Genomic DNA, 72,089 nt, shown 5'->3' on the forward strand with positions numbered 1-72,089 from the left:
GAAACATTACTAAACAAGATCAAAATTGAAATTTGTGAAAATTGGAACACTAAGTTATCTAATAGAAAGAGAAAATACTTCATTACATGGGATGATCAAATAAAAAAGTATGGAAGCATGTACCCTATTTAGACAAAAGATAACTTTGTCAAAACCAAAATAACTGAAATTAAATTTGATGACACTTTATGTATGTATGTATGTATGTATGTATGTATGTATATATGTATCTTTATATACATATATATATACATATATATATGTATCTATATATACATATATATATATGTATCTATATATACATATATATATGTATCTATATATATATATATACATATATATGTATCTATATATACATATAGATAGATAGATAGATAGATAGATAGATATACATATATATATATATATATATGTACATATCTATATATATATATACATATATATATATATATATATATATATGTACATATATATATATATATGTATATATGTATGTATATCTATGTATATATATACATATATAATATGTGTGTGTGTGTGTGTGTGTATGTATATGTATATGTATATGTTGTTGCAAATATAAGAGGAGTAACTAAGAGGGGAGGAGAAAATCAATTACCACTAAAATAAATTCTAGATCCCTTAGATGTCAGCACAGAAACAAATTCTAAAAACTGAATACTATTGATGCTCGGTAAACAAAGAAAATGTTGTAACTCGGTAAACACTATGTTTGCTCGATAAATATTAACATGCAATTTTTTAGATATTATCTTTGATTACCATTCCTTTAACTTAGTTGAAGATACATAAAAGTAAATAGCATGAACACGTTTGACACTTAGATTTAACGTGGAAACCCAATTTGAAAAAAATGACTAATTGCAACTAGTTACTATTTCTCACTCTTCTGAAGTGAGCCCTATTAGGAGCCAACCCTGTTCAAGGTTACAAAACACACTGTTAGGTGTGACCCTATTAGATGATTTAATCAGCCTATTAGGAGTGGCCTTGTTAGAGGTCTTTAAACAATTCAATAGAATTGTCACCTTGTTAGAAGATTTAAAAATAGTTGTTAAGCCAACTATATTAAAAGATTTAGATCATTTCTATAATGGTTAGAGAGTAACAATAAAATGACCTAAATAAATGCAATTAAATTACTAATTACAGATCTTTGTTATAGCTTGTAATTGATCCTTCTTGATTGAATATAGCTTTGATGCTCCATAAGGATATTCTACTTATCCGTAACTTCTTCTGATTATTATTATATCTTCAATTTGCTCATACACTCTTTTTCATTCTTATGCACACACTTTTCATTCACAATTTGACCTTATACTTATATCATCCACATTGTCAATTCAACTCAAATATAACTTGGAATAACTAAAATTCATCACCTTAGTCAGCTAGAACACAAGTTTACACAAAATTACAAAGTCAGCCAAAATGTAGAAACTTGGGTTCAGAAGACTAGCTCAGTGAGGTTCTGATACTCGGCATCCACTGTCAATACTTGGCATTGTCATGCACTTAGTAGATGTAGACACTTGTCCCATACTGATCACTTTCAAGTAGTCTCAAACTCGATCTGTATTGGTGACTCAACAAATACTATGAAACTTGATTCATATTACATAGCTCGGTCAATACTAACTCAGAAAAAATTCTTTTGTTAACCAATAGAAGCTCAATTAACACTACAAACTTGTAAAAATCCTTTGGCAACTGAGTAAGCTCAATCAGCATTGGTTCCATCCAACTTTCCTTCATTAACCGAGTGAACTTGGTTAACACTCATCTTCAACACACTTTCCTTTTTCTCCTGAGTCAACTTGGTAGACACTAACATTGCTTGGTAGACACTACCTTCTGAACTTGGCAAACATAGGAATGCTTAGTAGACACAAGAAACTATCTTCACTACCTCAGTGAGCTTGGCAAGCACTGATTGAAATTGATATGACATTTGTGTAACATCAAAGACAACACACAATTAATCAATTGTATCCAAAAATCTCCCTCTTTGGCATTGATGGCAACACAACATGTCATAGCACAATAAAATTTCAAAGCAAGCATAAATTAAGGAACATATCCTTAGTTTCATTCTAATTCTTATCCATTAGAATTCCCTCTGTCAGTGTGAGCTCTTCCTATCTGATAAATTCTCCCTCTTTGACAACACATGCCAAAGACAACAACTTCTATTATAATATCAATATACCTCAAGTACTGATTCATTTGCAATAAGTTCTTGCCAATTCTACATCAACTGATTGATCTTTAACATGCTCTAATTGATACATCACTAAACTTCATTTATTGAACTTCTAATAGGGGAATGATCCCTAGCTTACCTCTTAGATACAAGAATGCATCCTTAGGTAATGGCTTAATGAATATTTCTGCAATTTGTTCCTTTGTATTTACATATTCTAGTCTAACTTCTTTATTCTGCACCAATTCTCTTAAGAAGTGATATTTTATAGCAGTGTGCTTTGTTTTAGAATGCATCACTGATTTTTTTGATATATGACAACTAGATCCTTGATCTCTATCTTCATACCTACCAATAGTTTCTTGAACCAAACAATGTTTGAACAATTAACTATTGTTGCCCCATATTCTACCTTTATTGTGGATTGAGATGTACAATTTTGCTTCTTGCTTGTCCAAGAAACTAGTCTTTTACCAAGAAAGAATGCTCCGCCACTATTTCTTTTTCTATCATCAATACTTCTTACCCAATCAGCATCGGTAAATACCTTTAAGTCTAGATTGCCTCCAAGTTTGTACCATAAGCTATAGTCTTGAGTACCTTTGAGATATCTCATGATTCTCTTGATTACCATCATGTGATTTTCTCTTAGATTTTCTGAGAATCTTGCCACCATACCAACTGCTAATGAAATATCAAGCCTTGTATGTACTACATACTATAGTTTTCCAATCATTGATCTGTATATGGTCTGATCTACTTCTTTGGAATCATCATTTTTGAAAAGTTTATGTCCAATAGTCATAGGAGTTCCAACAAGCTTTGAATCTTCCATTCCAAATTTATTCAGTATTTCCTTGATATACTTGGATTAAGTAATATAAATACCATTTTGGCTTTATTGCATTTGCAACCCCACAAAGAATTTTATCTCACCAAACATAGACATCTCAAACTCTTTGCTCATTTCTTTTGAAAATCCCTTGCATAAGTCATCATTCCCTGTGAATAAAGTATCATCAACAAATATTTTAGCCAATACAATTTTCTTGTCTGGTCTTTCTTTGATATACAAACTACTATTATCATTTGTTCTTTGAAAGCTAATTTGTACCAAATAGTTATGTAGCCTTTCATACCAAGCTCTGGGAGCTTGCTTGAGATGATATAATGCTTTGTTTAATTTTCAAATCATGTCTCTCTTATTAGGATCCACAAAACCTTCTGGTTGCTTAATGTGGACTTCCTCATCAAAAATTATATTCAAGAATGCAAATTTCACATCCATTTGATATACTTTAAATCATTTATGTGTTGTATATGCTAGTAAAGTTCTAACACCTTCTAATCTTGCAATGGGAGCAAAGGTTTCACTATAATCAATACCTTCTACTTGAGAATAGCTTTTACATACTAATCTTGCTTTGTTTCTTGAAACTTCTCCATCTTCATTCAACTTATTTCTAAATACTCATTTTGTGCCAATTACATTTTTATCCTTGGGTCTAGGAACAAGAGTCCAAGTTTTGTTCTTCTCAATCTATTCTATTTCTTCATTCATTGCCTCAACCCAACTTTCATTTTCCAATGCATCTTTAACATTTCTAGGTTCAAATTCAGAAAGTAAGCATGTACCTTTCAATTTACTTCTTGTCATTGTTCCATCATATTTGTCTCCAATTATCTTGTTAGTTGCATGATGCCTTCTGACATATCTTGCTAACACAGACATTTTGGATAATGAATGAGTTTCACTAATTTCATCATGAACTTCATTTCAGGCTCAGGTCCCACTATCTATGACTCATTCCATCAGACTTGGTTTGAACTAGCTCAATAGCCTTTGACTATGACTTGGGTCCTTTAGACTATGACTCAGTTTGCATTCTATGCAACTCAGTAGCTGATTGTGATTTTGGAGACTCGAGAGGTGAAGCTTTATTCCCTTCAGATGTGACTAGTAATGTATCAGGTTCATAGTAAATGAATCTTCTATAGTCCTCTGGCTCTTTGCAGCTTTCTTCTTTACTCCTTTCTGCAAACTCATCAATTCTAACATGTGCACTTTCTATGGTTTTATGAGTAGATAGATTCAAACATTTGTATACTTTAATTTTGTAGAAATATTCTAAGAATATGCCTTCATCATCTTTTACATCAAATTTTTCTTTTCTAGATTCTTTCAAGATATAACATTTGTTGCCAAATACTTTCAAGTAACTTACATTAGAATTGTAGCCATACCATAGCTCATAAGGAGTTTGATTTGAGTCTTTCTTCAACTGTACTCTGTTCAAGGTATAAACTATAGTGTTGATAGCTTCCTTCTAGTATTTGAGAGCAACATTCTTTTCGATCATCAATGTTCTTACACAATCCATGATGGATCTATTCCTTCTTTTAGCTATACCATTCTATTGAGGTGTACCAAGGGCTAATACATGTCTTTTAATTCCATTTTCAATGCAAAAATTATTAAATTCATTGGAGTTGAATTCACCACCTCTATCTGATCACAAATATTTTAATTTTTTTCTAGTTTCCTTTTTTACTCTTGCCAAATACCACTTGAACTTTTCAAAACCTTCAAATGTTTCTTTCAAGTACATTACAATCATCATTCTAGAATAATCATCAACAAAAAGAATGAAGAATTTTTCTCCACTATAACTCTCTATTCCAATAGGACCACATAAGTCAATATAAACAATCTCTAAGACTTCTTCGGACTGATAGTTTTTGCTTTTAAAACTAGTTTTTTCCATCTTTCCAATTTGGCAATTCTTGCACAGACCCATGTCAGGTTTCTTCAAACTAGGAAGACCTCTTACTTTCTTATGTTTTCTAATCTTAAATAGATTATCAAAGTTTACATGACATAGCCTTTTGTTCCATAACCAGCTTTCATCTACTTGAACAATAAAACATGAATTTTCACCAAGATCAAGATAAAATAGATTACCTTTAGTTTACTTGCTAGATCCAACCAGATTTCTTTTCCCATCCAATAGTTTGGCCTTGCCTATGATGAATTCTATCTTGAATCCAATGTTGTTCAACTATGCCACACTCAGTAGATTATGCTTTAATCCTTCAACCCAATAAGCATTGTCACATACAAATTCATTGGTGAATGAGATATGCCCTTTACCTTTTATGCAACAAGGTTCATTATTTCCAAATCTTACACTACCTCCATCATAAGGTTTCATATTCTCAAATTTTATTTTATCTCCAGTCATATGATGTGAGTAGCCACTATCAATAATCCATGTATCAGTTTTACTAACATGAGAGATAAGTGCCATCTTATCTCCTTCATCATCAAATTCATCCTTTATAGCAATGTATACCATTTCATCTTCATTTTTATCAGAATCTTTAGCTATAAAACTGTTGGAAATATAGATGAAGTAACTGAGAGGGGAGGGGTGAATTAGTTACCACAAAAATAGTTCCAAAAATCCCTTAGATGTCTATAATATTTACTTACTGCTGATACTCGATAAATAGTGCAGGAATACTATAACTCGGTAGGTTAACTAATTACTGATTATCTAGAATTCATAATGATTATTATGCTTGCAAAGGTTAAAATAAATGAACACAAAAGACACCAGATTTAATGAGAAAACCCAATATGAAAAAAACCACCAAGTAACTAGTTACCAATTTTCACTCTTCTGAAGTGAGCCCTATGAGGAGCCAACCCTGTTAAAGGTTACAATGCACACTATTAGGTGTGACCTTTTTAGAGAAATTAATCACCCTATTAGGAGTGGCCTAGTTAGAGGTCTTTAAAATAATTCAATTGAACTGTCACCTTGTTAGAGGATTTACAAAATGGTTGTTAAACCAACTCTGTTAAGAGATTCTAGATTCACTGTTACAATGATTAGAAAGCAACAATGAGGTGACCTGAATGATATGCAACTTATCTTTTGCTAATTACAGATCTCTGTTTGGCTTCATTGGATCCTTACTGATCGAATACAACTTTGCAGCTCCTCTAGGATATCTAATCCTTCATTAGAATTCGCTCAATATTCGCTTATTCTATCCTCATCCATATATTTCACACTCCCTTTAATTCACAACTTGAACATCTAAATATTTACCTTTCAGATTATCAAGTCGGCTCAAATATAAGTTACAACAACTGAAAAAAATCATTACATCAGTCGGCTACATGAAACAATTGAACTTAATATTAAAACAATAAAATCCTTTGCTAGCCGACCCAGCTCAATGACCACTGCTCCAGAATGGTTTTCTAGTGTTAACCAAGTGAGGCTTGGTAAACACTGCAAACCGTGCAAAAATCCTTTGGAAATCGAGTGAACTCGGTTAGCACTGACCTTCCTTTGCTAACCTTGTGATCTCGGTAGAAGCTAACTCTCTGCCACATTTCTTTTGATAACCAAGTGAGCTCGGTAGACATTAACTTTTCTTTGTTAACCTTGGGAGCTCGGTTAACACTAGTTTTTCTTTGTTAACTTTGGGAGCTCAGTTAACACTAACTTTTTGTTACAAAATCCTTTGATGCTCGAGTGAGCTCGGTAAACATTAACTTTTCTTTGTTAACCTTGGGAGCTCGGTTAATACCAACTTTTTGTTACAAAATCCTTTGATGCCCGAGTGAGCTCGGTAAAAATTAACTTTTCTTTGTTAACCTTGGGAGCTCAATTAATACTAACTTTTTGTTACAAAATCCTTTGATGCTCGAGTGAGCTCGGTGAATATTAACTTTTCTTTGTTAACCTTGGGAGCTCGGTTAATACTAACTTTCTGTTACAAAATTTTTTGATGCTCAAGTGGGCTTGGTAAGAACTGACTTTACTGAGTAATGTTCAAGAACGTTCGATAGACACTGTAAATTGCTTTGTTGGTCATCTGAGCTCGGTAGACTCTATCTGATGATTGATATGACATTTGTGTAACATCAAAGACAATACACAATTAACAATTGTATCCAACAATCTCCCTCTTTGGCATTGATGGCAACACAACATGTCATAGCAGAATAAAATTTGAAAATAAGTTTAACAAGTCTTTTTCTATCAGAACAACCTTTTATATTAGATAGAAAACTCTCCCTCTTTTAGTAATCTCCCTCTGTAAAGGAATTTCATAGAAAAAAAAATTTCTCAAACAAATTTCAGAAAGATATGATAGTAAAACTCTCCCTCTTTGACAACACAATTTGAATGAATTTTAATGTACTTTTAGTACTGATTCATATGCAATATTTTCTGATTGTGCTGCATCAACTAATGGATCTTCAACTTGGTATGCATTGATGCATCACTAAAACTTCATTTTAGTGAACTTCAGATAGGGGAGTGACCCCTAACTTACCTCTTAGATAAAAGAATGCATCCTTAGGTAATGGCTTTGTGAATATGTTAGCAATTTGTTTCTTTGTATGAACATATTCCAATCTGATCTCCTTATCTTGCACCAATTCTCTGAAAAAATGATATTTTATTGCAATGTGCTTGGTTTTGGAATGCATCACTGGATTCTTGGATATGTTTATTGCACTTGTATTATCACAAAACATAATAACTAGTTCTTTGATTTCCACCTTCATGACTTCCAACAACTACTTAGACCAAACAATATTAGTACAGTTTACTACTGCAGCAACATACACTGCCTATGTTGTAGATTGGGATGTACAATTCTGCTTTTTGCTTATCCAAGAAACCAACCTCTTTCCAAGAAAGAATGCACCTCCACTTGTACTTTTTTTGTCATCGAAGTTTTCTACCTGTTGGGTGATGTGACGCGCTCCCCTACCCACAGGTGGTTAATTATGTGGTGTTCCATGTTCACTAACAGTCATGACTTTTGGTACAATGGTAAATGGGCCCTACAAGTGGTATCAGAGCTATGGTTGTGTTGTTGTAACCCTAGATTGAATCCATGGGAATGCATGAGAGGATAAAAGAAAGGGCAAGATATATGAATGATTTATTGCATATCTAAGGGTTTTGGATTTGTTGTTATGATGGGATGTTAAAATATTTGGGCATGTGAAATTGTTGGACAAAAGGATTTTTTTGGATGTTTCAGTTAAATGAGGGTTTTGGGGGGTAGCTTGCAAAAATGACCTCCTGGGTAAAAACAGACCTCACCATTGGATCCGGGTCGACTTTTCCATAAATTTTGATATATAATATGCCCTAGTTTGGCCATGTTCAGAGGAAATGAAAGAGTTTTTTGGTTTCAGCCCATGATGGCTGTCAAATTTAATCCCCTCGAAATTTTCATCACTGAAAAAATTTAAAAAAATGAAAAATCGTACTGAAAATGGTAAAAAGACTGTCTTAGTAAAATGGCCATAACTTTCTCTCAGAATATCGAATTTCAGAGTTCTTACAGGCGTTGGAAAGTTAATTCAGAGCACTACAACATGGTGTAGGTTTGGTTCTATGATTTTAAAAAAAATTTAGGTTTTAAAAGCCCTAAAGTCAGATGTTGTTTATTTTGAGCACAGATTAGGGCATATGGAGTCGGATTTTGGACTTCAAGTAGTCAACGGAAAGCTCTTGGAGAGCTCTACAAATTGGTTCAGATTTGGTGTAGGTTTGGCATGATTTATTTGTTGATATATTGATCTGAACAGTTTATAGGTATATTTTGACTATGGTAACATTGTGAGTTTATGGCATTGAAAATTTAAGATTTGATGTCATTGTATACTCAGTTCATATTTCAGTTTGGTCTCATGATGATATGGTTATCAATGTTTGGATTTGGATATGCATGATGACTTGTTGGGTCTACAAGTTGTGCAATGTTGTAAGTGGTCTATACTTACAAGTTGCATTTATAGCTTGGTTATGGGTTGTCTTTGCCCATTGATCTTTCATTATTGATGCATATTCAGATTGGTGGCTTGGATTTGGGTTTTCTATGCCCTAAGTCACATGATTTGCTGATTTTATCTTCATGTAGAAGGGATGAGATGTTGTTACCAGGTACAGTCGTGGTGGAGGATTGTGGTTGACTATACTGACAGGTTGGACATATTGAAAGCCAGATGCTCGGTTCATGGATGTGATCATGGTGTCATGGATTGTTGCATGACATGATTGGTTATACAGGTACATCCTTGATGTTCATTAGCTTGGATTTTCTGATTTGGTTATGGTGGTATATCTTCTTGGTTGAGGATCATGGTTATTTGGTTTCTTTTGAGGAGCTCATGATGTGCACTTTGAGTTCTTTGATGGTTTGATGCCTTGGTTGATTCTCAAGGTTAGAAGATGGTTTTCATCATGATGTCATGGATAGCTTAGATACATAGTTTAGTGGGAGCTTGTGACAGTGATGGGGTGACAGTGCAGAATTAGTTCCTGGCTTGGTTTATATCTTCTTGGTTTGGAGAGGATGGATTTTATGATGCCATAAGTAACTTGGTACCATGGTTGAGTGGGAGTTTTTTTGGCATTGATATATTTATTGAGTGTTTGCAGATGTTGGAGGTTTGTCTTAGATCATGTTGCTATAGAAGCGTATTTGACATTTGCATGGTGCACTTGTTATCTTCATGGTGTGTGAAGATGGTTAGATCTTGAGGACTCATGGAGTTCTTGGTTTTTTCTTCATGGTGTGTGGAGATGGTTGCATCTTGAGGACTCACAGGGTTCTTGGCAAAGGTGTGGTTTATGCTTTTATTTGACATGTTATCCTTGGTGTGAGGACAGTTTCATTATTATGTCATGGTATACTCTTGATACGCGTTTAGAGTTGTGACATGTTATGGTGTGTTCATATGGAGCATGTTATCTCTTTAGTTGAGATGGTAAGATCATGTTGTCATGTTTATGTTCCTGAGGCCATGGTTGGAACTTTGACATTGATCTTGGTTTAGTTTCTTGGTATTGAGTACACTACTCATAAGCTGGATACTTCATGATATTTCTATGTTGCATTTGGAGTTGGCATGGATTGATTGGTTACAGGTGCTCATGGATACTTAGAGATGGTGGTGATGCTGATTTTCTCTTGGATTAGAGAAGTATTTGTTGAGACGGTTGATGGTTTCAGCAGGAAGTCTGAGGGGTAGTCACCTGATATGGACTTGAGAGGAGATTTTTCTTAGATGAGTCTTGGTTGGAGATTTGGGTATCTTGATGAGCATTCTCATTCTCCACTCTTGGTCTACTCGTTGATTTTCTACTTAAGAGGTATAGCCCATTGTTTCTCTCAGTTGCATTATATTTATGCTTATCTTTCATGGATATGGATCTTGAGCTATGGTACATGAGTTAGTTCTGGAGGGTTCATTTGAGAGATGATTTTAGCATTGGTTATCTCCATGTGCATATGTTTTTATGATGGTTGAGTTTGGGAGATGGTTTTATATTGGGCATATTCCTTGGTTTAGGAATGGGTTTATTGAGTTTGATCTTCTTTTGAGAGGCTTACATCCATGATTAGTTATATGGTTTGGTTTGGGTGTTGTTGAGGCTTCTTGTTGGGGTTTTATGGAGGAGATCATACTTGCACAGTTTACATCTAGAGGTGTGTGTAGAAGGACATGATACAGGTTATGATTTGCATGGTTTCTCTAGTCTTGGTTATCTTCCTGGATGTTCATTTTTGCCTACATTGGATTTGAGATTGGTTAGAGATTGTGATCACTGGTTTGTGCTCATGTATGTCATGTGAGAGATGACATGGTTATTCCTTTATCTCTTTCCTCTGTTGGTTGTGGTGAACTTGGGAGAGCATTGGAGACTTGTTATGAGAGTTGTTCTTGCAGGATATCAGTTTATGTATTGTGGATGTCCTTGATGCTACATGGATTCACTTCTTTGAGATGTGTTGAGTGGATTGGTTATAGATTTGACATTATCTTTTGCAGTGGGAGCTTCTTGGTATATATGTGGCAGGTATTGCTCTTGAGGCTTGTGATTGCAGGTTACAGATTGGATATGTCAGTGATATGAGATTCACTTGTTATACCTTTGAGGTATGGATAGTTGGATGGGTTTGGCACTTGCTGTGGGTGTTATTTCAGCTATGGATATTTTGACAACTATGGATACATGTGATTACCTTTGGATCAGATTTTTTGTGCTTGGAATTTTTTAGTTGGTATAGGATTTTATGATCTTCTAATGCGACAGGTTGGGTGGTTTTCTCTTTGGATGGCTTCTATGTATGTCCAGTGGGAGTGGCATAATAGGAGGTGAGATCATTCATGTTTGAGATGCTGGATACTTTGATTTTTGTTGTGGGTACTAGGATGGAGCACTTGGTGTATTTTGATCCATGATGGTGGATGTGTTGGGAGGGATTGTTCCCTTGTTCATTTATGTGGCTACGGATTGACCCTATGCAATGTATACAACAAGTGGGAGATTGTTGAGATGGGTGTTGCACACATTGCATAATATTGTTATTATTTTATTTTGTTATGTAATGTTGTGCCTAGATGGACGTGCAACATGTAAAGATTCCCATGGAATATTTTCGATGAGTTGTATTGTAACATTGTGATAATATTTCATGTAATTATTTAATATTGGGGAAAAGAATTAAATGCCCAATATTAAATGTGGGGTCAGTGGGTTAGGTAGCACATGGTTTTAACACATGGTTTATGTAATACCACTTAGTGGTTTTGTGGGACTTGCTACTATATAAGCAGCCACAAGGGTAGTTGTTGTAGAGAGAGAGAGTGACAAGGAGAAGACAAAAGGCAAGAGTCAAGAAGGACAAGGCTTGACAGGTTAGCCAAGGGAGCATTTGTGAAGGTTGAAAGCATGGCATGGGATGTGTGGATTCATGCTTGTTCACATAGTTTGCTCGGTTGTGGCTATGGCCATGAAGGCTTCCATGGTTGTATGGCAATGGTATTTTTTGCTGAATAATACATGATGATGGATGCTTTTGGAGGTTGGGTTTTTCCCTCAATGAGGGTTTCCCAGGGTATATCTTGTGTCACAATTTTGTGGGTATGTTGTCTATTCTCTTGCATGTGATTTTAATTCCGTGTTTATTTTAGATCTATTATGGGTTATGTGGAAACAGTTAAATTCTTTGTTGCCAAGTTTCCTTACACTACCCAATCAGCATCAGTAAAGACTTTCAAATCTAGATTAGCTCCAAATTTGTACCATAAACCATAATCTTCAGTTCCTTTCAAATATCTCATTATTCTTTTGATTGCCATCATGTGATTTTCTCTTGGTTTTGCTGAAAATCTTGCTACAATACCAACTGCAAGGGCAATATCTAGCCTAGTATGAACTACATACTCCAACTTTCCAATCATAGATCTATACAATGTTTGATCTACTTCTTTTGATTCATCTTCCTTGGTAAGTTTTAATCCAGTGCACATAGGAGTCCCAACTGGTTTACAATCTTTCATATCAAAAATTTTCAATATCTCATTGATGTATTTTGATTGAGTGATGTAGATACCATTTTTATTCTGCTGAATTTGAAAACCAACAAAGAATTTGATCTCTCCAAACATAGACATTTCAAATTCCTTGTTCATTTTCTCTGAAAATTCTTTGCAAAGATCATCATTCCCTGTGAAAACAGTATCATCTACAAATTTTTTTTCCAAGAAAATCTTATTATCTGGTCCTTCCTTTATATACAAGCTATTGTTATCATTAGTTCTTTGAAAACCAATCTGAATAAGATAGTTGTGCAATCTTTCATACCATGCTCTAGGGGCTTGTTTTAGACCATACAATGCCTTGTGTAATTTGCAGACCATGTTCTTCTTATTTGGATCAACAAAACCTTCAGGTTGTTCAATGTAAACCTCTTCATCCAGTATACCATTGAGAAATGTTGACTTGACATCCATCTGATAAGCTTTGAATCCTTTGTGAGCAGCATATGCTAGTAAGGTTCTGACTCCTTCCAATCTTGTAACAGGAGAAAAAATTTCTCCATAGTCTATTCCTTCTTCTTGAGCATATCCTTTGCATACTAGTCTAGCTTTTTTTCTTGATACCTTACCATCTTCATCTAACTTGTTTCTGAATACCCACTTAATTCCAATCACATTTTTATCTTTAGGCCTGGGTACAAGAGTCCATGTCTTGTTTTTCTCTATCTACTCTATTTCTTCAATCATAGCCTCAATCCAACTATCATTTCCTAATGCATCTTTGATATTTCTAGATTCAAAATCAGCAAGTAAACAAGTACCTTTCAACTTACTTCTTGTCATGGTTCCTTTAGATTTGTCTCCAATGATCTGATCTATTGAATGATGTCTCTTGACATATTTTGCTAATACATGTTCCTTGCCTCTTAAAATAATTTCATTGTTATCTTTTTGTGCTTCAACTTCAAGTTCTAGCTATTTTGGCTCAGTAGATATTGGCTCGGGTCTTTCAGACTCAGTAGACACTTTCTCGGTAGCATCTAAATGTAACTCGAGTTGTTGTAGCTCGGTTTAAACTTCCTATAACTTGGTTACTGATGACTCAGGAGTAGAAGATTCCTGATTTACTGGTACTGTATCAGGTTCAGTGAAAACGAACCTTCTATAATCTTCTGGTTCCCTTTTTCTTTCTTCTTCAGTCCTTTTTGCAAACTCGTCAACTTTCACATGTGCACTTTCTATGACTTTGTAAGTAGACAAGTTCAAACATCTATATGCTCTACTTTTGCATGAGTATCCAAAAAATATTCCTTCATCACCTTTTACATCAAATTTGTCTTTTCTAGATTCTCTCAAAATGTAACATTTACTTTCAAATACTTTTAGATAACTTACATTAGGTTTATAGCCATACCATAGCTCATAGGGAGTTTTGAATGAGTCCTTTTTAAGTTGTACTCGGTTCAAGGTATGAACTGCAGTGCTAATAGCTTCCTTCCAATATTTGATAGCAATGTTCTTTTCAATCATTAAGGTTCTTGCACAATCCATGATAGATCTATTCCTCCTTTTAGCTATTCCATTTTGTTCAGGAGTTCCAAGGGCTGATACCTGTCTTTTTATTCCTCTTTCAATGCAAAAATTATTGAACTCATGTGAAATGAATTCTCCACCTCTATCTAACCTCAAGAATTTCAATCTTTTTCCTGTTTCCTTTTCTACTCTTGCCAAATACCATTTAAATTTCTCAAATGCTTCTGATTTGTTCCTTAGATACATGACAGTCATCACTCTTGAGTAATCATCAACAAAAAGAATGAAGAACTTTTCTCCAATATAGCTTTCAATTCCAATGGGTCCACATAAATCAATATGCACAATTTTTAATATATCTTCCAACTGATAGTTTTTATTTTTAAAACTAGTCTTTCCTATTTTACCAATTTGACAATTCTTGCATAGACCAACCTCAGGTTTCTTTATATTAGGAATGCCTCTTACTTTCTTGAATTTTCTTATCTTCACCAATTATCAAAATTGACATGACACAATATTTTATGCCATAACCAACTTTCTTCAACTTGAGCAATAAAACATGAACATTCACCAAGTTCAAGATAAAATAAGTTACCTTTTGTTTGAGTGCCTGATCCAATCAGTTTTCCTTTGCCATCTAGCAATCTTTCTTTTCCATGCATGAATTCTACTTTGAATCCATTATTGAGTAGCTATGCCACACTTAAAAAATTATGCTTTGGTCCTTCTACCCAATAGGCATTATCACATATAAGTTCTTTGGTTAGAGAGATTCTTCCTCTTCCTTTTATACAGCAAGGTTCATTGTTACCAAATCTTACACTGCCACCATCATAGTCTTCAAAGTATTCAAACCTAGTCTTATCACCAGTCATGTGATGAGAACAACCACTATCTATGATCCATGTATCATTTTTGCTCATATGAGAAATGAGTGCCATTTTCTCATCATTATCAGACTCATCTTTCACAGCAATGTAGACAATTTCATCTTCTTCTTCATCATTAGAATCATTACAATTTTTAGCCATAAAACATGTTTTCTTACCTTTATCCTTGAATGATTTGAAGTCTTTCTTGCCATTGTACTTGTAACCTTTCTTCTCATCTTTGTTCTGCTTGTTTGGGCACCTAGCAGCAATATGACCAATTTCTTCACATGAAAAATAGATTAGAGGAACTTTGCCTTCATATTTTCCTCTGCCTCTAGAATATTTTCTTGCTAGTAGAGCTTCAATCATCTCAAGATCACTGTTTGAAATTTGGTCTGAGTCATCTTCACTTCCTAACTGAGATTCCTTTTTCTTTTTACTTTTCTCCTTGAGTGAAAGCTTGGCTTCAAATGCTGATTCAATAGTTTTGGAAGCTGAAACATAGTTGTCAAAGTTGTCTAGTTCAAATGTAGTTATTCTTCCAACTATGGCCTCTAGATTTATCTTATGATTTGCTTCACATCTTCTTTCTTGAATTGCAGAATCTCTGATTGCATAAATGGGAAGTAGAGTTCTAAGAACTTTACTTATAACTGTCTCCTTGATATCTCCTCCAAATGCTTTGATTGCGCTGACACATGCTTTGACTCTTTCAACATATTTTGCAATGTTTTCATCCTCTCTCATCCTCATCTAATCAAATTGTCCTCTCAGAATTTTTGCTTTGGCTCTTCTTACATTATCATCTCCTCCATAGATTTCTTTCAGCTTTTCCCACATTTCAAAAGCATAATTGCAGTCCTTGATGTCATCAAATTATTCATAACTCAGAGCAGATGCTATATCTATCATCATAATGTTGTGGGTCTTCTTTTCAGCAATATCATTGACAGATAGTGTACTAGCCGGTTCTGCATATTTTTCGTCAAGGTATTTCAGTCTTGTATCTCCAATAGAAGCTAGATGAAGTCTCATCAACCCTTGCCATGCTGAGAAGTTATCCCTGTTAAGTCTTGGAATTTCTCTCTTATAAGACATCCTAATCTTTGACTTAGATCCTTGAAATCTTGTCTTGCAAGCACCAAAAGCTATGATACCAATTGTTGAAAATATAGATGAAGTAACTGAGAGGGGAGGGGTGAATGAGTTACCACAAAAATAGTTGCAAAAATTCCTTAGATGTCTATAATATTTACTTACTGTTGATACTCGGTAAATAGTGCAGGAACACTGTAACTCGGTAGGTTAACTAATTACTGATTATCTAGCATTCATAGTTATTATTATGCTTGCAAAGGTTATAATAAATGAACACAAAAGACACCAGATTTAACGTGAAAACCCAATATGGGAAAAACCACCAAGTAACTAGTCACCAATTTTCACTCTTCTGAAGTGAGGCCTGTTAGGAGCCAACCCTGTTAAAGGTTACAATGCACACTATTAGGTGTGACCTTGTTAGAGGATTTAATCACCCTATTAGGAGTGGCCTGGTTAGAGTTCTTTAGAACAATTCAATTGAACTGTCACCTTGTTAGAGGATTTACAAAATGGTTGTTAAACCAACTCTGTTAAGAGATTCTAGATTCACTGTTACAATGATTAAAAAGTAACAATGAGGTGACCTGAATGATATGCAACTTATCTTTTGTTGATTACAGATCTTTGTTCGGCTTCACTAGATCCTTACTGATCGAAAACAACTTTGCAGCTCCTCTAGGATATCTAATCCTTCATTAGAATTTGCTCAATATTCGCTTATTCCATCCTCATCCATATATTTCACACTCCCTTTAATTCACAACTTGAACATCTAAATATATACCTTTCAGATTATCAAATCAACTCAAATATAAGTTACAACAACTGAAAAAAATCATTATATTAGTCTACTGCATGAAACAATTGAACTTAATATTAAAACAATAAAATCCTTCGCTGGTCGACCCAACTCGGTGACCACTGCTCCAGAATGGTTTTCTAGTGTTAACCAAGTGAGGCTCGGTAAACACTGCAAACCCTAAAAAAATCCTTTGGAGACCGAGTGAACTCGGTTAGGACTGACCTTCCTTTGCTGACCTTGTGAGCTCGGTAGAAGCTAACTCTCTGCCATATTTCCTTTGATAACCGAGTGAGCTTGGTAGATGTTAACTTTTCTTTGTTAACCTTGGGAGCTCGGTTAACACTAACTTTTCTTTGTTAACCTTGGGAGCTCGGTTAACACTAACTTTTTGTTACAAAATCTTTTGATGTCCGAGTGAGCTCGGTAAACATTAACTTTTCTTTGTTAAGCTTGGGAGCTCAGTTAATACTAACTTTCTGTTACAAAATTCTTTGATGCTTGAGTGAGCTCGGTAAACATTAACTTTTCTTTGTTAACCTTGGGAGCTCGGTTAATACTAACTTTCTATTACAAAATCCTTTGATGCCCGAGTGAGCTCAGTGAATATTAACTTTTCTTTGTTAACCTTGGGAGTTCAGTTAATACTAACTTTCTGTTACAAAATCCTTTGATGCCCGAGTGGGCTCGGTAAGAACTTACTTTATTGAGTAATGTTTAAGAACGTTCGGTAGACACTGTAAATTGCTTTGTTGATCATCTGAGCTCGGTAGACTCTGTCTAATGGCTGATATGACATTTTTGTAACATCAAAGACAATACACAATTAACAATTATATCCAACAAAAATAAGATTTTTTACCTTTGTCCTTCTTGTAGTTCTCAAAATCCTTCTTGCCTTTTTATTTATTATTTTTCTTTTCATCTTTGCTTTCTCTGTTTGGACACCTAGCAGCAACGTGACCAACTTCTTCACAAGAAAAGCATATCAAAAGAACTTTACCTTTGTACTTTTCTCTACCCTTTGAATATTTCCTTGCAATTAGGGCTTCAACAACTTCAAGATCACTATTTGAACTTTCTTTTGATGTTCCATCTTCACCACTTCCTGATTGACTAGATTTGACTTTTTTTCCCTTTTTCTTGAGTGAAAGTTTAGCTTCAAATGCAGACTCAATATTCTTTGAAGTAGAAACATAGTTATCAAAATTATCTAACTCAAAAGCTATCAATCTTTCAACTAGAGCATCCGATGACATTTCACAATTTGGATCACATCTCATCTCTTGAATAGCAGATACTCTAATTGCATAAATAGGAAGAAGAGTTTTGATCACTTTACTTACAATAGTTTCCTCCTTGATGTCTCCTCCAGATGCCTTGATTGCACTTACATAGGCCTTGATTCTTTCAACATATTTAGCAATGTTTTCATCTTCTCTCATTTTTAGTTGATCAAACTATCCTCTAAGACTTTCTGCTTCAGCTCTTTTTACATTGTCATCACTTCCATAGATTTTTTTTAGTTTGTTCCACATTTCAAATGCAGTTTTGCAGTCCTTTACCTCATCAAATTCAGCATAACTGAGAGCAGATGCAATATCAATCATCGTGATGTTATGGTTCTTCTTTTCAGCAATATCTTCAACTAATAATGTTCCAGTGGGAGTCGTGTATTTTGCATTAAGATACTTGCAACCTAAATCACTGATACTACCCAGATGTAGTCTCATTAGTCCTTTCTATGCTACAAAGTTGTCTCAGTTTAGCTTGGGAATATCTCTTTTGTAAGACATCCTGATCTTTAGCTTAGGTCCTTGAAACCTTCTCTGCAAACACCAAAAGCTCGGATACCAATTGTTGGACATATAAGAGGAGTAACTGAGAGGGGAGGGGTGAATCAGTTACCACTAAAATAAATCCCAAATTCCTTAGATGTCAGTACAAAAACAAATTCTAAAAATTGAATATTGTTGATGCTCAGTAAACAAAGAAAATGTTGTAACTCGGTAACACTATGTTTGCTCAGTAAATATTAACATGCAAGTCTTTAGATATTATCTTTGATTACCATTACTTTAACTTAGTTTCAAACACATAAAAGTAATTAACATGAACACATTTGACACCCAAATTTAACGTGGAAACTCAATTTGGGAAAAATCACCAATTGCATCTAGTTACTATTTTTCAACCTTCTGAAGTGAGCTCTATTAGGAGCCCACCTTATTAGAGGTTACAAAACACACCGTTAGTTGTGACCCTATTAGAGGATTTAATCACCTTGTTAGGAGTGGCCTTGTTAGAGGTCTTTAAACAATTCAATAGAACTATCACCTTGTTAGAGGATTTAAAAATAGTTATTAAGCCAACTATGTTAAGATATTTAAATCATTGCTACTATGGTTAGAGAGTAAAAATAAAATGACCTAAATGAATGCAACTGAATTTTTGATTATAGATATGTGTTTTGGCTTGTACTTGATCCTTCCTGATTGAATATAGCTTTACTGCTCTGCAAGGATATTTTGCTTATCCTTAGCTTCTTCTACTCATTATCAGATCTTCAATTCTCTCATACACTCTTTTTCATTCTTACACACACACACTTTTCATTCACAACTTGACCTTATATCATCCACATTGTCAAGTCGGCTCAAATATAACTTAGAATAACTAGTATTCATCACCTTAGTCAGCTAGAACACAAGTTTACACAAAATTACAAAGTTGGCCAAAATGTAGAAACTTGGGTTCAGAAGAATGGCTTGGTGAGTTTTTTGGTTTCCACAACTTTTTCTTTACATTCTTAGCATTTTTTATTAGGGTTTCTTTGGTTGCTAGTATTAGAAAATGTTGGATTTGGTTAATTCATAACTAAGTTTTTTTAGGGGGAAAATGGAAATGAAAAATTGATTTAATTTCAATTGCACCTCTTGAGGTGGAATTAACAAATTCGTGTTTCGGATCAAAATGAAAATTCAAAACTCATATTCCAATTCCAAACACATCCAAAGTGATGATAAATAATTTTTGAACTTATTCCTACCAATTCTAGTTAATTTCATCCAACAAATGGACCCTTATTAAATTATTGAACCATATTAATTACATTATATAGTTAAACATAGTGTTTCTAGTTACTTTTGTTTCATATTCACAACATCTTTGTCAGTTGATCTAAGAATACATGTATATACATTGACACAATGATGACCATACCAAGTTATCCTTCAATATCTTGCATCTTCAAATCTATAAAAAGTCTAGAGGGACCAAAAGTAGACCCATAAAAGTAAGAAGTTGAGTTTTACAATTCACTATATCTAGTTTTTAGATTCAATGCATTTCTATTATTGTAGACTTCAATCACAAAAACCAAAAATTAATAGAAAAATTAAGAAAAAATACAATTATTTACAAAGGAATTAGACAATAGCCACTCCTAGTTAACAATTCAATTTTGATTAATTTAACTTATTATAAATATAAATATAATTCTATATTTATTTATTTATTTATTTATTTATAAATAATATAATATATTTAGTATTGTAAGGCTTAAGTGTGTTAAAGTCTACAGATATTTCGAGAGTTTGAGTCTTAATAAATAATTTCTATATTAGATATGATTAGCCTTACATACTAAATAAATTAATTTGCAACTGGTTCATTAAATAATTTATTTTTAAAAATGTAAATTAACTTTACATTGATGACCATCTCACAATGCTTGGAATATAATAAATGAAGGAATATATTAAAGTAGGAAGATATCCACGAAGTTTTGCCACAAAAAACTACCACGTTGGCTAGCTGAGGCTCGGCATCATTTGGGGTTATGATTGTTGGGTGAAAGAGCATATGTAGTTGCCTTTGTGCTTTGCAGTGGGACATGTTGGGTGAAAGAGCATATGTCCAACAACACAATTTTGGGTTTGATGGGGTCACTCGATGGTTAATTTAATTTGGTAGAATCCATATATAGAAATAATTTTTAATATGGTCAGAAGTCAAATCAAACTTTGTCTCTCCATTGCAATCATAGCATTGAATACATGTTTTGAAAGCTTTCATACTCATATTTTGAATTCTGGAACCGCTATCAGTAGTTGTGACTATAATAATGAAGCTACAAAGTAATGGCCACCTTTAAATATCACACACTAAAGAGGAATGTATGCTTAGAAAAATAAGTCAACTTTGACTATTGAACACTTTTAGTTAAGTTGACAGCGAAATGATTAATCCATTTACAAGCGTAATAATTCTTAACATCCTCAAATCTACCCTACCAAATTTTAAGCTCAATAACAACAAAAACTGAACAAATTTATCCATTCACTAACCAATTCAACCTTCTCAAAATTTGAGCTTATTAGGTAGGGGTCCGATGGGGGGCTTGGGTTCTATATTTAAAGAGCTAGAGGTCCCATGATTTTTGGGGGGGCAGCTAAAGCTTTATTTAGAATCTTTTCCTATTAGCTAGGACCCCCACTTTTTTAGTTAACCGAATGAAAATGGAGTGGGGTTGGAAATAATTCCACTAGCTTAGGGAAGAATTTTGCCAAGTGTATAGAGGAAAATGACCACAAAGTAGAAGAAAAGTACCATTGTTTTTAATAAAAAAGCAGCCAAAAACTAAGGGGCTGGCCCTTTACAACTATGGTGGAACAACTAGCACAAAACCTATTGATGACCAGCCAAAGACCAACTGGCAACCAACAAACAACCAAACAGTCCCCCTAACGGTTCATATCAAAAACATAATAAATAGTAGCACAGTAATTAAATTTACTAGTATTCCTACCTCTAAAACTAGCAAAGTTTAACAAGTTAACAACCTCCATGTAGGTGGTTATCACGTTGTACCACCTACAGCCCATAAACAAGTTGAGCTTAAAAATGAAACCATCAACAAAAGATGAAAAGAGACTAGTAGAGTACCAAAAAAACAACAAACACTAGTGAGTCACTAACTAGCATCCTTTATCTTTCCCTTCCTAGCCATCAGAACCTTGGCCCAGTCATCAGCAAGGAAGCTATAAAGGAGCTTTGTGTCCTCCTTTCCAAGGTTCTCCTCCTCCGAGTTATTGGCCAATAGCTGAAGAGTGGTAGCAACTGCATGCATCACTTTAAGAGTGAACTTGGAGAATAGGTTGATTCCCTCCTCCACCACCATGCACTTGTCGTTCAGTTCATGGTGTTCCTTGCAAGTATCAGGTTCATTCTCCTTGTTTTAGGGTCCTACTACAATTCGCCAGGGAGTTCCTCTTATCTTGCACATCAAGATTGTTAGCTTGGCCTTTCAGGTTCTCCTAGCCCTCTTTACTAACCAGAGAGGAAATAATGTCAAGGGAGGCATCGATCGTAGTGGGGTTCTCCTGGTTAACAGCAGAAGGTAGGGTGATACTAGCAGGGACACGTGTGGGGTTACGGGAGGGGTCATTGGTAATGTTATCTAACTCGAAGTCCCAAGTTCCATCAATGGTGTCATCCCATTTCTCCACATCTTTATATGTCTCTTATTTCCCCTTATCCATACCTTCCCCTAAATTCTTGTCACTCTTCTCAAAGTTGGTATCATTCTCCTCCTCTTCCTGAGAGTGACTAGCCATTTGTTTGTATCGGCCCCAAGTCTTAGAAATTCTTCTCGACCTTCTTCTCCCACAAATTTCCTCATCTGAGTCCCCAATTTCAACCTCCACCCTCTTGTCCAGAAAAGTACCATAATTGTTTCTAGTTAATATTTTTTATTTTCTTTCATTGATCTACTATTTTTGATGTATTAAAAAGAAGCCATAGGGGGGTTGACCCTAAAATACAATAGGCTGGAGATCAGCCAGAGATCATGCCACTATAGTTCAACATATTCATTTTCTAGACATTAAAAAAAATTAACCCAAAAAATATCAAAGTCCTTGCTAACAGTATTAACTAAAACAAACATACTACAATAATATCTAAATCAAAAAATAGTGTAGAAGCACAATCTACGAGTGTTATTATGGAACCAACAGTGTATCATCTTATACAAATTTGCCTCGCAAGGCACATAGCTCATAAAATACCACTTTATAAAAATAAAAATAAAAGAGAAAGATTAGCACAAGGGTCAAATCCCCTCTTTATCTCCTAGGTTCTCCTTAATAAGCCTCTCATTCTCCTCCTTCACAGGCTTATCCAGCAGGGTCTTGAACCAATCAACCACCATGAAGCTATAGAGGGAGCAAGGGGTTTCTCTTTCTTTTCCTACATCCTTCTGTTCATTGTTAACTTGTATAAAATATAGAGTAGTGACCGTTGAATGCATAACCTTTGTAGTGAACTCAACAAGGGTCTCAAATTTATAGTACATAACCTCCTAGTTATCTGTTAGATCATTCATAGATTTCTCCACCCTATCCATCATAGTTTTACTTTTCTCTTTTTCCTGGCAGAGACACCCATCTCTCCCCCATCGCTCCCTACCTCCTTCATGAGGGAGGTGATATCCTTACCCAAGCTCTTGTCTGAGGATAGGTTACCTTCCATTGTATTAGAAACATGGGATGGGCTAGGGTTATCCTTATTCTCAAAGCTAGGGTGAATTAATTTTATTTTCCTCTTTCTCATAGGCTTACCTTTTGTCTCTATGGATTTTGAACTCACATCCTTTTTTTGGGGGGAGGCAGTGGGGAGGGGTCCTAAATTTCTCCATTTTTAGCCTCATGCTAGATATCCTGGTGACTTTGTTGCTATGCCCAATATCAGTCTCGAAGTCAATAATGCTAATGTCATTTCTGGTTCCAGGAGATTTTTTGACAACTTTATTCAAGGCCATCGTAGGGCTCGGGTCAGTGGAGACCCAGGGAGTAACAATGGCTAGGGGATTAACCAAAGTAGGGGGGTTGAGAGCTTGTTAGAATTTGTAAAGCTCGAACATGAAGGTCTGATACAAGATATAAAAGGGTTTCCCAAAAACTTTGGGTTGCTTATGCTAGCTCTTGCCCTCTAGAGACATGCCATCGATCTTCGATATGAGCTCCTCTATAATTTCAAAGGTAATCCCATTGATGGTCACCTATCTGTTAGCCCAAGAGTCCACAAATTTCAAGGATGCATGCTTGTCAAACCCTTGAATACACTACTCCATAAACAACAAAATGCCACATTCCTGCAAATAGACCCTTGTCGCCTCACTATCTTTGATGCAATCTTCAATTCTATCATGCTCAATACGATTTGGGCAGGATCAATATGATTTGAGCATGCACCCATCTTGCAAGGTGGAGCTTGAAGACAAAGGACTTTTAAGATAATATCATTGAGAATGAACTCTTTAAAATAATCGATTCCCATATTATGATAACAAGGTGTCACATTTTCCAACTTCCACCCTATCTCTACACGTATGAAGGGAACCTTTCCCATCATTCTTAAGGAATGGCAGATGTATCCCCATCCCGTAATATGATACACAAGGGGATTGCCATTATTATTTTTCAATACATCTGTCTTTGGCGGCTGTAATCCTTTGACAAGATCCTCGTGGATCATCCTCTCGCCTTCATCATAAATATTTTTGGTGGGATTTCCACAAAGGAAAATGATTTCAAAACCCATTCTTTCTTTAAATTCATTATGACACTTAACCCAAAGAGTGTCCTGCAAGATACAGTTATTCCAAAAGATATGGTCATTCCATTCCTTCCAAATTTGCCAACACACAAAAGAGGGGGGTGATTTTCTAGAAGGATCTAAGGAACAAATGGTTGGATGGGCCTTTAAAGCACCACTGAACCTTCCATTTAGAGAGAATCTCCCTCCATATTTCCTAAGCATAGAGGCAATGTATGAGGAGGAAAATCATATAAAAGGCATGAAACATTTTAGTCCTATGAGAGGATGCATGCCTAGAGTGTATATGTTTGTAGGGGGATGTAAAGGAGTTTGCTTCCCCAAAGGAGAACACAAGTTTAAAAATAAAACATTAATTGTCATGTTCCCTATTATGAAATTATGGAATTGATTAATATCATTTGGCCTTAGGAGAGCCCAACTTTGATGGGGTTGTCGCCCATAAAATGAGTGAGCTAGTAATTCCAATTCTATGAGAGGTATAAATGTATTATCTATGCCCCTTGGTAAATTGACTGAAAATCACTGAACCACTTTGATGAAACATTACTCTTTACCAAGATTAAGGTATCATTTTTTATGGTCTAATGTTTCCCTCAAGGTATATGCTAATTTGGTACTTGTTATTCCCCACATTGTGTCATTCCTTCATCTATTTTGGGAGTCAAAAATATATTATATATGCCCAAGAATTGGTGAAAAGCTTGGGCCCTATCATTGGAAAAAAAAAGTTTCTTGAAGTACATATATATTACAAATTGAATCTCTTATGCAAATTTCAATTGTTGACTATTATAAGATTATAGCCCTAGTTAATTTTTAGACTTAAAAGTACTAATTGTTGGTTTGTGGTGACTAATGAAACAAGTATTGCATTTGTCAAGTATTTTTTAGTTGACTCATCAAGCATTTCTTAAGGTTGAGTTGTCAAGTATGTTTAGGGTTAACTTGTTGACATAAGTCATATAATATTGGCTTATTATGTAGAAGGATGTAATCCAACAACATATAATATTGACGCTTTCCTAAATGAATTATTATATAAAAGCAATATCTTTTGCGGAAGAAAATAAGCCCCCTAAGAAGATAATGCCCTCTATTTATGACCCATTATTCCATTTTTAAGACTCATAAGTTGTGGTGGGCTAGAGAAAGGTCAAAGAGATTTGAACATAACCACAAGGATTCTTTAAGATCAAACTCAAGAAAAAGACACAAGGCACAACACATTTCAATTAAGAGAATTTACAGTTTTAAACAAAAAGAAATAATAATATTATCTTATATAATTTTTTCCTATCAGCATACCCCTTCACCTCCTTTGATACAAGTGCTAGTAAATATTGTCTTACAGAGCCCTTTTTCCACTATGACATCATCAAGCGTTAAAGTATGCTCTCGGATAAATGTTGCAAGGTGCATTCAATTTCCTTCATTCTTTGACTAAGAATTTATCCTTTCATGTAGGTATTAAGTGCCATGATGCAATGGTGAAAAATACATGAGTTTTGTTTTCAAAGAGAGCCCATTTTTCGGTATTTCTTTCGAGCCCGTCACCGACTCACAATGAATCCAGCAAAGTTTATAAACATTAGATTTCTAAAACTTTTCTGGCAAAAATCTCGCAACATTTCTGGACATCAAAATTTTCGTAGCATTTTCCGAAATTAATGTTTTTACAGCATTTTTCAAAATCAATTCTTTTAACAGCATTTTCTGATAGCAAAATTTTGACAGTATTTTCCGCAACAAAAATTTGTTCTGCCAAATTTTCATAGTAGGAGATGGTATGGGACTTGTTATCTCCATGGGCATTCAAGAAATGTTACACTGCCGACATTACATGTGAAACTCAACATCAATTTCAATGGATGTATGCAATGAGAGGAGAAATATAGGATGCTTTAATATATAAATTCGACAGGTAAAAATAATAACCATTGCAAGTATCACCTAAATTGATTAACTCCAACAGGTACTAGTGAGTAACATCAATGCAGCTATCCGAAAAACCAAAAAGATTATAAGGAAAACTCAACTTCAATGCAGCCGTCAAAACATAAATAATTTGAGAGAGAGCATTCCATCGATTAGAAGAAGCTCAATAATGTTGGAATTTATTAGGCAAGAACTCTCTTCTGTTCGGGTTTTATTTGCAACTATGTTCATAGATCGTCTTTTGCCAGATTAATAGTCCACCGTGACATCATCAGGAAAAAAGTAAGCTCTTTGACAAAATTCATTTAATCATTCAATTTCCTACATGATAACAAAGAAAAAAGAACATTCTTTTAATGACCAAGAATGTATCCCACTCATTTAGGTATTCAATGCTATCATGCAATTGTGAACAGTGCAGAACCTCTTTTTACGGGATTTCTGCCGACCCCGTTACTGACTCACAACGAATCCAGCAAAATTCACAATTACGACCGTTGCTCTGCTATTTTGATTACAAAGTTTGTAATCCAGTGAAAAATTTACAGCATCCTCTGACAAAAAAAATTTCGTGGCATTTGCCGACATAAAATTTGTTTCAGCATTTTTGGACATCAAACTTTTCTTCTGCCAGAATTTGGCAGTAATGAGACGGTACGAAACTTAACATCTCCACGCACATACGAGAACATATGAAACTCAAAATCAAATTCAGTATAGCTATGAAATTAGAAAAGGAAAAAAAAAAAGATTTTTAAATGTTAACCAACGAATAAATCAGAGAAATTACTCACTACAACATAAAGGGGGGCTTTAAGACAATATCAGAGAGACAATTTTTAAGTGAATTGTCATAATTCAAGACAAGAAAAGTTGGGTATTGTCTTACATATTGTCTTTAAGCGAGTGTCTTAAACTATTGTCGTAAATTATTATCTTATAAAGGCAATAAGGAACAATACTATTATTGTCTCTTAGAGACAATTTTAATTTGTCTTTATAAATACATTTGTCTTTAATTTCACTTATTGCCTTTCTTAAGATGATTAGATAGAAGATAGTACAAATTAATAAATTAAAAAAATCATATTATTTATTATAAACTACAATATAATTAATTAATTCATGTTAAGGTACGATGGAATTGAACCATCATCCCCCTGCTTGTAAGGCAGGTGCTCGTCCATTGAGCTAGCACCTTTTTAAAAAGAAAAATTAGAAGTTTAAGCTTTTGCAAATAAGAGCTACAAGAAAGGAGCAAAACAAAGTAATGAGGTCTGAAACTCTAGTCATATGTATATCAAATATTTGGCACCTTTTATTGCTTTATATATCCCCTTAGCTCCCCACAACAGTTCATCCTAAGAGAACACCCAAGAAAATTAATTCAACTGATTTTTTGCTACAATATAATCTAAAAGCATACCACATTTATTTACGTTTACTTCTGACCCAGAAGAAGAGCAATAGAATGGATAGACTGCAGACTTAAGCAAGTTACTATAAGATCCTCTAAGTTTATCAGCAAAATCAAAAATGTAGAATAAGGAGGTTGATGAGGTACTCAGCAAAACATAGAATTTAGTAAGATTGAAGTCGTAAAGCTGCTAAAACTTACCATGATGGAAGCATGATTGAGCCTCCTGGAAAAGGAAGGGCGTGTTCTATAGAACACTAGGGATGTAATTGCAATTGTTTCAACAGCAACATCTAAGCCAGGATTCTAGCCATCAATTTTATAAGATCTGACAATGTCCATATCCTCTAGCCTCTACCAGCATTTGTGGTCATTGTAAGGATCTCTGACCTGCAGAAGTTTCATACAAACCTCAATAATGTATAAACCCACTTGACACAAAAATAGTAATTCATGAGTGAAAGCATTAACATAGTTTATGCCTCAGCAAATATGGTGCCTGGGTGAGCAATAGTCTTGAGAAGATATTATGTGGCCCAATGTATGGAAGTCTTTGTGTTGGAGAGCTCACCTCCCATGAATCTACCAAACTGCAAACAACCCCAAGAGAGCATTTAGTTATTTAAGTTATTGTTGGGCAGGCAGTTTATTGAGCTCAAAGAGAAGACATTCCTAGCCACTATGGCTTGCAATAACCTTGAAAGTTAGTTGATTGGGTTAATGGGGTGTGATGGAAGAATTGTGAGACTTGACACTATATTTTTCCTAGATACATCATAACAAGCTTGGGTCAGTGCTTTTTCTCTTTGATTGGGAATGGCATGAGGAATATTTATCATGTATCTCCTTTAGAAATGAATGTCTCCCATGCTATGAGAAACTCCTTGGTCAAAATTTAAGTATTCTATCTAAATAGAAATATATGACAAAATAATAGACTTTGCTGAAAGAAATGTTGGAAGACTTACTTCAAAGACTACGAACAATCTCTGCATAGATGTCTAGAGATTTTATATGGTCAAAGTATGAGACAAGTGAGGATGATGTCAATACTCCTATTTCTCTGTGTTGATACTTCAAACAAAATCAAACAGCCAACAATTTATAACCAATATCACAGGTGAATTAATCAGCATTTGAATAATAATATTATCTTCATAAAATTTAGATTTGTTTAAACAATACATTATAAGTTTGTATTTGTTTAGGTTGTTCAATTGAATGATACTAATAGGTAGAATATATTAGAAAAGTTTGTACAATATTAGATCAAAATAGAAAACTATATTAAAAAATCAAACATTAAAATGCGATGTTTAAACATGACCCAGAATATTTTTTTACATAAAAGGATATTTGTTGAAGCATTCATGGATTAGAGGAGTTAAGAGCCATACATAAATAAAAGGAGATATGGATGGGACATTATAGGAAAGAACTTGGTCTAATGAAATAAGATAATACATGTGCGGGGGTTTGTTAAATCATAAACATTTAATGCAAAAATTAACAAAAGTTGCCGAGGTTAAAGAACCCAACGTGAGATAAAGAAATCACCAAATCAGCTCTTCACTGATTGTACTCCTTACAACCCTTTTGCGAATTGGACAGTGAATTTTGAACAAAGCCTTCAAATTGCCATTTGTGACATGTTGGATAAAGGGTTATGCATCCTGCAAGACAGGAAGAACAAGGACTGGGTTAAATGACCGATATTCTATCTATCTTCTCAAATAAATGACACAACCTTTGCAGCCAAGCACCAGCCATTGATAGAGTCCCTTAGTTTAATAGTGCTTACAAGGCATCTCACCACTACGATAGGTTGATAGGAATGTTATTCTCAACAGGTAATATAACTGCATCCAAAAACTTGCACAGTAAGAGGCAATGCCAGAAACAACAATGTAAAGGCAGTTCAACTCTCAAAAATCATGCCAAATTCACATCACTCTTTACTATTTATTCCCAAACAATGTCCAAATAGATCTCCCAGTAAATAATTTAAAATGTTGAATGAGGAAAAATGCATGATCAAGAAATCTCTATGCAACAAGAATATATATAGTAAAAATACTTAACAATTAATGCCATATTGCATTGGATTTAGTCCTGTCACTCTAGTAGTGAAGGGATCTATCCACACCTATAGCAATGAGAAGATATATGCAAGAAGAATGGACCATACAAAAAAAATTGTGGGTGTCCGGTTCTTCCTTCCTATCAGAGCTTTGAAGAAAGGATAAAGATGGGCAATTACCCAAAAAGTAAAATATAGTTTTCCAAATAGCGGCCCCCATGATGCATAACCACTATTGATAGAATACAAGATACCTAAAACTACTCCTACAAGGTTTATAATAAGCAAAGTTTTAGGTGGAATCAACAGGGTATTTTTACTTGAACATATACAACTCTATGAAATCACCATCTTCATTTTAAGCCTTTGATGTGATAGTGAAGTTTTGTGTCAATACCAGTAAGGACCTTAAACAACCCTTGGACAACTGCAAATACATGAGATGACACACATCCAATAATCTAGAATTGTTCATTCCTCCACCATTCACCTATACCAACTCCACTCCATCTCATTTCCAAAATAACACTTGCAAAAATAGACAGAGTAAAATGAAAAAGATGCTCACAAACATACTAATCTATGGGATGATAAACTTTCCAATAAGAAGATACACAAATGGTAGTATACAATACAAAATCAATGGAATAGATGCCACTAGATAAATTATCGTGTTGATCTATATAATTGCCTCTAACCATTTTAGCCTTCCATTGTAACCATTTTAGCCTTCCACTGTAACTATGCCAAATTGGTCAATGATAGATGACAGAATTTCAACAGAACCCAATGCCCACCTAAGCACTTGGTTCAAATAGTCAAAGAGATTTATTAGACCTGAGCCTCTGAATGCAAGGTGCACATGCATGCAGTAAATGGATTTCCAACCACATGCATGCACCTTGAAACTAGTCAAAATATCTTTTGTGACTTAATCATAAATCCAAACAATCTCACTTCTCCTTTATGTCTTGTCTTCATAACCATAGCTAATAACCTGGATAGCTTCTTTTAATAGATCAACAAGAGCAGCTGACTAAGGAACATCACCATGGCCCATCAAGGTAGATGCAACAAATACTGCCGATTGGCCAAGCCTTTTCTCTAAGCTCTTCTGAGACATAAGATGTGATTTCTCATCGTCAAATCCAACACCTTCAACACCCTCTTCTATATCTTTAAGATCACATATTGGAATAATGGAGTCAATTTTCTTAAATGTTTTTTTTTATATTTGCATGCTTTTTATTCCCTTGTACTTTCTACTTTCCCCATAACATGATGAATGACATGTTCAAGCCTTCGAGAGTTTCTCGAGAGGTGGTTCAAAGTCATATGGTGTTATTCTATTAGATATACATCCTATACCCATGTATAATGGTCTCTAAATCCCATTCTATTTAACATGTTCAATAGTGGTTGCAGAAAAATATAATTCAGTGAAAATGAACAAATTCAAAAAGGGTCACATTAAATTTTGAAGAGAATGCCATCAGGCACAGAATCTATGAAGTATTTTCAACTCCCATCTTGATCCTATTGAAGGCATGGTTGTTTGTGCAGATGGCTTACTCTGCTGTACTCTGTATAGATTTATAACATGGACAGATATGGCATGATGGTCATAAGTAGCTTACAATTTGTTCATGATACTATTGCGGATATAGAAATTATAACTTATATTCTTACAATAGGAATTATTTTCATTAACAGATATTTCCCCTTCCTACATTCTATTACCATTTTTTAGATGTTTCCTTGTGAGCAAGGGTAATAGGAGTGTGAGTAGAAAGGAATTTTATTCACTATAATCTGAACCGGGTCATTTGATCATTGAAGTAAGAGAATATCTATACATCTTCCACAGATTCTCTGTTCAATACTCATGGAAGACAGAATGGCATAGAAAGATTGAAAACTCCAAGCAGTAGCAACACTAATGGATGACAAGCCTCCTCAGTCTCATTCAAATTTTTTGTACATCCAATGATATACTCAACAATCTTGCCCAGCCTCAGGAACAGCCTTGCAATGCATTTGATCTTACTCTGGAAGTAATGCTAATCCACCACAGAGATGTTGATTATATTTTGATTGGGCAAAGCTATTTTTCTATGATCTTCAATCTATAAGTTTAGAACCAGCACTCCTGCACGTTTGTGGAATGTCTATCAAATAATGGAGCTATTGGCATTAGCATGATTCGCACTCAGGAGAGATTCATGTAAATGAGACACCTTGAAAATGGCAACCTATTGGATGGTTTTGAGGAATTCTATTGTCATGCCTGATGGAAATCTTTTCAGCTTCCATAGCCGCTTGTCTTGGAGTTTGCATCGTTTTCATTCTTTAGTAATTCATATCTAATACTTCCTTAATGTTTTGCAGGTTTAATGGATGTGCTTGTTGGACGAAAAGCCTACACAAATTTGGATTATGAAGAATGACACTCAATGGGCAAAATAACAAATTGGATACAGCTTGTGATCATTCTAATCATCAGAATGAAGAAACGGAAGTCATTCGTGTGTCCAAACTCATGCACGCGTACAATCTCCTCATATCGTATTCATTACATCTTGAATGCATAAACAATGGTTTAACTTGTTTTAGATTCATCAAATACAAATGATGCTAAGAAAAACTCCATATCAAACAGACTCTTCAGTCAATATTTTTATGTTAAAAATATAATGATTATTAGGTACAAAGGACTTTTGAAAATATCGCATATCCCCTTATAAAATATGAGTGAGAAGAAAAGTATTTATGAATCAAGATGGATAATAGTGACAAAAAAATAAATAAAAAAGAATTAAGCAATGTTGTGTCCAGATTTAACAATTTTTTGACAATAATTTATCATAAACCCTTAACCTAGACATGAGCCTGAAAACCATAATTTAGAAAGACCTTTCTTCTCTACTTTATTTATAGAATGAAATACTTCAAAAGTCTAAAAAGAAATCCTACTGGAAAATAAGATATAAGCAAGGTAGAATTAGTACCGTAACAATCACAGCTCCAGCTTTGTAATAATGATTGAACAATGGCCTTTTTCCTCTGGCAACTTATATTAAGAGTGGGAGAACAAATTCTTCATTTCCTTGGCCTTCTTTGTTTTTCATGAAGACCTGTACGTACAAGTAAGAAATGTCTGTTGTTAGAATTCAATATAGCCACAGGTCGAAGAAATTTTGAAAAAGAATAATAGTATTACAAAAGATTCTTTCATAGCACTGATGTTTTTTATAATTTATCATCACCTTCACTATACTCGAATGGTTTCTAGCATCTGCGTTTTTGCACTTAAAATCATTGAAACCATTCCCAGATATCAGAATAAGTGCATCTTTGGAAACTTCCTAGGAATGTATTAGAAAGGAATACTACAAATAAGAGTTCATTAGGATGTCCTTGGAACTACTGTTGGCAAAAACAGAAAACCCGTCAATATTTTTTGTGAAAAAGGAAGCAACAAATCATCTGCTTATTTCTGCTCTCCAATTGCAAGAAATATTATTTTTGTTAATTGATTTAAAAAGTTCAAATCTCAAATATTACTTTCTATTTCATTTTTTTTTTTTATCCCTGGATAATTGGAACAAAAGACTCCATCCTTTTTAGGGATTGCTGAGAAAAATAAGAACAAAAGAAGCATCATTGAATTATAGGGAAAATTTTGATTTTATTAGATGTGATCTTCTGGATGCAAAAAATGTTTAAATAGTTACACCCAATCCATAAGTACTTCTATCCAACAAAATAAAATGTTCCATTTAGAATGGTAATAACTATAAAATTCGATATACAGGTTAATATTCCAAATTAGCTATGGATAGGATGATCAATTGCCAAAAAAGAATTACACTCTAAGACCACAACCTTCATATGCAAGAAATTAAATTTCCAAATTGATGAGAGGTAAGAGAATAATATCTAAAACTCTAAACTTTTGAAGTTTGACTGTAAAGTGACTGCATCTATTAAATTTTAGAGGAGAAAATTACATATAACAGGACTGAAATTCTTGCATGTCTTTACAATAAAATTCTTCAAGATAAATCTTCCTCTTCCTCATGTACTCCTGCAAATAAATGAAGCAATAAAAAGAAAATCCACATGACTTCGTGATCAGAACATGAAAAACAATTGCATACACTCTACCATGATTAGTAAACACCTGCAACTCCTTAATCACTACACAGCACAAAGTCTCTTTGTAACTGATCAGCAAAAACTAATGCATTTGTTGTATCTCCTCAGAAACTAGCTTCTAACTCAATGGCATGTTTTTTTTCAGTGGAATTGAGATGTAAGATTAATGACCCAGCTCCAACATTGTAGAAAACAATTCTCATAGATCTCCATACAGACACAAATTTCTAATCACAACATCATCAAAAAGAAAAATGATCTCAAGAATGAATTATTTTTGGTTCAAGATTTGTCTTTTTATTTTGATATATAGGATAATACAAACACAATGACTCTTTTTTTTTACTAAGCTTTGTGTAAGGATAATAAGGTAGTAATCTGTACTAACAGTGGGAATTTTAGTTTCTTTTGGGAAATAATATGAATATAAAGTTTCATAGTTGATGTTGTTAATATTATATAATGTTTAAAATATTAATTTCAAATCAGTTATTATTTAAAAGCTACAGTTTGGATCAGAGGTTATAAGTGAAATTGGATTCAAAATTAGAAATTATAACGTTTCTGAGCTCAAATATAGTAATGACTAGTTTACAAAATACAACTGAAATTGCTATTCCAATGTAAATTTTGCAGCGGGCAATTTGATATCTTTGACGATGATCAGTGTGACAACCCAACATGGAAAGAATACCTAGACATCCCTTAGTCGTCACAGGGAGTGCTCCTTGTTCCATAATGGCCAAGCCGAAAATCAGTTCATGTAAAAAAATATATACACAAATAATAGCATAAACTTGCATCTTTTTTCCACAGCATGTTGCAGGCTACAAACTATGGATTCCCACATGCTCCTATTTAACGAATCCAAATGAATAATAGCCTTTTACCTTGTAGGCTCTCTCCAGCATATCCATTGCATTGAATCTCAATAAGGATTGAAATCTAATATAAAAAAAGCCCATAAATAGAATAGCTTCATGGACTAAAATGTGTCTGAAATTTCCATGCGTGGATTACAATTGAAAAGCCTAGAAATAGTGAATCCCTCTAGCTCTCCTCTTAAAGGATCCTAATCCTACTTAGCCACCAAATTTAGGTGCATTGTAGTGGCAAGGTTTGTGCTGAGTGTATCTTGGGCATTTAGAGAATGCAGCCTAATCAGGGTTTTCTTTTTACATTTTTGCCATTGCTTTTTGTTCACAGCCTGATGCAACAGGGGTTTATTCTGCTTCCTAAAATTGTTTTAATAGCTGGTCTCATACCATTTTTTTGGTAAAAAGCACCCTCTGATGCATATATAATAGGAACATCGCAAGTTATGTATACACACCTAGGAATGGACTGAGCAAAGGTACCACCATAAGAAACAAAGGCAGTTTCCCTAATTGAATCAGCAGCTGACCTCACACTCGATCCTCCAGAGCAGTTTCACCAGCAGCATATTCTACATATCCAGATGAAAATGCAGTAGATCCGGTTCTAGATTCCCCTTTCCAGGTTCCATATCTAATAGTGGACCCCATAGTATCAGACGCGAGAGAAGCTAAGGTGGGAGCAAAACAAGGTGGCAACATACGCAGCTTAAGCAACATCTATTATATCAGAACCATAAACGGAGGAGAAAGCACTAGCGGCATGCAGTATCTACCATAGGTAGAGGCAATAGCACAGGCAGTTTTGGTGAATCTACCCAATGGCACACATATTTCATAATCAGTTCAAGTTACCATTGATGCCCCACCAGTATAGGTATCAGTGCTTCTTTTTTTTAACTTTCGACCATTCATTACTAGCTTTTTCCTGGTGGAAAATACAAGCAAGAGGCAAAGGTACCTATCAGGTTCTTCAACACACTATTATGGGAAGTCATCCATAGAGAGTGCTTTGACCATCTTGGGTGAGGGTGGTCCAGCTCAGGTTGTGAAAAGGGATGCTTGGGTGAAGTTCAAGCAAGAGATATTCTCATCTTATCCATCTCCCTGCGCTAGGGTAGGCCAGTTCAGTCAGGTCTTCTTTATTGGATCAAATGATAGAGAAAGTATATCAATATAAGGCATTTCCCCTTGTTTAGGAGCCAGCCACAGTGCAGTAGGAAAAGGGATTGCTCAACAACTCCCCTCTTCTAACGAGATCTACGCTCACATTGATTGATGGATGGGAAGGAGTAGGGAAGGGCACATCCAGAGATACAGGGAAAAGGCCCAGATATTTGTTGTATAATTAAACTAAACTATACAAATGGGGTGAAAGCGAAAATAATGAAAAAAAATGGTAAAAAAGCACTCATGTTGAGTTTGAATGTTAGGAAAGAAAAGATTAGCATTACCCTGTTGATTAATGTGGCAGTGGCTCCATTAAGTGTTGCAGCCAACATGGAGTGTAACATTAATCAAAATAGTGACATTGTTGCCAATAACTACGTTCTCTCTGATGACAATTCCTGTCCATGATAAAAAAACACACCCTCCCCAATGCAAGCAACAAGGTGGCTGTCCACAGTGAGCATTTCAAAAACCTACACTGGATAACCAGAACGACCGAGAATCAATCCTGAGCCCACAAGGAATGCTCCACATAGGTGTGCTTGGCAGGTGAGGATACCCTTGAAGGTGAGCATGGCGTATTTGAGGGTTTTATGTAAAGACGTCAAGAAATAGCTTGCAGAGCTCCATGATAGGAGCAAAGAGGTGATTGAAAACTTGTTCACCAAATGAAATGCTAGCATGCTCTCAAATGTGTACTTGTGGATGAGAATGGTGGAGCTGAGGTACTTTACAAGGATGGGCTCTACCTCTGCCTCTTCTGTCACCTCTTGTCGGAGTTGCCTCCATATCTCTTTCTATTCATCATACATAATCCCCATCCTCTGTGCAAATTTTTTGTTCTTGTCCCGTCAAGTGGAAGCATCCTCTGATGCTGCTTCTTATTGGCATCAATTCCCCTTCCATGACCACCCTGGTTGTATTCGTAGAATATGTGAGGAGATACTAACTGTATCCTACCTCCCTAGTTCTCCTAAGCGCACTCTACCATTTCCAGGCTCTGCCATTGGCTATAACTCTAGTGGCTGTTTTCCAAAATATCTTTCATTTTTTAATTTATTTTTAACCAAACAAATTGCGTTTCCCGCTTAATTATTTTATGACTTTTACGTTTTGTCGTATATCGACAAAGTAAATATATTATTTGAAAAATTAAAAAAACACTAAAAAGGCAAAAGGAGAGTTAAAGAGTTTGTTTAGATCATGCCTCACTAGTTGCATTGTGCTCCATATCTGTGAAAGATCAGAATATATTGAATCAGGGGATGTTGGAGGGTCTGCTCAATACACAAATTAGAAATGGCCCACTTGTGGACCACACAGGAATACCCATCACCTGATCTGAATCCATACCAGACTTGTAAATGTTCACGTGGGGCATCATGAGGGCGGAGGGGACAACAACAACTATCTATAGCCCATGTACATCCCTGCCTCATGACCACAAAACCGAGTTTGAGGAAGGGGAAATCCACAAGGGCCTTTATCCACCAGGGGCATGCCAAAATAATGAAGAGGTTTTGTTTATGCAAAAGGAAGAACTATCAATAGAGACAGCTCCCCATTTCTTGGCATATAAGGCCCAAGTGGTAGATTCCCTGCTGATAGAAAGGATTGAAAATGCTGATTTGCTTGCGGAATCAAAGATGGGTAATAAAGGACAGGAACTTCTTCCCCTTTTGAGTGGTAGTTAGGAAGAATTAGATTCCCCTGCAAAGGAATAGGTTGCCGGAAGCAAAATGTTAAGAGGAGGTGGCACCCATCCTGAACATGGACCCCATTGCCCAGATCATTTCAGATTAGGACCTTTGTGAAGTAAATTTTAAGAATCAACCGCCTTATGTTTCTGAAACTTCAGTTAATCTTTTCCCTCATGAGTTTATCATAGATGCACATTTAAATTTTCCTAAGAACCTAAAGGGAAATGACAATCTCCTGAATGAGCAGGGTGGTGTTGGTCACGTACCAACAAACATGGTTAGTGACTTCTCAAGGGAGGACCAGCCAATACATCTGCATTCCACTCCCGAAAAGTTGCAATCCACAGTTTTTCTCCCTTTCTAAAGACAATAAATTTATCAGCCACTATTATCATTACAAAGAAAGCTTTGGAGATCCATTGGGACCTTATCATTTGTATCCCATTCAATTTTTAGCTGAAAATTAATTCCTAGGTTCACTAGTTTGTTCACCACATAGTTACCCTCCCGATACACAAGAGATACTGTAAAACACGTGCAAAAATCATGATAAAACTACAAAAATATTAGTTTTGTAGTTTGTTTTCTATAAATCTAAGTAATTGTGAGAGATATTTTCAAACACTTGTAAAAATCATGATAAAACTCCAAAGCACACAAAAAAATAACTATAGAAAATATTTAAATTTGAAAAAAAAAAATTCAGAAAGTGAAAGCATAAATTTCAATGTTAAGAACCATGGATAAAATGATACATGTTAAGAAATATTCTAAAGCCGGTTTATCAAATGCATGTACCTTGTGAACAACATGTTGTCAATTATTTTCCAGCTCATCCTTAGATTGTTGACTTGTAGAAAGTTTTCTGCTCTAGCTTGGAAAATTAATTAGAGGAAAGTGTGACTAGAAATCCCATGTCTGGACATTGATAGAAAATTTGAGATGAGATAGGAGTTTCATGAGAAAAATAGATAACAAAATCAATAGAAGACTAAATCATCATCCATATTAGATGAGAAGTGCCTTGAAAACTCATGTGAACAATATTGCTACATAATAAGAAGATTCATATTTTCTTGGTCAAAATTATGAAACATGACAATAGCACATCATAAATCAAATGGATAAGCCATAGACGTATTATAGAGAAACTAACTGTTAGCAAGTCATGCATTTTGTAGGAGTTCAAAACCTCTCTAATTATAGGTTGCAGAATTTTTTGTACTAATACAAGATGATGAAGAATAATTTTTGTTTGGAATGTAACTATCTGATAACCTTTATTATGCTGGAAACCCACTCTGAAAAGATTAAAACATCATTAAGCCCTGCAAATTGCCCACTTTCAAAACTTAAGAAATAGAGATAGAAAAATGCAACAAAAAAACTTAACCAATGAAAAATGGGATGAAAGAGTCTCACTTGCAAGGTCAACTATTTGGAATGAAAGAGTCTCACTTGCAAGGTCAAGAGTCTCAGAGCAGTTTTCATGGCAGGCATGTGAATGTTAAGTAGCTCCCCTGCAGTAGGATACATAACCTTGACAACAATATGTTATTGCTGCACACATGGCATTGATTGCCTGACATGTACAGTATTTGTACATTTTGACAACACTAATATGAATTAAAAAGTCATAATTTGTATGGAAAATTCTTTTGTGTATTGCACGCCCAAAATTTAAAGAAAGTGTGAGGTAACAAAGACCAAATACTGTATATCCTCATCAAATTCACATTACTTAGACTACACATACTAATATCATTGAGGGTTGAGAGTAGATGGTTTTGCAGTTCTGCCAAAGAAATGACATCAGGCATGAGGAAGGTTAATAGGGCTCTTTAATTTAGCTTGAGAATTATTTGACTATTATATGTAAATTATGAAAGTCTCTAAAACAGGGTATGAGTGAACACAGGATCAAAAGATAGAATCAATGAATACAAATTATGATTAAAATTGTATGCATACACCATAAACAACGAGATATTACACGAGATGTGGAGAAAGGTATAATGCATAGCATATATGCCCATTTCAGCATACATATACATTGAGCTGATCCCATATAGAGAAAAAACTGTATAAATAGATAGATTCAGTAATTAAATAATCAAGGAGTCTGCATATTTCAGATAGCTCATCTGAAGAATTTGAAACTCAAGGGAAATTGCAAATGATCTATGCTCATTTCAGCATACATATACATTTAGTTGATCCCTAGTAGAGAGAGAACTGTATCTACAGGTCGGTACATATGTTCTTTGTTTCAAGTATAGCAGAGTGAAGAATTCATCAAAGAGTATAACAATAGATAATATCCCGACACTTGCTAAAGTTGCTCTTACATAAGGAAGAAATTCAGAAATATAGCCTAGTAACCTCTTAAAATTTTCCTCAGACATAGCTATTGCAACTCCACCTACTATGGGTACATGTCATGGCCGTGGACCTCTCCTACAACACAATTGGAAAGGGAAGTTGGAACATTTGAATTTGTATTGTAGTTATCAAAGCAAACTTGAAAAAAAATATTGATTTGATATAAAAATTTGGGAAAATACCAACATTCCAACAGAAGCCACAATTTTAACTCTGGAACAAAGCTACAAAACAAAAGATTCAATATTTTTGTGTTATCATAAGCTGATGATGGTTACTGGATAGGTAAGGTTTTAAAAAACCGTTGAATTCCACTTCTTTCAACACCATGATTTTGGTGTAGGTAGTATTGATTTTGATGTATTAAGACTATTAGTATACATCAGCATTTTTTGTGTTTTGTACAGCAGGGTAAACATTTTCGCAAAGAGTGACATTGATTTTAATGTATTCTAATGATACTATTTAACAACATTTACATATTGGCACAGCTCGACATAAAGTGATTTGAACAACATAGGTGTTGTCAAAGTCCATGTAGAAGATCTGGACAAATTCGAACATAAATAAAGGTTCTACATAAGAGCTATTCAGAAAAACTTCTGAGTCTATGCCATACATTCCATTAATCTTTATAGTGTAGAGATGGGACAATAATGAATTCTACATATGTATGAGTCCCTAAGAAATAGTGTTATTGCCAAAATCATGTTCCTTGATGGGATTCCATATCCCCATCCTCTTCCTATATTGTCTTGTATGAATGCTACACTGTGACTGCAAACATAGAGCCAATGCAGATGCAGAAATACAATCAGCTAAAGAAATAGCTCATTTTTCTCTGCTCCTTTGGATCATCATTGTCAGACGACAATGTTATAAAGAGAGGCATAGACAAAGGTCATCAATTTCCCACTCACTCAAACATAAAACTGGTCATCATCTATGCATACATGAGCGTGCAAACTTGGCAATGAGGTCAAAAAGGCTAGTACGTAGAATACCACAAATCTTCTAAATGTAAGTAGTGTACTCTAATCTTGCCTATAAACCATGACATAATTGTAGTCTAATTGTTAAACCATAGAATCCTGCACATCAAATTACAGGAATAGGAAAATGAACTTTTAAATGTTTCTACAATCAGACCTAATCTGTACATAAATGCTCTGGTCTAACGTATGTAAGGATTCTCTTTTGCAAAATACACATTAAACCTAGCATTAAACTTTACTGCTAATGTTGTGTTCGTAACGGACTTCACCTATGTCAAGTAAAATCACTTCCTACACACAAGAGCAGCAAAACTATAAACTATTTCCAAATTGCCAAAAACTTACCCATTTGTAATACAAACATAGATAGAGATATAAATATACACATCTAAAATAGTTTAAGTATTATATAAAAACAGTTTTTAAAAAAATAGAATCATCCCAAAACTACCAGTCAACTTGTGAAATTGATTGTGAAATTCATTCTCTTTGCTTTGTTGGCTGATTTATTTAAACTTGTAAAATTGGAGCTATTCAGCTAACATCTCCTGAGTAGGTTGAATTCTACAGATAAGTTCTCACTAATGTAGGAATTGAGTTTCAGGTTACTTATCATATGACAGGTAGCATAGATAGATGAGCCATTCCTTAACAGATGAACAAATTATACAGTCTAAAATGTCAGCTATTTCAGTAAAAGTATAAAGGCACAGCCTAGGTCTTAAACCTCGTGGAACTATGTCATGCAACCTTTAAGGGTAGTGCACAAGGGATAAGCTCAAAAGGCAATTTTTACATGGAATAATTGCTATTACTTCCAATATACAGCTCTATAGCATAAAATGTAATAAACAATACATCATATAATTAAAAATTGAATTCGATGCACCAAAAAGGGTAACACAAAAAAGTTGATTGAAGAATCATTTTGAAGTACCTCAACTTCTGGTTGCATCTTTGTATGAAACTAGGGCAGAGCCTTTTATTACAAAGGAGTAATGTAGGTCATCAGTTGGCCTGGCTAAGGAAGCCCAAGACCATTGATGTGTTCCCTTGGCCTCTACTACCTAGGAATTAATCTGAAGAAGAAAAGAAAAAGATAAGAAAATAAAATAGAACATGATCAATACTAAAAAAATTGCTACTGGTAAAAGCCAATCAAATCACAAGAATGTCCAAAAAAAATGTCAAACTATTCATTCTAAAATAAATAATTACCATAATAATCTTCATGGGTGGAAATCCAAGCCTTCGCCTCCATTCTTCTCATACTGCCATAGGTGGATGCGTGATGTCTTGATGTTTGGGGAATTATGAAGCAACTATTGGAGGAGCGTAGTACACAATCACATACTGAGGAGGGACATCAACTCCTTCTGTGGCCAGATATTAGCTGGGTAATGCAACCTTTCCATTTAGCTTGCATTTGTACATTCCAAATCTCATCCTACTAGGCAATAGCCAGATGGCACGGCTTTCTATGCAAAATATAACCTGTAATTACACCAGAAAATGAGATCTGCTCAGCTTTGACACCTTAATGTTATTTAGTAATATAGGAAAGATATTTGATAAAACAATCATTCGAAATCATTGTGTACCCTAATTTTTTAAGAAATCCACAATTCTAAATGGGAATGGGGTAAGGAATGCCTTAACTACCTATTGTTTCTTTGAGCATGAACAGGTAACACCGAAATCATTTTAAAATCAAGAAAAATAAAACCAATTTTTTTTTTGAAAAAATGATCTTGTTGCATGATTATGCCAAGATAAATATTTAAACCATTTCTCCTTTGCACACTACGGTTTCATGATAACTTTCATCTATGGCTTTGTCCATGTGGCTCACCATTCAATTGTATACACAAATCAGGATGCCCATCTCTATCACATCCAACACTAAATTCTAGCCCATCATATTGAAGAGAATTTTCTTACATCCTCAGTAATGTGGAGCATAAATTGGGGCACACACAAATAGTACGAAGGGCAGAAGAAGAAGTAATGTACTAGGGTTATTACAGAGAATACAATCTCTAGATTTAATATGATCTCGTTGCATAAATAGCCATTATTTAACCACAGATAGAGAAGGAAAAAGAACCTTATACTGGCATCAATTAGTGAAGTTCACATTCATTATCTAGAGAATGCATGGATGGAGATGTACCCACACGAAGACATGGTACCTTCACATAGGGATAGGAAAGAGTTATGGATGGAAGCGTCGATCTAAAGGATTGAAGAGTTTTTACATGGGAGATAGTGAACATCAACAAAATAATTAAAATATAACATCCACACAATATCATATCTATGCTAGTTGTTGGAGATCGAAGCAATGTAGGAAGATGATAATGGATCTATCTCTCAGTCGTAGTAACTAGTTTCCTTTTCCTTATTTTCAGTTGGATATTTAGTTCTCTTGAAGAAGGAGAAAGCTATAATTGTGCAGCCTAACAGGGTAACTATCACTGTAAAGGGACCTACCTTTGGCTTTGTACTAATGATGGACTTCTAGGCAAAACAACCATGATTTTAATTTTTAAGCTATTACCAAGAATATTGTTTGTAGAACAAAGTTAGATTGTCATCATATCACTGCCCAAACGATGTCTATGAAAGGAAAAAAATGAATTTTCTTAACTCAAAAGATGATCAAAGAAGATTGAATTGAAAATAGGCATTTGAATGTTGATAAATCATTACATTATTTGATGCAATGTAACAACAAATATGACATTATTTTTGAAGTTTACTTAAGTAATACATACTATTCCACATCTGTCCACTTTAGGAGCTGGAAATTATAATTACCAAATGCAGCATATCAATATCGGCCATTTCTCCACATATGATCAAATTGCATTATGTTTGCATGGCTAAAGAAACCAATCACATACAAATGCCCTAAACAAAAAAGTATTGACATCTGACTTGAGACAACAAACTCTATATTGGAGTATACAAAGTGAAAGCATGCTTTTACCATAAGCACAAATTAATGATTCTACTAGTGCAATAACTATAAGAATAACTAGATTTTCCACCTCAGTAAACAGGGGACATATTTATTGAATAGAATATCAATAGTAATTGGAAATTTAGCTGGCAAACACACACACACACACACGCACTCAATGTCCAAAATTCTCAATGATAGAAACCTAGCAAATGTGTCAACACTCAATCATGTTGAACATTCAACAGAAATGGGAATTTTGACCTTTTAAGGTTAATAAATGCACTGTGATTCCTTCTGCATTTGGAACAAAAGCAAGATATTGTTGAGTTTTTACTATTTGTGGGCTAGCAACAATTCTTCATGTGCTACTTTGTGCACTTTCCATAAGCTGGCAATGTGCATGGAGATGCACGAGATCATTTGGGAAAGTGGCAGCTCTCTTATCGAGCGGGTTTCTCTACCACTCTTGCATTGGACAAATTTTCTGAACCTAGATAGCTAAATATAAGGCAAAGGCAAATGAAATTTTATTGTGACACCCCAAACTCAAATACTATCCAACTTAATATAGAAAGATGCTGAAAACTCATTTTGAATTCTATATTATTCAAATTTGGTAGAATGCACAGTTCCTAGATTCAGATTCAAATGCACATTTTCATTTATCATGTATACATGCTTGCACTATTATTCCCTGCTTGCTAAAAAGTCAAATTATTTTTGTACAGCTTCTTTACATTTGGGCCTTCAATGTAAGATGACATTTGAACCTAGAGCCTCACCAGCCACACAAGAAAAAAAATACATAAAAGATATTCATATTTTTTACATGCAGCTATAATGTTTCTATAAAACGCCTCAAGAAGGGATCTAAACTCCAACCATCAAACACACGGATCTAAACTGTACAAGCTAAAGAACAACAGCTACAACAAAAAGAATAATTAACAAATACCAATATATCAAAAAAAAAAAGAGAGCTCTGTATTTTGAATAGAGCATACCCTGTTTTAAAACAACAAACTTAGTTTTTATTACTCTTAACTTTTCATTACATCACTGCTCTCTTTATCTGAGATGTCACCACAAACCTTATGTTGAAAGAAGAAATTACGGAAAATAAACTATACTCCACCACTTGTCGTAGCAGTTTGACTGATTTATGAACTATTTTATCTAAGGCAAACATACGTAAACTACAGTGGACATCAAAAATAAACTACAAGAAAAAGACTATGCATGCCTAGGTTAACCAATCACTAATAATGCATTTGGAGGAGCAGTGCATGATTAATCTAATAAAAAACTATATGTAGATTGAAACGAATGGTGGAGTTGGAGTTAAGGGGAAAATAGTGGAGTGAAGTTGTTGTTAATATTCTTGGTAACTGGTGCATGCATCAATCTTCATAAACTCCGACCATCAAACACACAACATTCTATGGAATGTTATTGAATCATAAAAAAGGGTTTAATGTAAAGTAGTTTACCTAATAACTAGAGAACTGGAAATAAAAGTATTCAACAATACCTTGCCACCAATTTTAGGCACATTGTGACAACAGGGTTTGTGTGTTGTGCGTCTAGGGTATTCAGAGAATACAATCGCTCACACATCATGGTTTTCTTTTTTCTTTTTTGTTGTTAATATTTATTCATAGTCTCCTTATAGATACCAAATGAGCATTTCTCGTTATGGAACATATTGAAGCAACTTTCGCAGTGAGTATTACCAATGGAAAAAAAATCACTTTTCTCCATAGCAAGTTAAGACATAACCACATGCACACCCATATGATCCACAGTTCAATGGGTTAGAAGAGCCATCAATGCAATACCTCTTGGAGTAGCAAACCAGTTACCATTTGGATACCCATGAGCTATTGTATAATGAGCATAAAGTCATAGATAGTAAACACAAAATACCTATTTTTGTTTTCTTACTGTGCTATTGCACTTTCTTCTCAAAAACATAGAATGGCTACGTAGGGAGCTCAGTTCTCTACTCTCATATTCTCCATATTTTAGAAGTATATCCACAATGACGAGACCTATCAGGACCAAAATTAATGATCTGATTGTAAATACCATTAGCGCTAAGGTCTTATTAAGGATAAAAGTCTATTAAGGATAAAACTCTAAAAAAGCTTTGTTTCTTTTGTCAAATCTCTGATTCAACTCAGTATTTTACAGATTTGATCTAGATCTATGAAGGTAGAAGGGCAATAATCATGCCATTGGAGAGTTTTTCCTCAGGCTATAGATTGGTGATGCTTGCTTCAGTATATGGTTTGTATGTTTATATGGTTCTGAAAATAATAGATTCAGAAATATGGTTTTTTAAGGTATTAAGCTCATATCTAATGGTTGGATGATAACTAGAAGCCAATATGTTGAGGATATTTGAAGCATTCATATAATATTGTCCCGCAAGGCCGTAGTTATATAAAATTACAAGAATGGACATAAATATAGTGATGTTTGCACGGATGAGAGCAATTAAGGACCATACAGAAAATGAAAGATGGGACATTCTAGGAAAGACCTTGTTCCGATGACAAAGATAATACATGTGCAGGGGTCTTTCAAGTCATAAACATTTGATACAAAAATTGACACAAGTTGCCAAGGGTAAAGAACTCACCGCGAGATACAGAAATCACCAAATCAGCTCTCCACTTATTATACTCGTTACAACCCTTTTTCCAAATTGGAGAGTGAGCATTGAATAAAGCCTTTGAATTTACATTCGTGACATGTTCGATAAACGTTATGCATCTTGCAAAATAGGAAGAACAAAGCCTAGGTTAAATGACCAATATTCTATCTATCTTCTCAAACAAATGACATGGCCTTTGCAGCCAGGCAGTAGCCATTGATAAAGAAGAAAACCCTAGTTAGGAAGAAAAAATCAAAATAAAAAATTTCAGCTGAAACCCTCTTATACTACAATATGTTGCAAACCCAAAGGCCCTCAGCAATAGTTAATAATCTTTAGCATAAAGTGCTTAGATCTGAAACAATTCTCCATCATCTGGCTAAATCTATTTGAAATATAAGTAGGAAAATAAAAACCCCAATATCTGAAAATAAATAAGTACAGTATTAAAAATGTGAAAAGAAAGAACATTTTGGTGTCGGGACTACCATTTGGGTTCTCCGTTGAAGGGCATAAGTCGCGTGGAAATGACGAAAGGAAGCGCGAAGGGTGTGAGACCAAAGACAGGCCGCTACACGGGCGCTGAAACCAGATCAATACGTTGATACACGGTTGGAAGAAGAAGAGTTTGCGTGTAGAAAGGTTAAGAAAGACATCTAGGGCATTGAAATATAAAATATGATGCTACATATACCCCGATCAAAATATTTAATGGAATGACTTCTCGCCATGGCCATAATGCCCATTTCTGCCGTTGATCACTGCATTTCCATGATTTTGCAGTAGTTACCGCCCATTCCTGCCACTAATCACTGCATTTCTATCATTTTTCAGCGCAGCAGACAATGAGATCAGAGATAATAACTAGTTCAATGCCGTAATTAGATGAGGAAAATGAAGTAAAAGTTATGTAGCCCAATAATACTGCCTTTTGTTGTCTTGTTTTTTTCAATTAAAATATATTAAAATACGTTATTTATATAAAAACGTGTATTAAAGACAAAATTAAAATAATGTCTTTAAACCCTCTATTGTGTAGTAGTGACTAGATAGATCAGGCCGTGTAGATGCAAGCTTTTCCTTCTGCTACGATGTAACCATGATTTTTCCCGCACTGAAGAGCTATTTCTGAATTCTAGAGGAGCTCAGTAGAGTGTGAAGCATCTGGTCAGTAATATTTGATGAAGCGGCAACAGAACCTAATCTCTGCATCGCCAAAGCATATTCGCTATTAAAATTCATGCAAATATTCGCAATATCGTCTGCACTGTTAGGGTTTGGTTTGAGACCTAGCTTCGAATCAGCGTAATCTTCCAAAACCTGAACTTGCGCTTTCAAGAATTTAAGGTACTTGATAGCCTCGTCCAACTTTCTGGCCGTATCGAGCTTCAATCCTTGGGGTATCAATTTCTCCAAAGACCGAATCTTTTCCCAGATTTTACTTCTCATGTGACGAGCCGCAATGCTCTGCGACTCTACGGAAGGATATTGATGAGGCTTACAGCAGCTCTGTAACTGTGTCAGCTGATTTAAATGCTCTGTCTCCACCTCACTCGACTGTAACGAAGCCGACGAGCATGAAACCCTACCAGAAGAGAAGCTCACATTTGAAGAAAACGAAGGAGGAATTACAAAGTGTTAACCTCATAATGGTTTTTGACACTTGAGTGCCAATACACTTACCTACTTTCTATATTGGAGCCGAGTACACCATGCATGCCGAGCCACAACAAATGTCGAGTTAGGAAAGACTTCAGGTGTCGAGTGATCTTCATGTGCCGAGTAGTTTTCAGATGCCGAGTGAAGATCAGATACCGAGTGAAGTGTTAACAAGTGTCGAGCAACATAAGGTGCCGAGTGTTAACAAGTGCCGAGTAACATAAGGTGCCGAGTGATACAATTTTGTTTAGGTGCCAAGCTATCCAGGAAATAGCATGTGCCGAGTATCAGCAATACTTCAGGAGCCGAGTAACTCAGAATATCAGCATAAGAGTTTGTACTTGCACAAATTATGATGTAAACCGTTTTTATAGCCAACATAAGGTAAATCTTGAAGGATTTAATGATGAGATCAAATCTTTAATTTTTCCTATGCAATCTACATGCAGCCAATAAGAAAAATGATGAAGGCATGCAACCAATAGAAGAAGTGCAAATAATAAGCGAAAAATGAAGATTGAATATGGATCGTAGATCCATACCTAACCCTAAATTCTCAAATGTCTTTATAAGGAAGACAAAATTTCATTGTAAAAACAAGAGTGGACATACAAGGGTGCACAAGGAAATCTATTTTCAGAAGCGAGGGTTATCTGATCACAAAGGATCAAGATCAGAGAAAGCAGAAAAGGTGCCTGCATTCAGCAATCAAGGATTGTAATATATCAGGTTCATTATACCTAATACTTTCTAGCAATTGTAATAGAATGAAAATCCTATGGTGATAGGTTAGCTTAACAGCTACTTCGTAGATCGTTTAATTAGGTGATTAAATCCTTTAACAGGGTAACACTTCATGTAAGTGTTTGTAAATCCTCTAACCAGGTCACTATTAATATAGTGTAGAGCCTTTAACAGGGCAGACCATCAGAAGTGGTTGAACAATATTGCAACAATAATTTTTGTGGGTATCATCCCCACCCCAGTTTTACCTTCTTATTCCTGGAGGGTTTTTGGGTTACCAAATTCCAGTGTTATGAGTTGTTGATGCATGTCTTAGTTTCATGTTTACTTGATGTATTTGCATGCATGCAATTTACTTTCAGTTAAAAAAATTTATTGGATATAAGTGTGATACTTCTGATTCACCCCCCCCCCCCCCCCCCCCCCAAGGTACTCTTTCCATTATTTGAATATTCTAACAATTGGTATCAGAGCGAATCTAGGTTCTCACAAGGAAAAGCCTAACACCTTGGAGGAAAAGATCTAAAAATGGAAGCTTTCAAACTTGGAAAGATCATTGAAAATCAGGTGATAGATGTGCAACTTGCTCTACATAGCTTGGAGGAATTTAGAAACAAGTTGAGAAACTCATTAGAAAAAAGGAAGGATCTAGCCATAGCTGAAAATGATATACACTACAAGGAGATTGATACCACCAACATATTTTCCAACGGAGATACTAAAGAGTTTGATGCAGCAATAGCAGAACTGATGGAGAAAAATAAAATTCAAGCAAATGAGATAAGATCTCTCAAGATGGAACATGAGTCACAGACCATAATGATATGTGAAATCACTGAACACAAGAAAAGAGCAATTGAAGATAAAGTTATAATGGAAAATGACAAAAGAAACCTTGCAAATAGACTTGGAGAAAAATGTACTAAATTGGCAAGGATCTCAAATATGCAGATGGATACACTTGCCCAAATGATGAACCTTCATCATGAACTCAATGTAAAAGATATTGAGATCTCTACTTTGAAGATGCGGAATGAACAAATGCAGAATGAATTGAACAGAGAAAAAGAGGTAGCAGAGAATCTCAATAAGTCAAGTGAAGCCATCAAGTATTTTGAATAGTTGTTGAGATCCCCAAAATATGCCCATGATACATCAGGACTAGGATACAATAGCACTAAAGTTGGGGAATCATCAAAGAATGTTGAACAAAGAAGTGACAAAGGTAAGAATTCAAAACTCACTTGTCATTATTGTAATACGAAGGGGCATACAGCAAATGTGTGTAGGAGTAGAAGATTCAATCAATCAAACACACCCAAAAATAAGAGTTTCTGTCACAAGTGCAACATGCAAGGACATATGACACAAAATTGCAGATCCAATGTCACAAGGACTCAGAGATTTGATGGACATTGTTATAATTGCAAAAAGTATGGACATAGGGCATTTGAATGCAAATCAAAACCTATGTGGACATCAAATCAACCAGCAAAAATAGAAGGGAATGAAAGTCATTATCATTGGGATTACAATACCAGATATAGCTGTCACTATTGTCAAGAATATAGACATATACCACATAACTGCATAAGAACACATTTAAGAGGAAACTACAAAAGATGGTTGAATCAAACTACATGTTTCAGTTGTTTGAAAATTGGTCATATCAGCAGAAACTGTCGTACAAGATCAAAGGCACCCAAGATTGAAGAAAACAAAGGAAAACAAAAGATTGATGTCGAAAAGATAAGGGGGCAAATGAACAAGACTTGGAAAAAGAAAGATGAGTGCAACACATCAAGTGGAGGGATCACTTCACCCAATGGGTCAAGTGATCACACTTCATCAAACTAAGCATGGGAAGTACACAGGACTGATATACAAAGCTATATCACACATCAGTCCCAAGACAAAGAAGCTAAGCAAAGTATAAACCTACATGTTGTTGTCGAGCTGTCTTTGGATACCGAGTTAAACTCCAATAGATGTCGAGCTCCCAATAGCGACTGAGCTGATAACTGATGTCGAGTTGGATAACTCCAATGGAAGCCAAGCAAAGTGAAAATATAGTGCAAGCCGAGTTAGGTCAAGATTTTTTCAAAAGCCGAGTTGGCAGTTGAGCATTTAATGCGATGGAATAAGGGTATATTATCACGATTTCAATCAGTTTTACTCATCGCGATTAAGAAGTAAAGAAGAAGAAAGAGAGCCGAGCGACTTCATAGCAAGAATCCAACAGATTGCAACATCATTCAACACATTTTTCATCGATCTTGAGGTATTTTCATTTGTGCCGAGCTACATAATTTCGTATCCTTTTGTTGTGAAAACCCTAGTTTGCATAAATGGCGTCAAGTTCGAAGAAAACTAAGGTAAAAGAGTCTTTTGAAGTGCAGTTAGTTTCAAATGAGGTCAAGCAACCTAATTTTTGTCCTATACCCGAAGTTGCCTACAAAAACGTCCCAGCCGAAGCACTCTCCCATATTTCCCCAAAAGTTGTAATGGTCCAAGACGTGAGAAAATGTTACAACTGTAAGATAGGAGCCTTAAGAGACATGGAAATAAGACAAGCCTATGAGAAATTGTGTGTAGATGGAGTCTTGAAAGATGAATTCAAAATCATTGAAAGAAAGGGTTTGACCCGAGTTTTAAACTTTGCCACCGTATTCAAAATAGAATGGATTAGACTTGAGCTGAGCAGAATTCATGGTGAAAATTTGTGGTTAGAAGATATTCCCATCAAATTGACCAAAGAAATCATACATAGAGTAACAGGGTACCAACCCTAGATCGGTACAAAACCCTGAGAAGTGAATCAAAGGAGGTTATTGAAAAGAACACTGGTGCCCAGTGGAACAAAAGAGGAATGACAATTCACACCATACAAGATCCTCTTAGTTGAGTTTGCTGTTAGAGTCATCGCCCATAAATTCTACCAATGTAGTAGACTCAACAGTGTACCATGTATTGCAGTAGATGTAGGCTACAAATTGGTGAAAAAGGATCATACTTATGATCTTGCAGAACTGCAACTACAACAGATCAATGAAAACCTAGCTACCATAAGAAGAACAAAGGGCACTCAATGCAAATTTGGAGCAATCCTAGTTTGCATATTCTTTTATGTTCAGAATGAGTTTCCTTCTTTTGGCAAAGTGGCATGGAGGAATGAGAAAACCATCATTGTCCAAATCAATGAATACATAAAGCAAATGGGAGAAAATTTTGATACCTTGATGACAAGCTATTTTGAGGATTTCAAGAAATCTACGAAGCAAAGATCAAGGATACCAGTTTCTTTAGTAGAAAAACATACTAATGATATATGTTTCTTAGTTGACATTGATTTTACCTATATTCAAGCAGTAATACCAAGAGTGAGATGGCTAAGGCCATTTGGATATGAAATTAATATTGATGAGGCATCTGCAGCAATAACTGCATTATTGGTAGAAGAAACAGATAAAAGTGCTCCACATTTTGTTACTTATGATGTGGTAAGATCAAAGATAAACATGGAATTAAAAATTGCTTCCACATTGAAGAAGAAAGACAAATTATTAAATAAGATTAAGAAGAAATTTGGTAAAGAAATTGAGGCTGAAGAAGAAGAAAAAGAAGATGACAGTGATGATGAAGATGAGCAAGAACAAGGGCCAATGGAATTAACCCAAGGTCTTGGAGAAGACAAAGAGGAAGAAGAAGCCAAGGAAGCACCAATTGAAGCTGAGCCAAAGAAGAGAAAGGCAACAAAACAACCTTCAGCTAAGCCCAGATCAAAGAAAGTTGCCACGCCATCACCTCAAAAGCCAACAACACGAGCAGCAACAAGGGCCTCCACTCAAAAGGCTAAAGAGGAAATTACAAAGAAGGAACAAATCAAGGAAACATAGGAAGAGCCGAGGAACAGAGGAAGATATGTGGCTCAACCTGACACTGATGAAGAAGACCAATTTGAAAAAGTAAGCCATTCCTCAGTTGATACCTTATGTAAAAAGATTGGAAATGGTGACTTAAGTAATTTAAATAAAGTTGATTTCAATAAATTTACTAAAGAAGAACAAAATAAGATAGAAGAAACAATTTATGGAATGATGGCACAGTTCAAGTACACTCCACTTGAACTAGATGGACAATTGCCAAAAGAACTGTCAAAAATTGTAGAAGACAGATGGCATTTCTGTTTGAAAATGGAGAAGGAGATAAGGGAATCAACCCTAGCAAGTGTATTGTCGGATTTGACTAGGGAAAAAGTAAAGAATGCAGTCAAAAGGCACAATAATAGGTTTACACCTAAATACAGGGCATTCTTCATACTCCAAAACAGGATGGAAGAGATTGTTCAAAGAATAATGAAATCATGGAAGAACTTGTACAAAAAGATTGAAGATTTTCTTGAAGAAGAATACAAGGAATAAGTTGTTGTGCCAATAGAGGAAAGGAGAAAAAGGAAAGAAGATGAAGAAAAGAAAAGAGAAGAAGAAAGGAAAGAAGAAGAACAAAAGAAAAGAGAAGAAGAGAAGAAGGAAGAAGAAAAGAAAGATGGAGAGGAGGAACAGACACAAAAACAGGATATAATGGGAACAATCGAGCAAGAGCAGCAACCAGATCAGAGTGTGCAAGACACACAATTACCACCTCCTAGCCCTCCTCAAGCATCCATCTCACCTACAGACACTGTAACTATTACTGATGTTCCTGATACTTTTGGTCAGAATATCAATCCATTAACTGCAGAAGATCTTAAAAGAATTCTTGACCAATCTACACAGCAAGCAATATTATGTGCAGATCCAGTATTGGTCAGTATGGATGAATTGCAGAAACTAGTAGAAAGTACAGTCAAAGATAAGGTGAATCCACAACAACCACCTTCTATCATCTCTACAACTACTAGTAGTCAATTTCAAATGCCAACAAGCATAGTTGATGCTACAATACAGAAGCCAAGTGCAGTTGTAGAAAAAGGAATAGAACAAACAGGGCAGACTATTACATCTGATCCTACAGCACAAACACAAGGTGCACTTCCCAAGATTACAATAATTGATCATGGTAGACAGAAGGAGGAGGAAACAGTGAAAACCCCTAAAGAATAGGAGGCAATACAAACATTAATAGATTTGCCTACCTCGGGAACTCCTTCACACCAGCCATTGCAAATATCTATACCAGGATCTACCTCTACCAGAGTTGCAAGGGTACTTTACTATGGAGACCCTGAATTAGATGAGGAGATAGTCATACCAGGCTATGAATCAAAAACAATAACCATTGATCAAATCAATGAGGTGCAAGAAGCACTGAATGGGAGGAAAAGACAGGAGATACTCAGGAAGGAGTATAAACAAAAGCAAACACTATATGAGATTAAGGACATCTTTATGGAAGCCTTCAGTGTGCAATCACCAGACGAGTCAAAGCATATCACAGAGCAATTAACAGATATTGTTGACTAGGTGACAAATGAAGACCTAGAAACAAATGCAAAACTTATGGAATGGTCAGAAAGAAAATTCCAGGGGAAAGTGAATGAGAAAATATAAAATCAAATTGCACTTTCACAAGTTGAATTGGCAAAGCTTATTGAAAAAGTGAAAAAGGTACTTGAGAATATATTCTCATTGTACAAAAAGTTGTGTGATTTTTCATACTTCACACAAGAAACAAGCCAAAAGATACTGAGCTTGGAAAGAAATTTAAACATTTCAAGCATACAACTACCTAAAGATCCAGCTCAAAGTGAGAAACATTTTGCTCAATCGCTTCACACTCACAAAGAAATAGCTATATTAACAATAGATGAGGCTAATATCAAGGCCAAATTAATATAGCTCCAATCCTCTATTACCCCACATTTAGAGATACTCCATAAAGAGCAAGTATATGCTGAAACTGTTCTCAAGAAAGACCTAAATCTTTCTACATCAGATGGACTTATTCATCTTGCTGCCGAGACTGCCATCCAACATAAGTCACTGAAAATTGCTTTGAACAATTGGGATGTAGCTCTCAGGATGATTATGGAGGTAAACAACACATTTTTGGCTAAATATGGTCTTAACCCTTAAACATTCTTTGACATAAGTGTCAAAAAGGGGGAGAAAAGAGACATAATAGGGGGAGTTATGGGAGATACAGATATTATGAGATGAATTAATGGGGGAGAAAAGATACAAAGGAGGAGCATGATATACAGACAAGGCACAATCAACTTAGGGGGAGTTACAAATTTTTTGAGGTATATATATTGTAAGCTACAAATTTTGATCAAGTTTTCTTTAAACTTTGTATATACCAATCAGATTAGTAAATGTACTCATAAGGTTAGTTAAGTGTTTTTGTCACTCATGTCAAAGGGGGAGATTGTTAACTCATAATGGTTTTTGACACTTGAGTGCCAATACACTTACCTACTTTCTATATTGGAGCTAAGTACACCATGCATGCCAGCCACAACAAATGTCGAGTTAGGAAAGACTTCAGGTGTCGAGTGATCTTCATGTGCCGAGTAGTTTTCAGATGCCGAGTGAAGATCAAATACCGAGTGAAGTCTTAACAAGTGATGAGCAACATAAGGTGCCGAGTGTTAACAAGTGCCGAGTAACATAAGGTGTCGAGTGATACAATTTTGTTTAGGTGCTGAGCTATCTAGGAAACAGCATGTGTCGAGTATCAACAATACTTCAGGAGCTGAGTAACTCAGAATATCAGCATAAGAGTTTGTACTTGCACAAATTATGATGTAAACCATTTTTATAGCCGACATAAGGTAAATCTCAAAGTATTTAATGATGAGATTGAATCTTTTATTTTTCCTATGCAATCTACATGCAGCCAATAAGAAAAATGATGAAGGCATGCAACCAATAGAAGAAGTGCAAATAATAAGCGAAAAATGAAGATTGAATATGGATCGTAGATCCATACCTAACCCTAAATTCTCAAATGTCTTTATAAGGAAGACGAAATTTCATTGTAAAAACAAGAGTGGACATACAAGGGTGTACAAGGAAATCTATTTTCAAAAGCGAGGGTTATCTGATCACAAAGGATCAAGATCAGAGAAAGCGGAAAAGGTGCCTGCATTCAACAATCAAGGATTGTAATCTATCAAGTTCATTATACCTAATACTTTCTAGCAATTGTATTAGAATGAAAATCCTATGGTGATAGGTTAGCTTAATAGCTACTTCGTAGATCCTTTAATTAGGTGATTAAATCCTTTAACAGGGTGACACTTCATGTAAGTGTTTGTAAATCCTCTAACCAGGTCACTATTAATACAGTGTAGAGCCTTTAACAGCGCAGGCCTTTAACAGGGCAGACCATCAGAAGTGGTTGAACAATATTGCTGCAATAATTTTTGTGGGTATCATCCCCACCCCAGTTTTACCTTCTTATTCCTGGAGGGTTTCTGGGTTACCAAATTTCAGTGTTATGAGTTGTTGATGCATGTCTTAATTTCATGTTTACTTGATGTATTTACATGCATGCAATTTACTTTCAATTAAAAGTTTTATTGGATAAAGTGTGATAATTCTGATTCACCCCCCCCCCCCCCCCCCCCCCTCATAAGTACTCTTTCCATTATTTGAATATTCCAACACAAAGCTCATCTGCGGGCATAAAACCCTAGCCGAAAATAGTAGGCATGAAGAAGAGCAAACATCTGAAGAAAACTGCGGGGAAGGAAGAATCCAAGGACTCATTGGCGGGCTAGGACTAAGAATAGGAGAAACCATTGGGAGCTTCGCCATTACGTCTTCTAGTGTATAAAAGGAGTTGTTCGTTGGCTTCTTGGCAAATACTTCTTCACAACATAACTCTGAGATGGTTGGTTCATGAGTCTGCCAAGCCGGAAGGTTGAGCTCCGAATAGCCATAATCTTCATCATGCGAATCCAGCATGGGAATGAATTGAAAATCATCAAACCCTTGCATTTGAATCGGCAAGCTCTCCAACTCAAATCCGCACTTTTGCGGCCACTCTTCATCGATTCCATGCATTTGAGTCGACAAGCTCTCGAATTTAAATCCGCTCTCCTCTTGATTAAAGGTAAATGATCCATCTTATTCCCAGCTCGAAGGCGGAGTCATGGTGTTGTTAGTAGCATCATATGAAAGCTCCTGCTGGTTTGGAAGAAGCTGGTTGCATGGCCAAATTGGAGTAGAGGCAGACACAACCTCTTTCTCGAGAAACAAGCTCATGGCGATGGATCTCTCACCATTAACAAGTGAGCACTCCATTTCAAATCACTCACACTGTGTGGAGAAAGGCTACCACATGAGTCAAAACTAACGACGATCTTTATTATGCCCTATAATTGCAACTGCGACCACGACACGCCCAAATTGCGTGACCCTGTAGCACTCTCCGATGTGGCACTATTGTAGGGCAAACTCAGCACATACCTTTTTCATATGTTCCTTTCTCCTGAAAAAAAAAAATTTAAATCTATTAACATGTACATAAGAGGATTTCACAATTCTTTACAAATATTATAATATAATATTCAATATAAATATTTAGTTAAAATTAGATATTAAATTTAATTTGTTAATTATTTGAAAATTTATTTAATTTATTTATTGTTATTTTTTTTGGTAGCTTAATTTTATAGTGTAATATCTAAACTTGAGATAAACTTTATTTTCCAATTTACTTTTGTTTCTTATGTATGTTTTTAGAACTCTAATGAACAATACTTGACCAAACCTTACATGCTTTCAAATATATGATTATAAGAGCATATGTGTGTGTACACACATCTCTCTCTCTCCTATTGATATATACAAACCAATTTTAAATTCAAAAATGTCCTAAATAATTTTCAAATTGATGTTAATCATCAATCAAAATTCTAGTTAGGCATAATTTTTTCCCTTATGTCATTTATGGTGATTAGAAAATCTCCCTAAAGGTGGAGTTAGTTCACCTTCATGTCCCTTCCCAAATGAAGCCCTAATAAAGCAACCTTGAACTTAGCGAGATTGTCCATGGACTCCCAAAGGAACATTGGTCTTTCTATGAGGATACTCTCACAATAGCCATGTGTTATGCATCCTAAAATATTGCAAAAGGGGTTGCTTTTTGAATCCTTTTCAAAGTTTATTTTGATTGTGACACCTACAACACTCCATTTCACATCAGTCTGAGGGTTCTTGCAAAAAACAACCTTCCTCTCCCCATTAATGACGGGCATAATAAAAATATACTACTATCTCAAATGTTCATTTTATAATAAAAGACCACGTGTTGAGAATTTATGTTAGATATTATAGAAAGTTCATGACCCTTCCCACCCTTGAAATCGATCTCCACATAAAAATGAATGCAATTTAATAAAAAAATAGAACTAATACAACTTTGTTGTTAAATCAAAGTGCATTATTGAAAATAATAATATCTTTAATGAATATTTAGATGTGAACATTATAAAATTGTATTATCTATTTAATCACACTGTAAATAGTAAAACTTACTAAAACTTAATAAACAATATACCAAATGTACGTAATAAAGACTCTCTCGAGTTCAAATATTTCTCAAACATATCCTCTCTATCAAAACTCTATTTAATCCAATAATATTTATATCATTATTGTAGACCCAGAAAAATGATATATTATATTATTTCAAATTATCTACCATAAAAATTATAAATATTTCTTGTTATTTTTAGCAGAGATCGGTGTAGAAGAATAATTTAAAAACAAGAATTCAGACACATATGACTTATTCCATTATTCGTAGAAAGTGATGTGTAAACCATGTCGCTTCATCATGTTTCTCTCCTGCACGCCGCCCTTAATTATAAGCTAAAATGGTCTCCAAAATCATTTCAAAACCAGTTGTAGATACTCTGCCACCGGTAGCAGTCAGAACGTCTAAAATGATTATTTGACGATATAGTTTAAAGCTGGTGGAAGATTAAAAGCTAAGGACTAGTCAACCTAAAAGAAAATAAAAGTTGATGTATGAATAATTTTATATAAAATATTATATATTTAAATATTTTATAAATTTTATTAATCATATATACTAAATATGAGTTTTTTTTCAAAAAAATAGTTACAATAAATTCATATAAAAAAAATCAAAGGTAATATTGTTTATAATTATATTTTACTTTGAAAATATTATATATCAATATATATTTATAATAAATATTATGGAATTGTCTTTAATTTAGCTTTTTAAATTATTTATTATTATTAGTTCCTGTCTTAGGCTATAGAACTATACAAACATAATCTAACAAGTGATTAAACATCATTTTTTTAACCAATCAAATTTTATTAATAAATTTAATAATTTAATATTTTAGTATTTTATAAAGTTAAATGCATTTATCACACGTCTCAGTTTTTAAAAGAATAAGGCATAAGGACAGATTTTTTGGGATTGTCCATCATGATTGTAAAGTTTAAATATGAAAAAATAATCCATATATATTTGAAGCAAAGTTATATTAGAGTATCGATCAAGAAAAAAAAAGTTATATAAAAGTATCTTAAAATAACAATGACACTAAAAAAATTACATATATCCTAGAAATCTTTTACTATTTATTGATATTTATTTATGCAAGCTGAATCAAAGATTTACCGTTATGGAGTTGTTAGATGAAAACTAGAAAGACCATATATAGTCAAAGAGCCCCAAAATAATTCAACTAAAATCACTTGTTATAGAATTCCATTGGCATCCAATCCCCATGTAAAAGGGCAATTTTGTACCTTGTTCCATGCATTTTAACCTTATATTTCACCCACACATCAAAGTTGTGTTCTAGTTTTTATTTCCAAATTTTTCTTCTATGTTTTTTTTTGTATGGTTTTTTGGTTTCTAATATTTCAGCAATTTGGCTAATTCCTCATAGAAATTAGGTTCCATTTTCATCATTACATATTATAGCCAAGAACCAATGTCCCACTTAGCATTGAGACATCCTAGCTCTTTTCTTTCTCTTGAGACCTAATTTATTTTCAATTATTACTTCCTTGTTCTTGGCTATCTCTAGCCACATATTCAAGGAAAAGTTAGACCTTCAAGAAACAAAAGCCAATTCATTAGCACCAACATTAATATCATCAATAACCACCTTGCTCTATATATTATCAAGGATAATTTGCCAATATGAAAGAGGTGTCCATTGTTGGAAAACCCATGGCCTAAACTGTTCAAACTCTCTCACTCCTTGTAAGTCTTACTTTCAATATATGCATTTTCAAGGGAAATGGCATTAGGTCCCTCTTTCTTAGAGAAAGTAGTTACGAAGGTGTCATGATTTGGATTTATTTTTTCATGATCCCAGTCTCATGATTATTAATGAGGGAAGTCTTAGATAGATGTCCATTAATAGTATTATAGAAAGAATTATCTTTCCTCCCCACTTGTTCTAGATAAACATGAGGTTCAATTCTCTTTCTAATTTATTCTATCTTCTTAATTTGTTTCCAGTGTCAATTATTGTGCATTTTAAGAAAACACTTGACCTTTTGACTCTAGACCTCCTACTTTTTTGTTAAAAATAAAATGGTTGATAGGGGTAGCCTAAGAACCAAAGGCCTCTTTGATATCATATTTGAAGCTATCAAACTCTTCAACACTAGGAAAATATCAAGAGGGAAGGGTAGCATAAGCAAGGGTCCAAGTGTCTCAATAGTAGGTAAAGGATCATCTAGAAGATACGGTTAGTAATGGAAATGATAGAGTTGGGAGGGTGATTTATTAACCCTATAACCTTATTTAAATTATGGTGGTGATCCTCTTTAGGATTAGAGCTTGGTTTGTTGAGCTTATTATGCCCTAGCACTAGACACACTTTTGTTACTCCTTAGAAGAGGGGAAAATTATTCTTTAATAACCTCATTTCCTATATAGAAAGTCGACATTTATGCCTCCAAAGATCTCAAGTTGGAATTCAAAATTATATTATTCTTCCAACTCAATTATATGTCATGGGAGGTCAACTAAGGCATTATAAAAATTAGAATACAAGCATTTTGTGGGAAAAAATAGAGTCATGGGGATTCATCAATGTGAAGAAAATTACAACTTGATTCAAGATTTGAAGAAGCCATTTCCATACAAAAGCAATAACATCCATTTTGGGAAACATAAAGCCATGATTTCTTGATCATTAACTTCAAGAATCCAAGTAATATAACACTAAACAAACTATTCACATTCAACCTAAAATCCCTTAAAAATATTCTTCATATTATTGGGATCATTAAAGAAATTAATGAGAAGGCCTTAATTTCTTAATCTAAATCATATGGAGCTAACTTCTCACATAACTCCTCAAAGGTAATTTGAAATGACCAAGAAGAAAATGGAAAATTCCAACATATTTTAATGTAATCCTTCATACATTTTTAGCAATTTTAGAATTAGTCAATTAATGAAAATGATCATGTGAGAGCACTTGCCATAAAGTTCTCCATCTTTAGTACACTACTTTCTCAAACATCTAAAAACCAAGAATTTTTCTCTAATTGTGAATTTCCTCCTTCCACGAAGCACAATCAATTTAAATGATGGACCCTTTTATACAGAATACTTTAGTGGAGAGCCATGAGAATAGTTTTCCATAAATGGCAAAAGGAATGGAAAATCAAGTGACAACAACTCTTTACTCAAGGAAACCAACCTTTTCACATGTCAAAAAATATATTTTTTCCCTAGCTAGACCAATTTGTACATTACATATATATTAGAATACTATACTATATTTCTCTATAGTAGATTTTTCCAGTTTTTAAATAATTAAAACTATCATTTATACCTTTCATAAAAATAAGCATTTCATACAGTCTACTAAATTCGAATAAGTCACTTAAACCATCAAATTTAAAGCTTCAAATAAATCTTCTATCATTAAACTAGAGTGAGTTTGTGCTATGTATATCAATCGCTTTGTGATCTGCATCAAAAAATTAGAAGCGTAGACTAGATATATTAAGTGTCTTACAAAGTACAGCTATTCAATGTTTGATATTTATTTATTTATTTTTATATGGATATCAAATTTTAAAATAATTGGTACTGTAAAATTAATTATTCTATTTTTAATCTAATTATTTATAAAATATTTTAAAAGTATTTTAAAAATTAATTAATTTTTTTCTTTTTAAAAAAAGAATTTTTTTTCTTCAGATTCTTGTTTTATTTTTAAATATATTTCTTTATATATATTTTTTATCGGTAAAAGGCCAAGGCCTTGATTTTATTAAAAATAAAATTATTAAATTACAATAGAGTACCTCCATTCAAACAGGTACTGCTAGGAAAGAACGAGGAAGAAAACCTTCAATCTAGCCCGGGACCACGGTCACCATAAAAGGGGCATAACTCAATCAAATTATTGCAATTTTCATTACTATTATAAAGAAGATCACAATTTGATTGAGTATAAATGATCATATTAATTTTATATGTGGCTGAGACTTGTTATAGCTGAACCTTTCCAGCCACTTCACTTTACTTCCTTCCTTTATTATTTGTTACACTCTTCCCTACCTTGTAGACTTGATAGTCCAAGTGGTTAATGATAGGACTGCATTTTTCTTCCTGGAAATAAGAGATACCTTGAAACAAAATAAACTATTTCCCTTATCTATTGATAATTACTGCATCATGCATAACTTGAAAAGAGGCTTACCAATTCCTCCAAATGATTAATTATCCCTTCCATATTAACTAAGTCCATGTAAATAGTCATAAAAAATTATCAGTAATCAACATCTTCTAGAAAATTATATACGTACTTGTGATTGACAATGTTGCTATTTTGAAACTTCCTTGGTATGCTAAACTATAATAAAATACAACAGTCTCTTTACAATTCTTGTAGTATCCAATGACAAAAACTAGACCACAGCTACCCTTAAGGATTGAAATGCATTAATCTCATTATGCCATAGCAACACAAATAACCCCTCAAGATAATATAGGGTGAGTACCAGAGATCAGATAGAACTGGTTGGACTAGCCACTATTTGAAACCAACCAAAATCTCAAAAACCCAACACTGCATCCCGAATGTCATTTTTGAACATCAGACGATTGAAATGAATTGAGGCTAAGTCCCACACCATCGAGCCCTTCAAATTAGTAAAAAACATAGAGTACCCTACTAAATAAAGATAATTAAACTTGCCATAAAGAAAAATAATTTTGTAAAATTCATGAATCTACATAGCTGAAAAATAGAAAACCCTTACTATGTTTCCAACCCAGCTTTGCATGCTAAATGCAAGATGCATTACTCTGATATCTCTAAACTAATTGACACTCCAATTAAAGTCTATATTCATACTAAGTACAGAGAATTACAAGTATGTGTAATCATCTAAATCTCTAAAATGCACCTAAACTATCCATATCCTAACCATCATCTGATATCAGTCTTCATTAACTTGATATCTAAATCAAAAACCCTAATTTAGACTAAGAGGAACCTATCTTGAATAATAATAAACATCTTAAGCTTGTATGCTAATTGCATTTTGAATACAAAAAATCCTAACAAAACTCCCAATTTCTGGGGAGGATGATACAACATAGCCCAGTCAACAAACTAGAGCAAGGCAAACTGAGAAACAAAAACCAAAAAAACCTAGACACACCTTACTTCTTCAAAAATAGCATGATTACATCTGCAATTTCATTCGTATTTTTTGACTGGAAATGGGGGGAAATTTGAAGGAAGACCTTTCTCTGCTAGACTTCTCAATATTGGGAGTGTAAAAATTGAGCAAATCTAGGTTGTCAAAATCCACACTCAAGTGGATATAAGCCTTAAAAATGCCAAGGTAATTGCTGAGCTAGTCGAGACCTAGGTCCATCGAGATCCTTCTCCATTGAAGGAGGAAATAAAAATAGGCTTCCATCTTGGGCCAAACCATATTGAAAGCTATCATATCCCTTATCATTCAGGTAGGCCTCCTGGGTATGTTTGCCACAACCAAGCTACTTGGTGGATGATTCATATACATCTCAAGGAGTGACACACATAAATTATCATCCAAGCTCGTGATGGCTTCCATAGCTCCTTGACACCAAGTGGAATTGAAAATATTTAAATAGAGTCTTACCATGGCCTATTTGGAGATCTTAGCTTTGGCCATACATCCAATGAATGTGCCAATGACATCACTATTCATCCTCTAGTTGAACTCATAGTTGAAGAAACCTTCAACAATTGCCCTGCTGACCGCAATGTGAGTCATCCCATCAACTGGCCTAAGAATACGATTCCATCTTTTAGATTTGATGTTGAGTCAAAATGCCATCATGTGGGCCTCAAAAAAATGAAAAACACAGACGTTATTGTCCATACTTACAAGGTAACCAACCGAATGACAAAGACAATGCACTATAACAAGAGAAATAAGACAAAAAAAAAATGAATTTTCTAGAAGCTCCTTGACTATCCTGCATAAACTAAGAAACATGATGTCGCCAGAGTACTATGAGGTAGACAAGCATCAGTTAAGAGGCTGTACATGCATCATTGCGAGGAACGATAGACCCTACATATCTTTCTCAATCTTGATCATAATCTATTACTCCCTAGGTAGTAGCATATTAAGAAGAAACCCAAGAAATCATTTATATGACACGGTGTCTTTAAAAAGGAAAGCAACCCTTAGCCACCTAGCTATTATGTAGCCCATGACATTTTTATGAAGCAAGAGCTATAGTTTACTAATAAGCCCATACAACCTATCCTTATATATGGTAATCCTAAACTATTTATCTTAAGTAATATCTTTATCAAGCTAATAGGTGCACCTTACATATAGTCAAAAATAACTAAAAATTTGAAACTAAAATTCATAGCCCATCTCTGAGTACTAGAAGGTTAACACCATCAGCTCCTTTGTTAGCCAAGAGGTCTACCTTCCGGTTGCCTTCTCGAAAGATATGACAAATTTTGACCTCTTCAAACCTATCCAAAAGAATAATGACTTCTTCTAATTTGGAATTGAGAACCCAATTTGGAGTAACTCTATTCCTAGTAGCATTTAAAACAATTTGAGAATTGCCTTCGATGAATATTTTTGGTAATCCTAATTCATGGTAGAGCTTCAGTCCTTCTTCCATTGCTTTGAGCTCAACCAAGTTATTGGTTGTAGGGCTGATAGACTTGGCTTTTCTAGCAACCCACTGGCCTGTGTCGTCATTGATGATACATCCAATTCCTACTGTCCCTAGATTACCTCTAGCAGCTCCGTCAAAGTTATGTTTTGCCCATCCCTTCAGAGGGGGAATCCATTTGCATCTATCCCTATCCTCCTTGCTTTTCTTGAAATGTGAGAGGAGGATTGATCAAATTGGACCATACTTTTTTAATTTGGCCATCCCAAAAAGAGAAGGAACCTTCTTCTATTATAGTTTTCCTGAGATGGGAGTTAGCTGTTTCGACTATGCAAGCTTCTTTTTTTTGGACTAACTCTTCTGAATTCAATTCCATACCACTAAACGTTCTTCTATTCCTTTCTTTCCAGACTTTCCACACAAGAATGTGTAATGACCCGTACCAATAGGCCACTAAACAAACCCTAAATTTAACACACTGCTAAAATATATTGCTGAAATAAAAGAAATAATAGTGCCAATGTATTCATTCAATGAAAACCAAATGTTTTTACAAATGATATGGCAAATTTCAGCACCAAATCATTATGACATAGCACATTACAAAGAAACCCTAACTAGCTGTATACAATTGAGAACTTGTTGCAACTACAGATTGAAATGAAGAACTTGGATTGATCAAATGGTGGAGACTGAATGCTGTAGATGACATGGTGAAAGTGCAACTCCACTGGAAACTCCAAATCAGCAATTAAGCACAAATGAAAGGACTGAAATATCCTTCCCACAACTGCAATAATTCAGGTGATCTTTCACACCCTCAAAATTGCGTACCAATTGAGAGTTTTCGTTCTTAATGGCCAATTGTGAGTACTTGCAAAAACCCTAGGCTCCACAAGGCACATAAGCAAAAATCAATAATAAATCTCAATGATAGACAATGAGCCCTCAATGCCTATTTATTCTTTTTTTCCTTGATAGGTCGGCCTCCCTTTTTAATTTTTCTCTACTTCTTCCAGTAACCTCTAGAAGATTTTTTTTTTATTTAATTTATAAAGTTACCTTATAATATATATTTTTTAATTGATAACTTTATAATTAATTCCTCCCAAAAACAATAAATAAAAAAAATGGGACATTACAGGTCCGCCCCTCCTAAAATTGCTTGGCCTCAAGCAATCTTAATGCTGGATGCTACAAAATCACTTCTCCCTCCCAAGTAGCATCTTCAATAGGCAAATCTTTCCACTTAACTAGATACTCTTTGATTACTCTCTTGTGGAGCTATTTCTCTCTAGTATCCAGAATGAATTCTGGCACTAAGATCAATTTCCCTTCATCATCCAAGGGAGGAAATATTGCAGAAGGCATCACATTCTGACCCAATGCCTTTTTGAGGCATGATACATGAAACACATTGTGCACTCGACTATCTGTGGGAAGCTCCAACTCATAAGCCACCTCACCAACTCGTTTGATGATCTTGAATGGTCCATAATAGTGTGGCTTGAGTTTCTTTGTACCACTCTTCTTGAGAGTGGACTGCTTATATGGTTGCAACATGAGGTAAACCATATCATTTACCTCAAAAATATGCTCAGTCCTCTTCTTGTCTGCATACTATTTTTGCTGGTTCTGAGCTCTAGCAATGTTGTTTCTGAGAGTAGCAACTATATCCTTACTTTCCTGTAATAGTTCACCTGCACGGGGTACTCGATTGTCTCCCAACAACAAATCTAAGAAACTAGGTGCCTCATAACCGTAAAGTGCCATGAAGGGTGTCATTTGTATAGTCATATGATATGTAGTATTGTAACAATACTCGCAGAGATATATCCATATGACCCAAGCTTGCTGTTGATCTGCCACATAATTCCTCAAATACCCTTCCACCCATTTGTTTACAATCTCTATTTGACCATCAGTCTGTGGGTGATAATTGGTACAAGGTGTAAGCTCAGTCCCAGACAACCGAAATATCTCTTGCCAAAAATGACTCATGAAGCGGTTGTCCCTGTCACTCACAATGCTCTGAGGTAACCCGTGTAATCTAAAAATCTCCATGAAGAAGACCTCTGCCACCTGAGTTGCCGAGTATGTAGTAGCGATAGGGAAGAAGTGAGCATATTTTGTCAGCCTATCCACCACCACATAGATGCAATCACGCCCCTGGGCCCTAGGCAAGCACATAATAAAATCCATAGAGATGCACTCCCACTTCCTATCAGGAATAAGAAGTGGATGTAGAAGACCTGCTGGATAAGTGTGCTCTTGTTTGTTCTGTTGGCAAACATGACGCTCACGCACATACTGAAAAACATTAGCCTTAAGTCCCTTCCAAGTGAATCTTTCCCGTACTAACATGTAAGTCTTGAAATACTCAGGATGGCCTGCTCTAGGTGAATTATGGAATGCTCTCAAAATCAACTGCTTTAGTTTCGATCCTGGGACTAAGTAAATCATGTTCTTGTAAATGATCAAATCATCTATGAGAGTGTATCTAGTGTTGATTGTTGTCCCCTACACTATAGAAGAGGCCCACATGTCTTTGGCATATTCTGCTACAATCAAGTGTCGCCAATCCTCTGATATCTGAATCATAGAAGTGAGGTGTGGCCTACGGGATAAAGAATCTGCAACAATATTCTATGTCCCCTTAACATATGGGATATCAAAATCATATGCTTGTAACTTACTCACCCACTTCTACTGACGATCATTCAGGTCTCGCTGTCCCAAAAACTGCTTCAAACTATTATGATCAATTTTAATACAAAATTTGCTGCCCACAAGATACTATCTGAATTTGGCCAAGGCATGCATGATGGCCAGCATCTCCTTATCATATATGCTGAATGATCTCTTAGCCCCTCTGAGTTTCCTACTCTCATAAGCTATAGGATGCTTGTCCTACATTAGTACAACACCAACTCCCTCTCCAGAAGCATCACATTGAAGCTCAAATGGCTTTGTGAAATCAGGCAATGCCAATACTGGGCATGTAGTCATTATTTTCTTGAACTGCATAAAACATTCTTGTGCCTCCCGAGTCCACATAAATGCCCCTTTCTTCAACAAGTCTATCATGGGTGGTGCATGTTGTGAGTAGCCACTAACAAACTTGCGATAGAATCCACATAGACCAAGGAACCCTCTTAACTGTGTAAGGTTCTCTAGTGGTGGCCAATCAACAATAGCAAAAATCTATTCAGGATCCATTCGCACTCCTTCCATACTAATGATGTGTCCAAGATACAACAATTCTGTCATCCCCAAATCACATTTGGACTCCTTGGCGTACAAGGACTCGCTTTGTAAAATGCTTAATACTATCTCCAATTGCTCTAAATGTTCCTATCATGTCCTGCTATATATCAAAATATCATCAAAGAACACTAGCACAAATTTCCTCAACTGATGGTGGAAGACCTTGTTCATAGTTGACTAAAAAGTGGCAGGTGCATTAGTCAAACCAAAAGGCATGACTACAAACTCAAAATGCTCGTAATGACATCTAAAAGCAGTTTTTTCAATATCCTACTCTCGAACTCTGATATGGTGATAGCCTGATCTCAAATCAATTTTTGTGAAATAACATGCCCCATGCAATTCGTCTATCAGCTCATCGATGAGTGGAATGGGATACTTGTTCTTTATAGTTCTCTTATTCAACACCCTATAATCAATACACATTTGTAGAGTTCCATCCTTCTTTTTAACCAAAACAACAGAAGATGCAAAAGGTGACTTACTTGGTCTGATGTGTCCCATTGCTAGCAACTCGTTGATGGTCCTCTCGATCTCATCTTTGAGTCATTTTGGGTGCCGATATGATGTGATCATGACAGGCTTAGCACCTTTCTTCAACTCGATAATGTGCTCAATACCTTTGTCTGGTGGCCTGCCTGGTGGAATCTCATTGAATACCTTCCAATACTTGATTCTCAATTTTTGAATATCTGGATGATATTCAGTCTTATGTTACTCCCCCTAGGTAGGCATCAAGGCACATATTGTTGCCCACTCTATATTATTATGCCTGGCTAATCTCTCCAACCGCCTAAATGAGATAGTCCTAACATCACCATTATGGATAGCCTTCAGTACATGAGTCCTGCCATCCACCATGAATCGTATCTCCATATCCCCCAATCTCAGGGTAACCTCCTTCAAAGAATGTAGCCATTGCATCCCAAGTACTATGTCCATGTCACCCATGTTGACCACATGATAGTTTGCCTTAAACTCATAGTTGTTTAGGTGCAAAGGTAGATCTTGCACCATCATATCAGAACGAAGAGTATATCCATCAACTACCTTAACTCTTAGTCAGGGTCGAACTCCTCAGTAATGAGTCCACAACTCTCCACAAATCGTGCATCAATGAAATTATGCATGGCACCTGTATTTAACAGAGTAATAATCTTTTGTCTTGCCAAGACTCCTCGAAATCTGAAAGATCCCTCTCTTTGAATACTACACAAACGTGCCTCCTGTAAATGTATCTCTGGAGCCTCTTTTTTCTTAGGACTATCTACCTCTTGTTCACCCTCTACCTCATCAGGATCCTCATCAGGGTGCTTTGAGATGTTTGAATCTGAACCTTCATAATAAGCCCACATCACCCGCTTAGCCTTCCCCTTAAGCTTCATAGGACAATCATGACCAAACTCATAGGGACCTTTGCAAAAGAAGCATAGCTTCTTCCTACGTAGGTCATTAAGTGTTTCCTTATCCCTAGGTGTAGCTAGCTTGTCTTTTGAGTCATTAACCTTCTCTTTACCCTTGCTGAATTCCCCTTTGTTATCTCTAAATGGTGAAGAACTCTTTGAACTAAACCGATTTGCTGGAGCTGCAAGTTCCATATTGCGGCCTTTCTTCATGGCTTCCTGTAATTTAGGAGGATCGAAGGCCTTTACCCACCCCTTGAGTGGTTCAATTAATCCCTCTGTGAATAAAATAACTAGCCTCCTTTCTGAAATGTCAGGCACCATCACTGCAAGCTTCTGGAAGTCATTGATAAATTGTTCTAAGCCTCCTGACTGTCTCAACTGGGCTATCAATCTATCCATAGACTCTTGATAAGTGGTTACTTGATTGTGTTGCAACATTTGTGATCATGCCATGTGTCCACCAATCATGTGCTGCCCCATCTAAGTATAAAGAGGCATACTTGAGTGCTTCAATTTCTGTCATAGTCTTCAAAGATAGGAAAGTATCCACCTTATGAATCCAAGCACAAGCAGTCATTTTTCCACTGCCATCAAATGTGGGTAATACCAACTTGTTGGTGACCTGTTGTAACTCACTATGTTTATCTACTTGCTTCTTCCTGGCAGCCCTATAGTTCAAGTACTTGTCAAATGTCCATCCATCCTATACATATTCTGGTAATGAATCCCACTCATTCCTCGCTTGTCAAAGTTCATCTATAATATCTGTTACCATAGCATCAGGTGTGCGTGCTGGAGTTTCTTCTCTAAATGTAGGATGTGTGGGTCTATCAGCTGTTCCAGACCGTGTCCTATGTTGTGATACTGCTATGCTTCTATCATCCTGATAATGATTATTTCTCCTATTTTCCCCAATCAAATGTTGCATCATAACCATCATTGCCTGTGTACTTGCCTCTACTGACTGTAGAAGCCTCTCCTGTTGTTGTAAAGTCTCATCATTTCGCACACTTCTGGATGGACTTCAAGAATGTCTCTCAGCCATATTCTTAGTTATGTTGGTTCCTTTGTAAACAAAATTAAATGGTGGCTAGGTAACCCTATCAGGCTGGTAGGAAACCACTCTGATACCAGTGTAATGACCCGTACCAATAGGCCACTAAACAAACCCTAAATTTAACACACTGCTAAAATATATTGCTGAAATAAAAGAAATAATAGTGCCAATGTATTCATTCAATGAAAACCAAATGTTTTTACAAATGATATGGCAAATTTCAGCACCAAAACATTATGACATAGCACATTACAGAGAAACCCTAACTGGCTATATACAATTGAGAACTTGTTGCAACTACAGATTGAAATGAAGAACCTGGATTGATCAAATGGTGGAGACTGAATGCTGTAGATGATATGGTGAAAGTGCAACTCCACTAGAAACTCCAAATCAGCAATTAAGCACAAATGAAATGACTAAAATATCCTTCCCACAGCTGCAATAATTCAGGTGATCTTTCACACCCTCAAATTTGCGTACCAATTGAGAGCTTTCATTCTCAATGGCCAATTGTGACTATGTTCAGAAACCCTAGGCTCCACAAAGCACATAAACAAAAATCAATAATAAATCTCGATGATAGATAATGAGCACTCAATGCCTATTTATTCTTTTTTTCCTTAATAGGTCGGCCTCCCTTTTTAATTTTTCTCCGCTTCTTCCAACAACCTCTAGAAGCTTTTTTTTTATTTAATTTATAAAGTTACCTTATAATATATATTTTTTAATTGATAACTTTATACTTAATTCCTCCCAAAAACAATAAATAAAAAAATGGGACATTATAGAAAGGAAGGACAAATATTCCATAGTTTATTATAGACACCCTTACATAGGTTGGTGGGCCAACCTTTAAGACAATTAGTTACATTTTCAATAACAGAGTGAACCATCCTAATCTCTATCTAAGCCAGTCCCAACAAACTTGAGAGTATGGGCAGCTATATAGTAGATGGTTAGCATTCTCA

The 72,089-nt window shown here is 35.0% G+C and overlaps 1 long non-coding RNA gene, 1 other non-coding gene and 1 pseudogene across 15 annotated transcripts; all 3 read right to left on the minus strand.

Annotated features, from left to right (window-relative positions):
* Positions 1-27,532: 27,532 nt before the first annotated feature.
* Positions 27,533-47,796, minus strand: LOC149553541 (uncharacterized). 14 transcript variants are annotated; one of them, XR_016353097.1, is made up of 12 exons: positions 47,358-47,796; positions 42,461-42,736; positions 42,180-42,321; positions 38,664-38,783; positions 33,973-34,049; positions 33,229-33,388; positions 32,971-33,096; positions 29,684-29,741; positions 29,440-29,555; positions 28,084-28,272; positions 27,781-27,826; positions 27,533-27,663 (listed from the first exon to the last, which is right to left on the minus strand). It is a non-coding gene; the product is annotated as an uncharacterized LOC149553541 (long non-coding RNA). The 14 variants fall into 14 exon arrangements; XR_016353096.1 differs by lacking the exons at positions 27,533-27,663; positions 27,781-27,826; positions 28,084-28,272 and adding an exon at positions 28,365-28,472 and having other exon boundaries at positions 47,358-47,792; XR_016353095.1 differs by lacking the exons at positions 27,533-27,663; positions 27,781-27,826; positions 28,084-28,272 and adding an exon at positions 46,855-46,988 and having other exon boundaries at positions 29,238-29,555; positions 47,358-47,794.
* Positions 27,595-27,666, minus strand: TRNAV-UAC (transfer RNA valine (anticodon UAC)). Its single transcript has one exon. It is a non-coding gene; the product is annotated as a tRNA-Val (tRNA).
* LOC149553543 (putative cellulose synthase A catalytic subunit 8 [UDP-forming] pseudogene) lies at positions 29,752-31,181 on the minus strand (annotated as a pseudogene).
* Positions 47,797-72,089: the final 24,293 nt, after the last annotated feature.

This window comes from Cupressus sempervirens, chromosome 6 (genome assembly GCF_028749045.1).
Source record: "Cupressus sempervirens isolate cs-2001-9-10 chromosome 6, ASM2874904v1, whole genome shotgun sequence".
Taxonomy (NCBI): domain Eukaryota; kingdom Viridiplantae; phylum Streptophyta; class Pinopsida; order Cupressales; family Cupressaceae; genus Cupressus; species Cupressus sempervirens.